General features: G+C 32.9%; 7 protein-coding genes across 13 annotated transcripts; 5 read left to right on the forward strand and 2 right to left on the reverse strand.

The window, feature by feature from the left end:
- The first annotated feature begins 6,110 nt into the window (after positions 1–6,110).
- LOC107924514 (uncharacterized) lies at positions 6,111–13,849 on the forward strand. 2 transcript variants are annotated; one of them, XM_016855001.2, is made up of 17 exons: positions 6,111–6,339; positions 6,430–6,540; positions 6,655–6,753; positions 6,825–6,984; positions 7,084–7,222; positions 7,884–7,977; positions 8,910–9,044; positions 9,317–9,417; positions 9,944–10,057; positions 10,465–10,688; positions 11,057–11,115; positions 11,201–11,386; positions 11,483–11,606; positions 11,842–11,900; positions 12,939–13,084; positions 13,171–13,335; positions 13,451–13,849. In XM_016855001.2, exons 1-17 carry the CDS (start codon positions 6,279–6,281, stop codon positions 13,754–13,756), a joined length of 2,283 nt encoding a protein of 760 aa, XP_016710490.1. In that variant the 5' UTR covers positions 6,111–6,278; the 3' UTR covers positions 13,757–13,849. The 2 variants fall into 2 exon arrangements, with proteins under 2 accessions (XP_016710490.1, XP_040937133.1); XM_041081199.1 differs by lacking the exon at positions 6,655–6,753 and having other exon boundaries at positions 6,139–6,339.
- Positions 13,850–15,442: 1,593 nt separating this feature from the next.
- LOC107923356 (probable serine/threonine-protein kinase PBL26) lies at positions 15,443–17,776 on the forward strand. Its single transcript, XM_041081200.1, has 5 exons — positions 15,443–16,037; positions 16,127–16,335; positions 16,417–16,606; positions 16,712–17,103; positions 17,205–17,776. The coding sequence occupies exons 1-5, from the start codon at positions 15,911–15,913 to the stop codon at positions 17,574–17,576; spliced, it is 1,290 nt and encodes a 429-aa protein (XP_040937134.1). The 5' UTR covers positions 15,443–15,910; the 3' UTR covers positions 17,577–17,776.
- Positions 17,777–19,036: 1,260 nt separating this feature from the next.
- LOC107924569 (uncharacterized vacuolar membrane protein YML018C) lies at positions 19,037–22,177 on the forward strand. Its single transcript, XM_016855082.2, has 4 exons — positions 19,037–19,311; positions 19,590–20,318; positions 20,418–20,844; positions 21,735–22,177. The coding sequence occupies exons 2-4, from the start codon at positions 19,746–19,748 to the stop codon at positions 22,049–22,051; spliced, it is 1,317 nt and encodes a 438-aa protein (XP_016710571.1). The 5' UTR covers positions 19,037–19,311; positions 19,590–19,745; the 3' UTR covers positions 22,052–22,177.
- Positions 22,178–24,412: 2,235 nt separating this feature from the next.
- On the reverse strand, positions 24,413–27,610 carry LOC107924547 (deSI-like protein At4g17486). 2 transcript variants are annotated; one of them, XM_016855047.2, is made up of 6 exons: positions 27,454–27,583; positions 27,162–27,281; positions 26,843–26,935; positions 26,568–26,665; positions 25,547–25,863; positions 24,413–24,969 (listed from the first exon to the last, which is right to left on the reverse strand). In XM_016855047.2, exons 3-6 carry the CDS (start codon positions 26,849–26,851, stop codon positions 24,533–24,535), a joined length of 861 nt encoding a protein of 286 aa, XP_016710536.1. In that variant the 5' UTR covers positions 26,852–26,935; positions 27,162–27,281; positions 27,454–27,583; the 3' UTR covers positions 24,413–24,532. The 2 variants fall into 2 exon arrangements, with proteins under 2 accessions (XP_016710536.1, XP_016710535.1); XM_016855046.2 differs by lacking the exon at positions 27,162–27,281 and having other exon boundaries at positions 27,454–27,610.
- Positions 27,611–31,987: 4,377 nt separating this feature from the next.
- On the forward strand, positions 31,988–38,935 carry LOC107924487 (transcriptional corepressor LEUNIG_HOMOLOG). Of its 4 annotated transcripts, none has more exons than XM_016854962.2 (18): positions 31,988–32,405; positions 32,710–32,750; positions 32,887–32,984; positions 33,225–33,334; positions 33,454–33,743; positions 33,826–33,913; positions 34,027–34,132; positions 34,707–34,756; positions 34,837–35,103; positions 35,471–35,554; positions 35,742–35,960; positions 36,285–36,417; positions 36,505–36,614; positions 37,046–37,195; positions 37,352–37,507; positions 37,606–37,722; positions 37,876–38,073; positions 38,430–38,935. In XM_016854962.2, the coding sequence occupies exons 2-18, from the start codon at positions 32,719–32,721 to the stop codon at positions 38,571–38,573; spliced, it is 2,352 nt and encodes a 783-aa protein (XP_016710451.1). In that variant the 5' UTR covers positions 31,988–32,405; positions 32,710–32,718; the 3' UTR covers positions 38,574–38,935. The 4 variants fall into 4 exon arrangements, with proteins under 4 accessions (XP_016710451.1, XP_040937135.1, XP_040937136.1 ...); XM_041081201.1 differs by having other exon boundaries at positions 34,945–35,103; XM_041081202.1 differs by having other exon boundaries at positions 32,254–32,259.
- Positions 38,936–49,248: 10,313 nt separating this feature from the next.
- LOC107924605 (E3 ubiquitin-protein ligase PRT1) lies at positions 49,249–52,921 on the forward strand. The gene is made up of 7 exons (XM_016855134.2): positions 49,249–49,706; positions 49,819–49,847; positions 49,968–50,147; positions 50,441–50,716; positions 50,806–51,009; positions 51,334–51,437; positions 52,172–52,921. Exons 1-7 carry the CDS (start codon positions 49,618–49,620, stop codon positions 52,556–52,558), a joined length of 1,269 nt encoding a protein of 422 aa, XP_016710623.1. The 5' UTR covers positions 49,249–49,617; the 3' UTR covers positions 52,559–52,921.
- A 727-nt stretch (positions 52,922–53,648) lies between these two features.
- LOC107922985 (uncharacterized) lies at positions 53,649–56,069 on the reverse strand. Of its 2 annotated transcripts, none has more exons than XM_016853187.2 (4): positions 55,753–56,069; positions 55,578–55,675; positions 55,402–55,499; positions 53,649–54,123 (listed from the first exon to the last, which is right to left on the reverse strand). In XM_016853187.2, the coding sequence occupies exons 1-4, from the start codon at positions 55,931–55,933 to the stop codon at positions 53,985–53,987; spliced, it is 516 nt and encodes a 171-aa protein (XP_016708676.1). In that variant the 5' UTR covers positions 55,934–56,069; the 3' UTR covers positions 53,649–53,984. The 2 variants fall into 2 exon arrangements, with proteins under 2 accessions (XP_016708676.1, XP_040937137.1); XM_041081203.1 differs by having other exon boundaries at positions 55,584–55,675; positions 55,753–56,030.
- Positions 56,070–70,321: the final 14,252 nt, after the last annotated feature.

Here is a 70,321-nt window from a genome sequence, read left to right on the forward strand (position 1 = left end):
GAACGAGATTGGTTGCATCAAAGATAAAGCATTTGTGGATTTAATTGCTATCAATTATCAGGGAAGATCATGAATATCACTTGGCATCAAGCATGCATCAAAGATTAAGCATTTGTCCCCTGCTTCTGGTACGAATGCTCTTTATCTTCTCAATAGTGTAAACCTTTATCAATCATTTCTTCCTAACATTACATTCCCAAACCAATGATTTACACTTTTAAAACATCTAATCAGATTTGAATTATCTTACTCGGTTATTTCTTTTATTTCCAACCTACAAACATATATTTGTGGTGTATTTTATACCCAATGAATAATTATGTTCATCTCAAGATTTAAATATAGAAACTTTTAGATTTAACTTCTTTAACAATAAATTTAGTATGTCGAATGAACCACTGGTGGAGTAAGTCTTCAGGAATATTTCAATTAGTTGATAATACTGCTTCCTAGCTGATAATTTTGCGTCATTGTTTGTCAATAATGCTCACTCACCTTGACCCCATTATTATGTATCTTTTTCTCTTTCCTTGATTATTAATTTGGTCAATAATTGCCACTAAAAATTTCTGTAGATGTCCATGATTTAACATTTGAATGACCATGATATGTTTCTGAAACCTTTTAGTTTCATGATAAATACCTGCTCACATTGATACTTAAAGATACGAAAGACAATAACAATAAAAAATAAAGGCAGAGTGAGATATGGAGGTTGAGAGCTGAGCTCAATTTGTTGACATTAATGATCAGAACAGTATGTTCTTGGATTTATTTCTAACTGCCATACTGCTTACCTTTAAGATGTTGAAATCATTCCTGATTTATAACCACTCAGCAAACAGGACAGCAACTAAAAATAAGGTTTTAAAAATTTCAAGGTCCAGACAACACTGACTTTTGGCATCATTCTTGCCTGCATGGCAATGGCATCCCATGCAGTCCCTTGATTTATGGTTGTTTCATTTCATCAATGTTTTGTTTGATTAATTATCCCTAACAAACATTATTTTTCATCTTAATTTCCTACATTTACTCACTTTCTCTTTGATTTAATCAATCTTGCAAATTTATGATCAACATGACATCTGAATATCCTTCCATGCTTATGTAAAATATTCCTTAGCTTTCTATCTATACTTTTAACCAATAGCAAATACAATCTATTTTTATTTTTTCATGTAGGGTTCATTAAAGTAGAAATAAGGGAATAACCTCAAAGGGTTTTAAATCTCACATTAATTGTAAATTGTAGTTGGTCCAAAACAAGTAAATATTGCCTTTTTCCGTTCTCTCCACTTAATTCCATTAAGAAAACATTAAAAACAAAAATTAAAGTATTAAACAAAGAATATTTGGATTCAAACATTCACCCTTTGTTTTGCTTTCCACCTGACTGGTGTAGCCCCTTTTCACTTTTCTTTTTCTAGGGTTTCCCAAATTACCAATCATGTTTTTGTTGTTTCAGATCAGCACTACTTTGAACGCCTTTGCCATCACTCTCTTTTAAGACTACAGGAGAATATACTTAAACAGCATACGAAAGATGAACAAACCCCGAAAAAGTATGGTATGGATACAAAACGGATGTGTGGGACTCTATACGTTTCATACTTGAGTTTTATTATTTTGGTTTAAGTCTTAATATATAAATTTTGATGTATTTTCTGTTTATTAAGTTTATTTTTTTATTTAGTTGATAAAAAAAATACAAAACATAACTATAACAATTAAAAATATTTCCATAAAAATAATTAAAAATATATTTGATATGTATAATTTCAATGAATCATAAAAGGTCACTTGATAAAATTACAATAATTTATTACTAATGTGTCTTGATGTGAACATCGAGAATGTGTGATCATGTCTGAAATTTAAAAGAAAAAGTAATAAATTATATTATTATTAACGAAAAAGAAAAAGTAAACCCCAGATTTTTGCAGAAGAAAGCAAGCAAGGAATGAAGATAATTATCATATATTTTACCCTGCTTAGGGTTCATTAAGTCAAAATAAGATTTCTTGGGAAACTGAAAAGTCTCCCCCTCCATTCCTTTGTTATTTGTGAGCCACTTTCCATATATCTTACATGATTCATTAATTTATTCGATTTGCAGGGCAGGACCAAATTAATCACCAACTGTTGCATTTCTAATAGTATATATGTTTTTAACCCAATTTCCTCTTTTTATTGTTTTGATGAAAGGATAATTAAATTCCTAACATCTGGCTATTTGATATGTTTACCAATATTTTATCTCATCAACATATTAAACTTTTTTTATCCAAGCTTTAATGAGGGAATTTTCAATTATTTTCCCACAAGTCCCTGACTTTCATTAAAGAGTTAGTATCTAAGTTGGACTGAGGACTCAAATCATTACTAAGAAAGTATGTTATATTAATGCTATTAATTTATTTTCATAATTATATTTTAATAAAATAATAAATTTTTGATATAAATTTAAAATTCCAAATAATCATTTTAAATAAAAAACTTTCAATCATTTAATAAATATTAATATATATAATGTTTTAGAACTATAAAATAGAGATATTACTTTGATTCATGTAAAATAAATATCATTATATTAATAAACTTAACAGTTAGATTACTTTTTCAGTAATGTAAGAATATTCCTCTCCATAATTTTTTAAATAGTTTTTATTATTTTATTAATTTGATCACTCTTTCCAATATTATTGTGAAATCTAAAATTTTCTCTGATATTCGTTATATTGTCATTACTAAATTTGATAAACTAAACAAAATTCATCACTCATATTCCAACATCTCTCATATAAATTCCTCCTTCCTTTAACTCGGGTTCTTCTAATAAATTTGTATAGAATTTCTAAACTTATTTTCCATTCACCATTGGCGAAGCTTCTTTTCTTTCTCTTTCTCTTATTCATTTGCTTTGCTTTCTCAGATTTTTCACTGATTTGGGTTCCTTTCTCTTTTCTCTCCCCCCATTCTCCTTCAGGTGCTAGCTTAGCTGGCTCATGGATATTGAACCCTTGTGTACTCTTATGGGGAGGGTTGTTCATTTCCTTTGCTTAATATTTTATATGGCAGCAGCAATTAAACCTCCACCATCAACACACTCAAAAACCAATGCAAAATCCCAGTTTTTCATCGTCTTCCTCACCCTTTTCTTCATTTCCCTTCTTATCTTTAACCCTAATTCAAACCCCATAAACTCATCACCCACATCTTCCACCATGGAAATCAACCAATCCCCAAACCCTCACACTTCCTCTTCATCATCATCACGTGGACAGTTTGGAGGCGAAGCTCACGAAGTTCCAAGCGGTCCAAACCCTATTTCCAATAGGTAATAAATTATTGGTTGGTTGAAGATATGATAGGCGTCGAGACCTACGTCAAGAGAGTTAATGTTAATTTGTTTTGAATATCTTTATGAGTTCCGCCATTGATATATTGCTTGTCTTTTGTGAGAGGAATTTGTTACCTTTGCCGTCATCCTTATAATGATCATGGACATTATTTTGGTTTATTTATTTTTCCTTTTTTAAAGAAATGTATATTAAGATTTAAGAGAGATACTATGCATTTTTTCTGCATGTATGACGTATGGTATTTATTTCATGATCTATATAGATGATGGTGATGATGATTGGTTTTACTTATTTACTTTGATTTTTTGTATGGTTTTATTAAATGAAAATGTTACTCATTTTTATTAAGGGTAAACTCTTAAAATAATCATTTTTATTTCTCTCACATTATATTTTAGCCACTCACATTATCGTATTGTATCATTTTAGTCATTGAGTGTTAATTGTCGTTAACGACCTAATAGTAATCTAATGTGGCATGTTAAATCATCATTTCAAGTGAAAAATTTAGGTTAAATTATACAATTGGCCCCTATATTTTTTTGTTTTGAGCAATATAATTAATTTTTTTATTTTACGTTAAAAGAGATGGAGAAGGGGAGAAAACAGAGGAAGAAATAGAAGAGATGAAAAATAAATAAAAAAAAAGGAAAGTTAAAAGAACATAAAAGAAATCGCTCAAAACAGAAAATATGAGGATCAGTTGTATAATTTAACCTAAAATTTTTGTTTGAAATAATAATTTAGCGTGGCACGTCAGTTTATCGTTACACCGTTAACGACAATTAACATTCAGTGACTAAAATGTTACAGCACGGTAATATAAGTGACTAAAATATAAATTTCAAACATAAGTGACTAAAATATAATCAAAGGGAAAGAAAAGTAACTATTTTGATAGTTTACCCTTTTATTAATTAAATTAAATTCATGTTTTTTCCAATGATTATTACTTGGTGGATATGGATCTCCTTTTATAGTATTTTTCTATTAATCTATAGGCTTAAGTGAAGTGAGACTCCTTGGTGAGTTTCTTTCTTTGGCTTAAAAAAACTATTCACAAACCCTAAAAGATTAAATTTTATTGATAATAAAATAGATATGAAAGAGACTTGATTTTATAAAACAAAATCTAAACTCTAACTTCATCTATTTAATTACTACAATTAATTTAAATATTTAAATTATATAAAGGTACTTTCAAAAAATAATTATATAAAGGTTAAAATATGTTGTTATTCTTCATACTTTGACAACATTTGAGATTTAGTTATTATATTTAAAAAAAAAGTTAAAACTTAAGTCCTACTTTTTTTTATTTAAAAATCTCAGTTAAGTCATTACAATAGTAAATATTTTCTATCAAAATTTGTTAACTTAGAATTTTGATTAGACTGTCTTCATATGACATGGCATATAATTGACAAAAAAATAACCTTGTTAAATTGACACATTTTGACAAAACTACCTATAACCATAATAATTGGATTAGAATTTTCAAATTGAAAAAATAGGAGGATTGAATTTTTAACTTTTAAAAAATACAATGACCAAATCTTAAATTTTATACAAGTACAAGTATTAACAGCAGATTTTAACCTTTTACAATGATGAGTCTGACAGTGCATAGGTTTCCCGTTGCTTCCATTCCTGTTTATTGGGGGAAATTGCTTGGGCAAAAAATGGCAACAGTGTCAAATCAGGCATATTACAAACAAATCAGTGTCATATCAATGGCAGTGCTTTGAAACATTGCTTTTGTCTTGTCCAACACATAGCTCGAGAAAGTTGGAATGCTTAAAAGTCTTTAATTATTTCCTCATCATTTTTCTCCCTTCTTTGAACCACCCAATCATATGCTTTTTTATTCACTTAACTTTTTATCAAATATTAACTTCATACAAAAATAATTACATATATGACAAGGACAAATATCCCGTAAAATCCAAAAAATCTTAAAAGATAAATAAATTTATAATCCTTTAAAAGAGAAAATAAGTTTTGAATTAACTCCGTCGATAAGTGAGAGCAAAAAGAGATCTAAACACATGTTTATGATACTTTCTAGCGAAATGCTTTATAAGTAATCAATAACGTAAAATGGTAAAATTTTATACAAATCTTAACTATCGTGACATTAAAAATGTCTTTGACTTGAATAAATAAATATAATGAAAACCCAAATAAAAATGAGTTTTGACAAAAACTAGATTAAACTAAGTTACCGAAAATTAGAGAAATCTAATCACTACAAAACTTAAGCCATGCCATGTTGTCACATGTGTTTTGTAGGTTAGAGGTACTCCCCCTTGTTAGCAATCAATTAAAATAAATGTTAGAAAATTAGATATTGATATAGAAATGGTTTAATTTGAATGTTTCAAAAGGTTAAATAAAAATTTAGAATGTGACACAACCATGGAAAATGGAATTAAAATATAAATTTATGGGGAAAATATTTGAAATTTTTTATTCTTCAAGAAAAAATGGAAACATTTCAGATGGACCTTCAAAGTGAAATTGGAATTAAACAATTACTGGAGTTTTTCCATCCATTATAGTTTTTAAACAAAATATTTTAAATGAAAAAAAAACACTAAAATAAAATGTAATTACTTCTGGGTTGGTAAGAGCTCAAAACAAAGAAAGGCTGAAAATATATAGTTTAATGGGTTTACGGTGCAAGGCCCAATGTAAATTGGCCCGACCTGTTTACATTTTCGACAGTTGCACTGAACCCCGGATGGCAGACGGATAGCTTAAACTCTACCCGGAGTCTGAAAACCCTATTTCTTAACTCCAAATTTCCAGTTTAGAATTGCAGGAAAAAAAGACAAAAAAAGGGGGGGGGGAGTTTTCAACTCGTTAAATTCCAAAATCCCATTTTACTATCCTGCAAAATTTTCTTAGAAAATGTCTTTGAGACACCGTCATCTCAGGAAATTCTCAAGCTTTTTGCCCCATTTATCCTCAGGTCTTATATATGTAGTTTAGTACCCTTTCCTGGGTTTTTTTTATTAAATTAATTATATTTTGGTTAAATTTATGTTTGTTGTCGAATTAGGCTATCATTATCAGCCGTCTAGACGATTACTCAATTCAGTAGCTTCCTCATCGAGTCATTTGCTTCAGCAATGCAATGGAATTGACACTAGATTTTCCGAGAGGTTTTCAGGTAATCCTTTTTTTAAAAAATATTTTAAAATGACCAGATTATGACTTATGATCTTAATGTAACATTAGTTTCAAGATTTGGGTCACTCTGACTCTCCTAATTTACCAAAGACAGTCTCTTTCAGGCATTCAACAACTTCACAACTATCTCAAGTTTCTCTTTCTAAAACCCAATTATTGTCTTTCCTTAAATCTGCTCTTGATCAGCTTCAAGGTATTCAAATCTACTACTTTGTTTTTGTTTCTTTGAATTGATGTTAACTTACTGATACGTCTTCGATTTAGGTCCAAACCATTGCTGGTTGAATAAAGTTGATGAAAACAAAGAATTTTTGAAGAAGGACGGGAATTTTTTAGTTGTTGCTGGAAGGTTCTTTCAGAATTCAGAGAAAGTAGGATGCAATCCAGCTGTTATATTCGAAAAAGTGAAGTTGCTTCAGCAGAGGTAGGGAGAGAGAGAGTGGATAACTTTTTGCTCTAAGCTTCTCGAATATTAATTTTTTTTCTTCATGAGTGAAAAAAAGTTCATGCTTTGTTGTTGTAGGTTCCCTTCGATACAGGTTATTGGTTTCCAGGATTGCAGTTCAGTTTGCTCTGCTGATGATCGAAGTCAACTTATTCAATTGATAATGGAAGAATACATTAGTTTTCCTGTTTTGTTTTCAAACAAAAACTTTTCTAAGGTACAGTTTTAAAATGGAACTATTTAAGACTATATAGCAGCAAAGCCATACATTCCCATGAATAAAATCCTTTCCCATAATCTTGTAAGAGTTGAATTTTACTTGAAAACATATTCTCACAATTAAGTCATCGCCATAAAATACGGTTCCCTCAGTTGCTCAGAAGGAATCAGTGAGATCTTCTTCTTCTTCTTCTCTTTTCTGCTGACATTCAACATACGTCAATCTTTGCTTATAAGATGCTATTTTCTGCCAACTCCTCCTTATATGTATTTATACATTATAACAAGTGATAAATTTATTAGAAAGCATTTGAAATAGGGAAAAAAAGTAAAGGTGTCAAAGTAGAGTAGAGCACTTTTCCGATCTTCCATTGACAACTCAGTGTAACTTCAGACTACAACATAATCAATCATGGATCTTTTGCTATGAATTACTCTCAAACTATTTAATGAATTTTTAAAGCTGTAGTACCATTTATCAGCATACTTTTTTGTGTTGCCTTTATGATTTTAAACATGGTTTAGAAATTACAATCAGTCTACCATTGTTGACTAATTTCTTTTCTTCACAACTTTCTGTTCTGTTCTGTTCTATTTCTCGACATTATATGTTCATCAAGGAGATTGATTAAAATTTCTTTTTCTCTCTATGTATTTAGTTGACAGAGGAGGCATGCTTCATTTTGTCTAAAGATTTTAAGAACTCTCTAGTTTTCCATGAGAAGGACCTGGATATAGCAATGCTTAACAAAGGTATGTTTATTATTCAGGTATAACAGCAAATCTATTCACTTTGATGTAGACGTTTTTACACTAAGGATCTTTCATCAGGATTGAAGTTATTGCTTCTGTTTCCATTACATTTTAGAACAACCAAAACATTTCTTCTTATACAAATTTTACACCTTTTAAACTACAAACTTCTTAGTATAATTAGCGAGCTTCGAGCTTCTTAATTTGCACATTGAAGCAATCATTTGAGCTTATTTTGCACATTTGAAAAGCAAGCATTTGAGGGATAACTTTCGAATTTGGGCTTGTTAATGTGAGTTTTGAGCTTCTTGATTTGCACATTGAAGCAATCTTTTGAGGGATAACTGATAAAAGTTGGCTATCTATTGGAGTTAGGATGGTTGCCTTCCCTTTCAACGCTTTATCCTGAGTACTGCTCGACTGATATTATCAGTTGTATTTTGTTGTTTATCAATTATTGCATTTACTTGTTAATGTTTTTCACTTGAAAAGAATGTTGAAGCTTTTTCTTCTAAGTATTTGATCTAGATTAGTTGCTTCAATAATTATGACCAACAGAATATGTATATGATTACATTGTAGATAACTTATAAAGCATGAAAATGAGATGGTGGACCTATAAATGCATTGTCCTAAGTTGTTCTCTATCCCCCATTATTTTCTTCTTCTCTCCTCCTATATGACTGTTTGTATGTCCTAAGCTCCTGCATCTTGACATGCTCTTCCTTTCAACGTGGTTGTTACCATGTCGGAACATTTCTTCTTTTATGGCTTTTACAACCGTCCCCCTCTCTTTGATTTTTATGTCTTCTCAAAGTAATTATCAACTAGATATTTATGCACTTGCATGTGCACATGTTGGTACTCAAGTTCCATGCATGTATGTACACTTACAGCTACCTTTCTTATCTTTGATTCTGCTTCCTTTGCAGCCATTGAAGAGTTAAGTGTACAATACCATGTCAATAATATTGCACTTCATAAAAGTTCGTGGTCAAAAGAAGCTGAGATCATTAAGGAACCCCATTTTTGCACTGTCCTGCGGAATTTACTTCTTTACTTCCCTGGTATAGGTCTTTTATGGCACTGTTTCTTGCGGTTTTCCATATGGTATTTCAGCTCTTCAGCAAATTTTGTAAGAGGGCCAAATGAATTTGAATAAATAATGACATAAAGCTCTGCTCAATTCAAGAACTTTGGTTTATCTAAAACTGAATGATTAATTGAGTACTGATCTAGTTAATATCATTTTCAAGAATAGTAATGGCTTGTCCCTTTAGTTTAGAGTGATGGGATGAAATGAAAACTGCAGTATTCTCAAAGCTTTTTTTTTTTACAGCATGCATCTCAACAGATGAAAGTGGCAAGCGCTTGTTCCTTTCTGACAGCAATCATCATCGGATAATTATATTTGATGGTGATGGGACGATTTTAGACTGTGTAAGCACTTAAACTTATAAGTTGCAGTCACTGTTTTAAGTTCCTATCTTTGGCTGGTGATTATTCTCAACTATGTAATATTTGACAGATAAATTTAGTCTATCTGCAACAAGTAGAAATAGAATGCAGGACAATTGGGTACTTTCCCAAACTACTGAATTTAGCAAAATGAAAAAATCATAAGGTTTCCTTTTTTTTTTTTTTTGGTTTGGGGGGGGGGGAATTCAAATAGATTCTTTTATCCGTTTTGGCTACTTAACATCAATGAACTGAAATAGGTCAGGACAGCATCTTTTTGGCAGTTGATTATTATTGGACCTAGTATATCTGTTGAATAGTCTCCAAAAGACAAAACATAAGTTTTTTGCTTAATGAACTAGTAATAATTTCTGGCTGGCAATGTGAAATTTAGGTTCAAAGATTTCTCATATACTTGTTATCCTTTATTCAATAATTTTCTCCTTTTATATAAGCTGAAATAAAAGACAAACAGTTTAGATTCAAACTTAAATTTTTTATATGTCAGATTGGTTCTTGCCCAGGTTTTGAGGATGGTGAATTCGAGTCTGCAAAGCTGCTTCGCCCATCTGCTTCCTTTTATCATGAAACTGAAGATTGCCTTTATATTGTAGATTCGGAGGTATGGTCTTAGGATCTTAACATGATTTTGCATTGCATCTTATATTTGAGGCACTAAGGTCTTGGGGTTTAAAAATCTCCATGCTATAGGGGTTATGATTATGGAAAGAAACGAAGTTTCAATTTAATGCTTGTCACTCTCTTGATATATAGTGTGCATTTTAGGCTCTAACCATTAGGTATCCTTTGTTACGTGCTTATTTCTAGATAAACATAGATTGAAAATAAGATATGAATTCTTGGCAATTCTATCCTATAGTCACTCGGAACTTTGTTACTTACCTTCTTTGTGCTGGTTGGATTTCTTGTTATATAATCTTTTGGCAATTTGTCTATTAGCATGTCATATGCCGGTGGTATTTTAAGTAGGGTTTAATTAATATTTTTGGTTTCGACCTTTCTGTTAAGAATCATGCCATCAGAAGAGCTGATTTGGACAGGAGGGTTTTGGAAACAGTTTATCCGACATCTAGCATCCACAAGAAAAGTACTGGTTTGTGGACCTGGATCAGGAATAAGCTGGGTTTTACCAGTGATGATGATGTGAAATTTGAAGAGCATGATTCCCCTTCACTAACGTGTCCTTGGCATCTGATAAAGACTGAGGATAATTTTTTAATTATCAGTCGAAGGTAAATCTTCTTATTCTATTTTTTTTGTAAAGTATATTCTTATTCTATTTCTCTTATCAACACTCTGGGTATTCTTTCCCTAGAATTCTTACCATACTCCTTAAAGCTCCATGGTTGTCAAGCAAATTCTTCTTGGCTTTTACTTTTGATTTGTTTATTGATTTTTATAGTTTCATTAGTTGCTTATGTGCTGTTTTAACTTCAAGGTAACAAACATAATCTTTCTTCTGGTGCCAAGCTAGCAATATGACTTGCTAACAGTGCTCCAGCACCAATCCTTGTTATTATTTATATTGTAAATGTCTTCAACCAGTAGGCTGCATAACTGATGCCTATAATTCTACTTAAACGGTGATATCCTTTTGCAGCTTTGAAACGTTATGGGTTATGGATTTTGAATTGGGAGAGATTAAAGAAGTTGTCAAAGGTTTAAAGTTACTTTTCTATATGTTTATTATTTGTTCTTTAATCAGTTGAGTCCATCTAATATTTCTTCTCTCATTTCTATGAAGGATTTCCAAATACTTTGGAGTTCTGCAGACACTTCATCTTGGAGAAAGTATCCCTTTTGAAAAAGATGCCACACTATCTGTTGCAACACCAAAGAGATGCCAACTTAGCACGAGAGGGCCTTCCATATGCTGGCCTTATATCATGCATTACAACATTCGAAAATCACATAATCATGTGTGACACTGGTACTCCATTTTTGCGTCTGTTTTATGTTTTGCCTCCTTAATCAGATGTATTCTGAGGTTTTCAAGTATTACTCATTTCTTAATGTGTATTTCAAGTGGGTCAGGGAGTTCTTAAACTAAATAGAGAATCTGGAATCAGTTCAAGTTTCCAGTTTTCTAATCTCGGGATGCTTGGACTACCTTATTGGCTGTCCTTCCCTCTGGAAAGCTTTTATGCTGTGTGAGTATTTTTTTCCTCCGTGTTCTCCCTGAATTCCTTTGATCTTCTTTCATCCGCTTCCCGCTTTCAATTTTTTCACTTTTTTTTATTCTCACATTGCTGGATTGGTGCCAAGTTATTATTGTCTTGCATGCCCTGCATAATGACAGTATTCTTCTATTTTCTGTAGTTTAAGTGAGAACTTTATTTCATTCTAACACCTCTGAACTTTTCACTTTTCTTGGCTTATTGATAGTGCCACTGGACTTTCTGTCAGACAAACCGATCATATTCAGCAATTCAGTTTGTTACCAGGTAGTTTACTGGCTACAGTTAATATCTTGCTCTCTGCATTCCCTTGCACAAATAATGTTTAGTTGCTATTTCTCTTTCGATGACCAGAGTATTTGACTCAGTGGTTGGTGCATGATCCTCAAGCTTTTTGAAAAATGTTTGAATCCACCCCTTTCCTCATATCCATAAAATAAAATACTAAATGTAATAATAATCAATCTGCCGTCCATAATTTGGTGTTCAGTTATGATGCTGATTATATGGTTTTGTTTTTGGCTGCTGTATATTATTTTCTTTTTGGTTCTTCCTTCCAAGTAATTGCACAAGATGTATTATATACTATTGTGGCTCACGTTGTCAGCACTGAATTATGAAGGTAAGACTTATTTTTCAGTTCCATGCTTCTCTTGGTTGTTTCTAAGGTGCTTAGATGTATAGCTGCATTTCTTTCTTGTGTCAAATCAAGAATTAAATCCATTTTACGTCTGGCTCTAACTGACATAACTTATTATCTCCTCCCATTAACATTAAGGGCTTTGGAGCAACTGATCTCTAGAATATGGACACAAGACTTGTTTATTCATTTTTCTTTGTTAGAATGTTCATTTGGAAGAAATTATGGTCAAACTTGTAGTCTGTATTTCAAGTAAAAAAAATGGGAATCTTTCATTATTTAGCAACCTTATGGTAATGGGTGGACCATGCATGGCATCATCTTAATAACATGTCAAAAGTGAATACTTACAAATGTCAGCATGTATGGTTGATATTAACAGGGCTTATATATCAAGAATTTGAGTCCCCTTGAAATTTAAGACCATGTAACAATTCAACAAACAAGCCAAAAGTATTTTGTTTTATCTGATGCTGATGCTCGAGCTACCTTTTTAGCATGCAGTAGGGCACCTTAACCAGCTATTCCCCTTTCTTGTCACCAAATGTTTCATGATACAACCGAAAAAGAAAGTGATGTTAGCTTAAACTATCATGCACTGGAGTAGATGCTTGCGTGCCATTGTTTGGTTCTTTTTTCTATGCCTAAAATGGGTTCTCTAACAGGTAGGGTTGACATCCGGTTAAACATAGACATCCCCACAGACACTGAACTTGTGGAACCTTTGCATGAAAGTTGCATATGGTGCCAAGCAAGGGGCGCTGCTACTGAGTTATCGGCGGTAGAGAATGTCGCAGGATCCTCAGAGAAGGTTTTCACCTTGCATTCGTGTAATTTTCCATGTCTAGTTGTGTAATAACTGATAATGAGCTCAATTCAGTTATTGGGTTTATGCAGGTTGGTGTTGCTCAACAATGGTATGATGAACTCGACAACCTTGCCTTTTGGGCACCTGAATCAGAACTGGTAGTCGAGGATGAGAATGCTACTATGGACACAAATCCTGAAGATAAGAGGATGCATATTGATTATGTTGTTAATACAAGCCCCGGAACAAGCGAGGTATATTTACTCGCTCTGCCTCTTCTAGTGATTGATGCAAAGCTTATGCCGTCTATTATGTTGTTCAGCCAAGATACGACAAGACTGATTTTGTTCTTTTCCTATCGCCACACAGGTTATAATTTATGCAGCACTATATCTAAAACTTAGAAGAAATCATGTTTTACAAGATGACAACGATCAAGAGAAATTTGCAGCAAGGATAGCAAATATTTTGAACCCTAAGGAAAATGAAAGTTTTGATGGCAAATCTTGCACCAAGTTCTTGCTAAAATCTAACAGAGATTTGAGAGACCTCTTTTTCATAAAACCTTTGCATGTAAGAATAAAGTTGAATTCTCAAGATCACCCAAAAGCTGATAACTCAAAGGACATTGTCTTAACAGACTCTTCCCTTAATATTGATGTATCCTTGAACTGAAGGCCATGATTGTTGATGCTGCCATATTGTTGTAATTTACCATAGAATTTTGGTTTGGAAATTTAAGCAATAATCTCTTCATATTTTTTGACACCTGTAATTCTTTATCATCTCTCTGGAAATTTCACTGTTTGGTATGAAGGAAAATGGAAGGAAAATTATCTTTCATTGTGTTTTTTTATGAAGACTGGAAAATACCAATGAATTTCTGGAATAATTAGGGTGATCGGTTCTGCAACATTGTCCTTGTAAGATAGAAGATGGATCAATCAAATTTTTATCCAAGTTTTTAAAAAGAAAATTGGGTTTTTTTTTTCATCAAAAGACTTGTTGAATCAATAAACTACTAATTACTCCGAAAAAAAGCCACGTTGAGCTTTCAACATTCAAAATCATGAATCCCTTGTAAGAACTCTAAAATTAATATAATATTAAAATAGTATTAAATTGAATAATGTATAATTGATTTTTTCGGTAAAGTGAGAAAATAATGTAAAGATGATAAAAGAAAGGTTGAATGATACCAAGAAAAAAAAATTAAGAAGCATGCTGTGATTCATTAATTTAAAGAAAGGACTAAATTGTAAATATATAAAAAAGTTTATGGCTTAAGTGTAATATTCAAGATTTAAGGTGTCAAATTTTAAAAATGAGTAAGTTAAATGACCAATAATGAAAATAATCCAATTTTTTTTGACATTGAATGGTCTGCAAGGATTAAATTGAATAAGTATAGAAATAAGAGGACTAAAATTGAAATTTTACCAAAAGTGAATAGTGACTCTAAGGATGGAATTTTAAAGAAACATGGAGGGTAAAATGGTCAATACTCAAATTAGTTATAAAGTATAATAATTAAGGATGAAATGTGTTGAAATTTGATTGGTTAAATGTTTTATTATTTTATAAGATATTTTAATAATTAATTAAGATATTTTTAAAGAAAAATGTAAAAATTTCTCTATCCATCTATTGCTTCTCACGTTGGTTATGGTTTTCATTTCTAACAATTTCGTCATTTATCATAAAACTTATTTTTCTCTCAAATTCTTTTAAAGTTTTCAGTCATTTCAAAGGAGAAATGAAATAAAGATATTAGAGAGTTAGAATACTACCTTGGAAGAAAGAAATTGGAGTTGGAATCGAAAAAAGTTGAGGAAAAATTGAAGAGGCAAGAGTTAAAATATGATCGAAAAAGAGTTTAGATAATTGAATTTAATCGGAATTACTTCGGTGCTTAAATGTAATATTCCTATACTTGACTGAATACTCGAGCTGGGTATAAAGGTCAGGGGAGAAGCCAGGGGGCTGGCATGGCTCCGGCCTCCCTAAAATGTAAAATTACTATTTATGCTCTTAAATTTTTTTAAAAATTTTAAATTAATAAAGATAAAATTGCACTTTGGTCTCCTTAAAATTATAAAAATTTGATTTATTCATTTACAAATTATAAAGATATAAACTATAAAAAATTAAAATTCCATCCGGCCCCTCTAAAAAATTATTCTGGTTTCGACCCTGATAAAGGTGCTATATCCCTTCTATGTCCTAACACGAGATGCATGCCATTGCTGGGCAGTCTCTATCTTTGCTTCAAGGCTGAAAGAATTTATTACATAATATGTCCGATATAATGTCCACACAGACACAGAAAAGAAATGATCCCACATTTGTCTCCATTTTCCACGGACCTACATAAAATTACAAGCTTCTTTTAACCGTTTCATTTCTAACCAACAATACATAACAGTACTAAGAACATTTTTGCTTGTTTTTGTTTCAATTCTAAGGTCACTATTTCTTTCATTCACCCCACTGTTTAATGAAGGTTTTTTTTTTTTTCCCTTTGATCTGAGATTTTTTCCCTGGAACCTTGTATAGTTAATTTGTTACTAGTCTAGGTAAGATTTTTTTTTCTTATTTTTATTTAGGAAGCTTTAGTTTTTTCTTCTTTTTTATTTGTTAGGAGTTATCATAGGATAAGATGTTATAACATTAATCCAAGTTGTTAAAGAAAATGTTTTAGAGGCATTTTGTGATTAAATAGCAGCACCTCCATGGGGTTACCTCACCAAGTTTGAGATTCAATAGCTTTGTAAACATTTAAAAAAAGGGTTAAGCAAAGGAGTTGTTTGATTCAGAATCCAAAGAAAAATGAATTGTTTTTCATGTTTTAATTCAGAAAAAAAGGCAGCTAAAAGGCAAAATAGTTCCACCAAAAATAATCAGGCTTGTGATAATGCTACAACTGAAGCTTTTCTTCCCCAGCAACATCCCCCAGGTAATGTCACGTTCCACGAATAAGCCTTTCATGCATAATGATGATAATCATACATAATTTTAATGTATGATCTTTCTTTTTTTGGGCAGAGAATATTCCTAAACCAAAGACCACAGCAACGGAGCCTGCAAAGACTACTGCCGATGGCACTAAAGACAATGGTAACAATAACATCGAGGTGGAAACTTTCACCTTCCGTGAATTGGCAGCCGCGACCCGAAACTTTAGAAAAGAATGCTTGATAGGGGAAGGTGGATTCGGTCGAGTTTACAAGGGAAAACTTGAAAAAACTGGCCAGGTAATGCATAGTTCTTCCATGCCTTTCATTGAAATATCATTGGTTTTTTCTTTTCGTCACATTGGGTTTACTTCATTTTAGGTAGTAGCCGTAAAGCAGCTTGACAGGAATGGATTGCAAGGGAATAGAGAATTCCTTGTTGAGGTATTGATGCTAAGCTTGTTGCACCATCCTAACCTAGTCAATCTTATCGGATATTGTTCCGATGGTGATCAGAGGCTTCTGGTTTACGAGTACATGCCATTTGGATCTTTAGATGATCATCTACTTGGTATACTTCCTTTCTTTCTTCTTTTTTCCTTTGTTTTTCTGTTGGATCATATGGCTTTCATAAGAAGGGGATGCATTTATGAATGTTTTACCTTTGGAACTTCAGATATTAGCCCGAGTCAGAAGCCATTAGACTGGTATGCCAGAATGAAAATAGCACGAGGTGCTGCTCAAGGCTTGGAATATTTACATGATAAGGCCAATCCCCCGGTCATCTACCGCGATCTGAAATCCGCCAACATCTTGCTGGATCATGAGTACAATGCCAAACTCTCTGATTTTGGATTAGCCAAACTCGGACCTCAAGGGGACAAAACACATGTATCTTCCAGGGTCATGGGAACATACGGGTATTGTGCTCCGGAGTATCAAAGAACAGGTCAGTTAACCGTGAAATCAGACGTTTACGGTTTCGGAGTCGTCTTGTTGGAGTTAATCACTGGAAGGAGAGCCATTGACACCACGAGGCCTAACAATGAACAGAATCTAGTTTCATGGGTAAAGCTCACTTTTTTTTTTCACAACATCTACCCTCATGTTTCTTTCAACAATCAATGTCTTTTTGGTTCTTTCTCAGTCTAATCTTTAACCATTACCAGGCTCAACCAATGTTCAAGGAACCAAGCAAGTTCTCGGAACTCGCTGATCCACTCTTGGAAGGCAATTTCCCCGTAAGAGGCTTGCAACAAGCCTTGGCAGTGGCGGCCATGTGCCTGCAAGAGGAAGGTGAGGTGCGTCCCTTGATTAGCGACGTGGTGACTGCTCTGAGTTGCCTCGGAAATGATCCAGATGCCAACATGAACGCCGCTGCTTACAAGAAATCCGACGATAAAGCAGGATATTCATTTTCAGAGAGTGGAAGTTATGGTGAAGATAGCAGGGCAGAACGACAACGAGCTGCTGCGGAAGCCATCGAGTGGGGTTCAAATTCAGAACACAATTCGGCGCAAACTCATAGCGCATCGCTGTAAAATTTTCGCAGACATTTATACAAACACGAGAAGTGCATAATACTACTGTAAAATACTATTGTTTAGTTTTGCTGTTTTATTTTATAATGTATTTTTGTGATCATGCACAGTGTAACAAAATTTATAAATTTGAGATATATAAATATATAATAAACCTTTACTCTGCAGTAAATCTGTTTATTAGCCATATTATCCATCCAAACTCCAACTTTTGCATGAAATTTGAGATGCTTAAAATAAAAATATTAGATATAAAAAATGAGTTTCGACAAAAAAATATTAAACCTAATCAAAATATGGTTAAAATTGGGCTTAAATATTCAGTCTAATAGCTTTTTATGGATTGGTACTATTGTAAAATTTAGTCTAATCTATCCAATAGCCTGATCCAGTCCTTTAAGTTTTTATAAATTTTTTTATAATTTTATATTAATTTTAATACATTTTTTATAATATTTTATGGTTTTTATATTTTTATAAAATTTTTAAATATGTTTTGTTAATTTTATAATTTTTTTATAATTGATTAGAATTTTTGAATTTTAATATTTTTAATAATATTTATAAATTTTTATTTTTATAATTTTTATAAGTTTATATAACTTGAAATTTTTCATTGAATATTTTAAATATTAATAATTTTTTAATTTTTAATTTTTTTATAATTTCTAATGATTTTTATGAGAAAATATTATATACACCTAACGTCACTATCTGATTTGATAATTTATTTTAACGTCAACATAATCAATCATAGGTTCTATTACCGAAGAAATTTAATTGGTTATTTTAGTTAGTAGTGGTTTTTTAAGTTGTTTTTAACCTAAAAATCATAAAAAAAAATGTAAAATAAGAGAAGGTTAAATTCTGTTATCAGTCCCTGTACTTTTGTGAAAGTTACAGATTTAATTTCTATACTTTAATTTGTTTATTTTTAGTCCATGTACTTTTCAGAATTTAAAATTTCAGTACTTACCAAATGATATTATTAAATTTATTAAGTTAATTTCTGCTATTTTCAAAATCTGACGCGCTAAACTTATTATCATATATGTAATGCTATGTTGGCTTATTATTTCCATATATTAATCACTAAAAATCTAACTAATGGGTTAATTACTATCACTTGCATCAAAATCAAGATTTCAATTTTTAAAAAGTATAAGTACTTAGAATGATCCAATTTGAGAATATAGACCAAACCTACAAATGTACGCATAGTACAAGAGTAGCAATTAAATTTAATCAAATAGATTTAACTGATATTATTTGGATTAAAACTAAAATTTTAAATTTTAAAAAGTACAAAACTAAAATTCACCGATTTGAAAAGTACACTGACTAAATCTATAACTTTCACAAAACATAAGAACTAAGAAACTAATTTAACCAAAAGAAAATAATAAAGCAAGATCGTGGCGGGGTTGAAAAAGATTTTCAACCAGCTCACTGTTTGACATTTTTGTTATGGAGATTTGAGATCAACAACGAATGTAAAAAGACAGATCAAAGGATCAAGAGAAGACAAAAATCTTAGTTTGGGCCATAAAGAGCTAATAAATTGGGCCAGAAGCTCCCTGTTTGGTTCTCGACAATCATTCTTCTTCTATACAACTGAATCTGAAAAACAATTCAGAATCAGAAAACCTGGGATAGAAGCAAATCTGTTAGACACTGAAAATATAGAACATATATATATATATATATATAAAGCATTCGATTCTTGGGGGGGCAGGTAAATTATTGTTCCGCATCTTATTTATTAGGATTATCATTTCCTTTTTCAAAAAAAATTTTGATTGCATTTTGATGTTTGTTCTAATCTGTATTTCTAATTTTTCCGGCATGATTGGATAACTACTCACCCTGATTTGATGAACTTGCGAATGGGTTCTCCTTTTAATCTCTATCAGTTTGTTTTTTCTTAATCTGATTTTAACCTTAGAATTACATTCTGTTGCAATCTTCCCCACTGTTTGCTTATTTTCTTTTCTTTTTTGTTTTTTACTCCAGGCAAGCTTCAAACTTTTATATGAATTATTGATATTTGGATATTACATTTTCAATAGCTCCCTCCTCTATGGGGATTCTAGAATTTGAAGTTCGGTGATTGGTTTTTGATATTTTTTCTGGAATGATTGTGACTTTGGGAGGTAGTTTGATCCATAAATGACTTCGAGAGAAATGAAAAGTGAAGCTTGGAGGTGGGGCTTAGGTTTGTTTTACATATTGGCCGTCGCGTCTATATGGATATCTGCTAGTTTTGTGGTACAGTCTGTTGTTGATGCAGGTGTTTCACCATTTCTTATAACATACATTTGCAATGCCTTATTCCTTCTTTACATTCCCTTGGTTGAAATTGGACGGTATCTGGAAGATAATTGTGGAAGTTTAATGTTCCGGAGAAATAGACGAAGTCATTTACAAGAGTTGGGAGGATCAGAGCAAGCTATCCTTCTTGCAGATGGTGTTTTAGGTACAAGAGAGGATGGATCAAGTCGATTCTCACTTGCGGAAGAGGGAGAAGTTGGTCACGAGATCCCAGATGGTTCACAATCGGAAAATGATTCCATCGAGCATATTAAGACTTTGCCTGAACAAGATGAAGTTGCTGACATGGGCTTAGATGCAAAAGGGCGATGGACACTAACTAGAGTGGCTAAAGTTAGCCTGTCAATAAGCCCATTTTGGTTTCTTGCTCAACTGACTTTTAATCTCTCACTGAAGTACACTACTGTAACAGTAAGCATAATGCATGTCTTCAATGTTTTTATTTGTTCAGGTTTCACACATGTTCTTTTCATGTTTGTCGTATAATTTACTTTCATTTGTTGTCTGCAGTCTAACACCATCTTAAGCAGTGCGTCCAGCCTTTTCACGTTTTTGGTATCTTTGGCATTCTTGGGTGAGAAGTTCACTTGGATAAAGCTTGTGAGTGTCCTCCTTTGCATGGCAGGAACCATTATTGTCAGCTTGGGTGACTCTAGCAACTCCAAGAATCTAAGAATAATTGCTTCAAACCCTATTCTTGGAGACATTCTGGCTCTTCTCTCAGCTGCTTTCTATGCTATATACGTTACACTTATTCGTAAACAGTTGCCTGATAATGATGAAAAGAGTGGTCATGCCAGCATGGCACAATTCCTGGGATTTCTAGGGCTTTTCAATGTATTAATATTCCTTCCCGTGGCTCTTATACTCAATGTCACCAAGCTAGAGTCTCTCAACACATTATCCTGGAAGCAGTTTGGCCTGATTATAGGAAAAGGTTTGTATTTTACTTTGGCTTTCAGTTACTTTCTTTCTCTTAACTGATGAAATTATTAAATTTATCTACCTAATTTGTCTGCATATATAGGAAAAGATGCCTGACTTTATGTATCTGCATATGTAGGTGACATTTTTGCTTGGTGTTTTTTGGCTAGGTTGTATTTCACTGTTTTTTAAGGTGATGCCTTATCAGATTTATTTGTATACTAGGAAATATTTGTGCCTTTATGGGGTTTGCCTACCTTTTTGTCATCATCTTTCCTTTTGAGAACCTTTTTATGGATTTCTCCTTTCCAAACTGCTCGTTTATAATTATATGGGAGCTGATGGGTCACAGAGCATTTATTGTGTGGAAAACTGTGCTTAACTTGCACTAATGTTGTAAGAATTGGTTGGATATGAAACTGTTTGTGCACGAACAGCTCGAGTCCTCATTGTCAATCACATTGCGACACTGATGGCTCAAAATTATGTAAAGAGCGTATTGACACTGTTTGTGCATAAATAATATGCAAGTTACATAGGGTATTGACTTTCTTATACATCCCTGAATTATATTGTTGTTTCAAGTCTTTAATCATTTAAAAGTAGGCATAATCGGAAAAAGAAGAATAAATGTGGCTGTATGCCATATCAAAACTTTGCCATAATCTCATGTTCCTCGCTGCCTTTCATGACTGCACAACATCATGGGAACCTGCACATGTTGCAGAAAACAATCATGTATGCATTTAGATATAAAAGGCAGTTTGATGGATCATTTCATTTCACTTCCTTGATAAAGCGATACAAATTTCATTTTACCACTATTATCGATTCTCTCCTAGCAGATTAACTGTCTTTTGCACTATGATGCCCATACCTGATTCATGTCTTCATCATGCATAGGTTTGTTGGACAATGTGCTGAGTGATTATTTATGGGCGAAAGCTGTTCTTCTTACCACAACAACAGTAGCAACAGCTGGTCTTACTATTCAAGTGCCATTGGCAGCCATCGTCGATACGATAATCGGCAACACTCCTCATCTCATGGATTACCTGGGAGCTGTGGCCGTGATGATTGGTTTCGCAGGAATCAACATCCCTTCTGATTTTTTTTGTAGATCTAAAGAAACTACAATTGAATTAGAGAATGAAAATATTACTTTAGCTAATCAAGAGCATACACCATTGCCTCTCCAAGAAACAATTCCTATTGACTAACGCGTCATTGTTGTTGTTATTCCAGTTGCTGCTGTAAAGTTACCACAAGGTAATTATTTTGAGCCTATATTGTTTTCTTAGGTTAAAATTTGAATCTTTACTATTATAATACTACTGATTTAGTCCTCTCTATTCCCATTTAAATGAATTTAGTCCTTTTATTTTTTATTAAAAAATAAATTTTAGGGAGAATTGATCATTGTTTTATGATGTTACGTTTAAATTGGATGATGTGGATTTTAGTGGGTCCCTGATATGTCGAGGGTGAACTTAATTTTTTGACTCACACAGATCAATCCAAAAAGTATCATGTTTATCGTAATTAAAAAGTAGTTAATATTTTGGTGTGTTTAGTATGATAATTAAAAAATACAGATCAACAAGGAAATAGGGTTATTGAAGATTGAAAGCCAAGCAAAGAAAAGCTATGCCCCTCTCCTGTTGAACCATCCTACGGTCTATTGTTTACATTTTCTATATTCTGCTGATTGGTAATTAATAGGCAGTGACTACCATAAAGAATTTTAATTGATCATACTGGTTGATAAGAAGACTGTAATTTGTATTTTTTATAGCATAAATTGTAATTACGTAATTATATAATATAAATTAAAAAAATTAATTATTATAAAAAATGTATTCATAATACTTGGAAAAATTCTTTTCTAACAAGTAATTTGTCTAATAAAGTATTTAACATTACGATTATTAATAAAGTTAATACTATGACATTATTGGTTGGTCATTTGTCAATTATCAATAATAAATAATAAATCCTATGCAATTTAGTTAAAATTAATATAAGTAATTTATAATAAATCCTACGTAATTTGGCTAAATATTTAGTATATCAAAATGTATTGAAAATTGTTTTTTCAATACTTTTTAAATTATTTAAACTAAACTAGTACAATAAAAAATAATTATATTTAAAAAAAATGAAGTTTATGTTCTAAATTAAAATATTATTGTTGTTGTATAAAAATAATTTCTTAAATTTAAAGGATACTAAAATTATACATTAACTTTGATACAATTTGCAATATTAAACATCAACTTCAAATTTAATTTGGTGCATTTGGATACATCAAACTTTAATTTTAGTTTAATTTTCACATTTCACTAACCTGTTATATTTGAGATATAATTTTCCATTAAATCATGTGTAAATTGCTTACATGAGATTTTATTAGGTTAAAAAATAAACAAAAAAATTAAATTATTTTTATCTAGATTAAAAAAATATTTCTTGGGGAAAAATCTTAATAAATTTATTAGGTGAAAATTGCGCCATATAGATAATGGGATTCGCAAAATATGAAAATTAAACCAAAATTAAAATTACTATATAAGATTGCAAATTGTATTAAAGTTCATGTATAAGTATAATATTTATCCCTAAATTTAATCATGTATTTGTTTAGAAAACTATAAGATGATTGGATTTGAATTTAATTTATTAAAATTACTGACATTATAATAATTACCCAAACATATCATTATATGTTATTATAACTAAATCTAATCACTAAATGACTTACCAATTCTTACTATAAAATTAAAATTATCTATTCTTATCCATACTATTAATGAAAAAGTTGAATAAGTTAATTCCACGAGTTAACTTCAAACAAATATGGAAAAACTAATATAGATACGTGATATTATATAAATTTAGGAAATTTTAATTTATTTATTTCAAGAACTTATAACTATTTCAATTAAGAAAAGAGTCCACTACAAATGACTTCGTTAAAAATAACTTTATCTGGAAACTTTAAAATCTTTTATTTTATTAATTACATTTTTATGTTATAAATATTTTTAAATATTATATTGTTTCAATTTTCAGCTAGTGTACAGTATCGTTGTTTTCCTAATTAATCTCTATTATTTAGTAACTTCTCATCAATTAAAAATCTAACCTTTTTTTAAGATTTCTTTAAAAATATATAGTTCTAAATATAAATATATATTTTAAAATTTTAAAAATTATTTGTCTAACAAAATTTTTTTTCCTAATTTAACGTTACATTTAATGTAAAAGTTCCAATAAATTAAAATATTCTAGTATTTATTTTTTGTAATTCTTTTGTACTTACCTTGGTAATTAGTTTATGTATTGTTTACATTTTAACAACACAATTCTTATTTATAAAATGTTTGGATTTATTCCATTAGACACACAAGTCCAATGGATATCGTTTATATAGCTGGAAACTGGTGCACTACTCAAGAGTAACAGGGCGCCCAAGAAAGTCCCAACAAATGTGTTTGTTGTATGCAATACAGTGCAAGCAAAACTTACTGTCTTTGACATCTTCACAATTCCAATGATTTAATTTAGGAAAATTCAAGTCATTTTTCAAAAATAAGTTGAATAGTTATCATAAAATGATTTCATTTTTGTCCAGATCCAGATTCCCAAAGGTAAACGCAGGACTTACAAAAAAAAAAATCGTTTTTTTCTTTTTCCTGCTTCTAACTTTGTTGCATAGCAACATTCAAGTGTCCATATTTCTGCATCACTTTCCTAGTTGCTAGTGCTGCTGCCTCACTAGCTCGCAATGTTCCACTCGCCATGATTGCGGCAAATTCACGGGTTATCTCCTCTTGGACCTTGGCTCGAGCATCTCCAAGAGGGTCTGCTGCAGCTCCATTGTTTTTTGATTTTTCCTGTGTGCCGGTTGGTTTAGAAGGTGGTATTGTCTTTTCTGATGTCTTGACTTCTTCAGATTTTGGTTGCTCCCCATCTTTCACCTTATTGTCTACCTCTTTTGGCTGACTACTAATGGAGGACCCGTTCACACTGATGGTTGTGAACTGGGATGACTGAGCAGATACAGAAGGCCTGAATTGGGGAACTTGAGGAACAGCACCAGCCCTCAAAGTTGTCTCCAGGTTCTGTATCATGGGCACTGTATAAACAAACTTGCCATATTAGCACCACATATTAAATAAAGTTTCATAACTCAAGGAGGATGAAAAGACAAATTTCATACAATCCTACGCATACTCCATAACCTGAAAAGTAGCTCCTAAAACTTTGAACTAACCAGCAATGTTCATTGACGAGGCACAACAGTTAACAAGTCTGGTTCCAGAAACCATTCAATTAGACCATGAAAGAAAAGGAAGCATCTGTTTTTGCAGAAAACAAAAACCGTGGTTGGGAGGTCCAGGTATATTTACTATACCTCTTGTGAGGAGGAAAAGACCAAAAAGAAAATGGATCACATTCATCATGGAATACAATTTTATCCATCAACTATCAAGCATGTTAGTTTAGCAATTTTCGGGCAAGATGAGAAGTTTCATTCAAGGAAATAAAAATTCACAATACTGGATGGAAGGTACTAGTAAGCCAATTCCAATTAGGAAAAATACTAACCACTATAATCTACTATGATTAACATGAAAAAGGTTAAGATGTCCCTACAGGATATCTGCCTCGGGGCTTCATCAAACAGATACAATGAATGAAGTAAAACTTACTTAAAAGTGCGCCCATCGGACTGCTCATAACTTCATTAGGTAGCTGCAAAATATAGTCTGGAATGTTGGAACCAACTAAAAATTGGGCAACCTCATTACTGAAGTTGTTGCAATTGTGGGTGAGCAAACTATAGGTCTCAGCAGTGTAGCGGGGACTAATCTCCTGCAAATACATCTCAAACACATCCTTAGGCACATGGGTGACTCCTAAATCAATCACTCTAATTGGTGTCCCATATGGTGTCGTCCCAGCAGGAGAATGTTGGATTCCTCCGCCAAAATAGTATTCATTGCCATAAACCACAACTCCAGTGTGCCTATCAAGCAAACAAAATTTAATAAACCCAAGTAAGAAAATGTGCATCAAGCAATGCAACTGTAAACCCCATTCAATTTCCAAGTCTGCAATGGGAAATAGAAGACTTCATGTCACAAAGATAAGTAAAATAACTTCAACTGAAAAAGAGCAAAAGAATATATACAAACCATCGAAACATAAGTTTCAAGCCTGGCTTAAGTTAAGAAAATAAGGTGAGAAAAACAAAAGAAAAAATGCTAACATTCACTAACAAGGCCCAACATATCTGATATTGAAATGAAGATGCAACAGGTCACAAGCCAAAATCAGATAAAGTTGACAAACTGCCGGACTCAACAATTTAAAACTGGTAAAATAAAAAAAAAAACTACCTACAAACTCTCACGAATAATGAAAGGAATTTTTAGTCAAAGTTCGATAAATAGTATGAAAAATAGGCTCTTCCTATACAAGGAATTAGTTTATTAATTTAAGTTGTTTGCTAGTTTATAATATATGCTTCTAAACTTTACCAGCAGATGGAGGCTCTATTTGTTTATTCACTGACTCCATCAAATTTGGAGTTCTTTTTATTTATTTAACAATATTAAAGTGAGCTTATGCGTGGTTGTGTATTTACAGTACACAGTTCATTGAAACAATCTGTAGCTTTTGTGAAAAAAGACATGACAAATTTCTTTCCCCTTCAAATTAAATGCTTACCATATTCCCTCAATAGGCTTCCCTAATAAGGTCATTGAAAGCTGCCGAGCAAGTCCTTGGCTCAAGTCATACACATTCAAGATAACTTTTTGACCCTCCTGTCACCGGTTCGAAGTCACTATTAGTCCACAGATATTGATAAAACATTTACCAAGCCAAATAAAATCCTCAAAAAGCGTACTGTAAAACTAGGTGCTAAAAGGCAAAGAAAATATAACAGAGCAAAGGAAAGAATCAAACATAAGTCGAAATAAATGGGGAGGAGAATTTGATACCTCAGCCATCCCTGCAGTTCAATGTGATAGCTCTTGGTAGAAAAGAGAAGAAAAAGAATTATTGCACCCTCGAACAGAACTGAGGAAGATGACCTGTCCAAACAGACCAGTGAGACAAATTTACAAGCAAAGAACTGTTTATATCATCCAATGAAAAACAAATATATGACTTTGCTTCTCAAGGCTTTCCGTAGATCAAATAATTTTCAAGTGCCATTTTAACAAAGATCTCAATACATTCATTCATGTCATGCAAAGGCAAATATCCCGTATTTTTCTACGAAAAATTCAAAATTTTAGACCTAAAATAGCTACTTACCCAGATAATCACACATCTTAAATTAAAAGCCCTAGAATTTCACTCGAGATAATTCAAATGGATTTATATTTCACAATCACTCCAGAATTCCCTCATTGCAGATCAGGAAATCGACATTTACTGCACATTGCAAACACAGGATCTAAAATACCACAATATCGAATCGAACGAACCCAAACAAATAAATATATAGTCAAATTCCTCAATTTCAAACCGAAAACACATCTAACTGGTAAATAAGTGTTTGAAATTTCAAAATAGTTTGGGAAGGAAACAGTACGGAGAAGCGTACCTGAGAGGAAAGAGCGGAATCACGGTAAGTTATGTTCTTTTCCCTTTCGGCCCGTTGCGCGAGACTAGGAACCGAACGTGAGAGCTTTTTTTTATAGTTGGGCGGTCGGGTCTGGATTCTCAATAACGATCTCGGATTTCGGGTTCGCGGTCTTCTATCACCTTCTAGAAATTACTAACCACTCATTTTTCTACACGTATTTAATTACTGTTTAGAGACGGTAACGGTTGGTCATACGTGGCAAAGAAAACCCGCTGTGGCCAGCGAACTTGTATTTGGCTTTACTTTCCAAAAATTCCAAGTTGCGTTTTTTGAAAATATAATATGGCAATAGTAATAAAATTAAATGGTTTTTGTTCTGATCTGACGCAAAGTCACCGTCACGATTCCAAATTTAGGATTTTTAGTTACAACAAATTTAACGGAATTTTAAAGAATGAAAAACCAGAAAAGCCATTTTTTAAAATAAAAAGTAGAACCAAGATGGGAGATAACAATCCTTTTGTAGTTAATATTATATGAATAAACTTATTAATTTTATGGAGAGATAACCATTTTTAAAAAAAATATATAAATATATAAACAACTAAAATTTTATAATTTTTTAAAATATATATAAAATTATTAAAAAACACGTCTAAAATGAATCTGGATAAATAATTATTCAAATCTATTTGAATTTGAAAAATTCCTACCCAAATTCATTATTGGTGTAAACTTTTTACTAAATTTATATATTTTAAATTTTTAAATTTTTTATATTTTTAATTTCAAAATAATAATATATAAACAAACTAATATTTTTATCCAAATTAAAAATATTTAAACTTCATAAAAAATATATCTCATATAAATCTGGATAAATAGTTGTTTAGATTCAAATGTAGCTGGACAATTATTTGTTCAGGTTCTTTCTTGATGTAAAAAAAAATATTTTTATTAATTTATATATGTTAGAGTTGTGTGAACCAAATTTTAAGAGATTGCTTGCAAGTCAAAGTTAAACAAAAATATATTTTCTTTTTAGAAAATTTAATATTTATTAGTATAATATATTTAGCATTTATTAGCATAGTTTATTTTACTTACAAATTTAGCCTATAAATAGGCTCTTTTACAACTTTAGAATATACACACATTAGACATTAGAACTCATAACACATTTAGAAAATTTTGTATTTACGTTTTGAGGGTTCTTTGTTTTCGGGTTTTCGAGGTTTAGTTTTTTTATCTCCATCTTTTATACTCTTCGCTCTTTTGCCATTATAGTAAAATTATCTTTGCCCGTGGTTTTTTATCCTCTTTGGAGGAGTTTTTTCACGTTAAATTTATGTGTTCAATTTCTCAATTTATTCCGCTATTTTTCTTGTTCGTTACTTAATTGGGTCAATCCTAACAAGTGGTATCAGAGCTAGTTCAATTTTTTTATAGATCAGCCCATTCAGAGATGGCAGCAACAATGTTTGAAATTGAGAAGTTCGATGGTGAGACAAATTTCAATCTATGGCAAGTTCGGATGATGGCAATTCTAGTTCCAACAAGCTTGAAAAAGGTTGTTATTGGGAAAAAGCCTGAGAATCTAAATCAAACAGAATGGGAAGAGCTTGATGAAAAGGCCTTGTCTGCAATCCAGTTGTGCCTCGCGAATACGGTATTGCAGGAGGTATTAATGGAGAAGACCTCATTTGCATTGTGGAAAAGGTTAGAAACTCTTTATGCGACTAAGTCTCTGGCTAACCGTTTAGTGTTGAAACAACGTCTATTTACGTTTCGCATGAACGAATGTGAGCTTCTTAGAGATCATATCAGTCAATTCATTACTCTTTTAAATGATTTAAAGAACGTTGAGGTTCATATTGACGATGAAGGTCAGGCTATGCTATTATTGTGCTCTTTACCCCCTTCATACAAGTCTTTCAGGGAAACTCTGATTTATGGTAGAGGCAAACTCTCGTTCGAATATGTGAAGGGTCATTTGTTAAGTAGAGACAAACTCGACAATGAGTTTGATTTGGATAGCAAGGCAGATAGGCAAGCTTCCGTTTTGGTAGCATCAAAGAAACGAGACAAAATGTGTCGCTATTGTAAAAAGTTAGGTCACGTCAAAGCAAATTATTATAAATTACGAAATAAAAGAGCTGTTGAGAGTAACGAGGAAGATGTAGCTGGTGCTAATTTGGCCGATGAAGGTGGTGATGATTTCTTGTTAGTGTCAACGAGTGATAACTCCAAGCTCACGTCCAAGTGGATCCTAGATTCGAGATGTTCTTTCCACATGTGTCCCAATAGAGAATGGTTCTCCACATACAGTTCGGTTGAAGGTGAAGTTGTGCGCATGAGAAACGATTCATCCTGTAAGGTAATTGGTATTGGTACTATTAAAATTAGGATACACGATAGGACGATTAGGACACTCTCAGATGTCAGGTATGTACCTGATTTATGAAAGAATCTCATCTCCTTGAGTATTTTAGACTTGAAAGGATGCAGAATCAATATCAAGTCGAGCGATATTAAAGTATCTCGTGGAGCTCTCGTTTTGTTAAAAGGTAAAAGAACCGGTAGCCTTTATATTCTAGAAGGTTCTACAGTGACCGGTGAAATCGGACGTCCCTCGTCCGTTACGGTGTACTCATGTTACACATAAATCATCACACCAAATAAATCATCACACCAAACTAAAATTTCAATGATGGTGACACTATCTAAACTATTAAAATTTCAATTAACGGTGTACTCATGTTACACATTCATAATGTTTTTTTAAGTACATTTAAATGTTAAATATAATTATTATATTCTTATATTAGTTTGAATACTTGATGTAGGGATTAGTTCCATATTAGTTATTTTTTAAAATTTAAAAAATAATTGTAACATTTCATAAAGAATACGATTAAAGAATTAAAATATTACATATATAATTTTAAAATATTGATAATTAATATTAAAATGATAATTTAAATTACGTGTTGATTGAGAAAAAAAATGGAATTATGATTTTTGTGAACTCCTTCCTTAAATTTCATTGTCTAAGCAATTATGATTCTCTGATCTAACTTTTCTTTACGACATTTAACATGAAAATATTGATTGATATTGTACTATAAAAACTTAAACAAATAGTGGGGTCGCATTAATTTAATATAAAAGACAAAAGAGTATTTACTTATTACAAAAATAGCCACATCATATAATTTTTTAAAATTTTTTATACCTTGTAATATAATATTATTATTAATGTATGTTTTTTTTAATATTTGATATATTTATAGAATTAATATTTGATGGTATAATTTTATACACTATAACTAGATGATGATATATCATTAAAAATAAATTTAATAAATTTAGTTTTAAATTTTTTTTTACTTGACATGCATATAGTACTAAAAAAATTATTAAATAATAAAAATAATTTTGACCTTTGATTATCTAAGAAAACAAAAACTTTTCTCTCATCTCACAACCCACACCACATGTCATAAACCACTTCAAATGCCCAATATCGGCATTGAACCGCTTTGATTTAAAGCAATCTAACATTGCTAGCTATGATTGAATCTTCTAACCTCTCCCGTTGTTGTATTGATGGAGCACAATTGACTTAAAGAGTGGACTATATCTCTTCCTCCACTAGTCCCTGAATCACCACTGGGCTGTCCTCCACCCACCAAATATCACGTTTTCGAAAGAACTCCTCTTTGGCCAACAGGTGAGCGACTTGATGCCCCCTCTCTTGATATGCTGAAATTTACATCTCTAAAAAAAAAGTATAATATGTTTTTCTTCCCATATGTGGTTATTAATTTTCAAGTGATCAATGCATATCGCTCGAAGCTTCGTTATAACCACCAAAAAATCCCCCTCAACCTCCATTGCCCAAAATCCTAACTCTTGAGCGAATGTAAGAGCCTAGGTACCAACCAATGCCTTCGCCGCCAACGCATTCGGTACATATCTATTCTAAGGAAGTTGCTCTCGTTATCAAACCAATGTTATTTCTAACGATAATCCTCATACTCGCTACCTCCAACTCCTTATAGAAATTTGCATAAAAATTTACTCGGACAAAAGATTCCGAAAGAGACCGCCACACTACCATCTCTTTTACGCTCATTCAACTCTTTCCCCTTAAAATTTTTAATAATGCATTGTAATCTCATTTACTAATATTGTATGAAATATAAATTCATTTTTTGTCATTTTTAGCATTTTATTTTAATTATTTTCCGTACGTGGCAAAAAATCCCACAAACCCTCAAAATTTACATTTTAATGCCATTCGTTAAACCTCCAACAACTTGCTCCTTACTTAAGTCCACATCATTCTCCTAACAAGCATTTCACCATAAACCCCCTGTCCTGACAACCAAACTTGCTCGACATATAACCACGCATCAACCCGGGACCGAGTGGCCCACCGAACCAACTAAAGATCTACTTTCAAATTCCGAACCAAATACCGAACCAGAAACTCTATATAAACGAAACAGAATCTGACACGAACCGCAGGTAAAGCTTCTTCAGAATAAGCTCTTTTCCTTTTTAATCCATGTGTTGCCTCCCTGATTCTGAAAAAAAAAAAATAAGAAAACCTTTTTTCTCCCTCTTCTACTGTTAAAGTTCGAGCTGTTATACTTCAGTTACAGTCAAAACAATCGTTCAAAAACTAAATTCTTTTTAAAGAAATAAATTTGTTTTTGTCGTCTGTTGAAATAATTCAAAATAAAAAATAAAAAATACAAGCTCTGCAAGCTTGTATACTGTTTTCAGTTCCAATCACTTTAAGCTCTGCATTATTCAGTCAGTGTCACAAAAAAAAAGGCCTTAATTTTTATTGATTTTTATTGCTAAATTTGATTTTTTATTCTTTAAATTTTAGATTGAATTACAGTAAGTGCAGTGGAGATCTTATTGAAATTTTGTTTAAACATTGATCCATTTTACCGGTAATGATTTATTCGGTTATTTAAGGATTGCGTTTTCTGAATTTCTAGTTTTGATTTGTTTGGTTGCTAAGAAAGCTGAGAAAAAACTTAATAAAAACAGTTTGAAGTTTTCTTTTTTTAAAGAGAAGAGATAGTAAAATTCTGTTGAAGTAAACGCAAGCTGACTATAGTTGAATTCTTTCCTCTTCATTTGTTTGATGAGTTTTTTAATATTCTACTTCTTAAAGTTACGTTTTCCTTTAGATTATAATTTGTTAAGGAAAGATCTAAAGCAATGGAATTTAGTAGCTTTTTTGTTTTGCAGGAAAAGAAAATGGCACAGAGTAATTGGGAAGCTGACAAGATGTAGGACTGGTTATAAATTTGTAGTTAAAAACTTTGTTGATTATTAGGTTAACTAATTTTGAACTTGGTTACTGCCTTTCGGTAGCTTTAAGCAGTAATTATCGTGATTTTTGCGTTTTTTTGGTTCGTGCTACAGGCTTGATGTGTATATTCATGATTATATGTTGAAAAGAAAGTTGCATGCTTCTGCAAAAGCTTTTATGACCGAAGGAAAGGTTGCCACAGATCCAGTAGGTAATTTTCGCAAGCAAATTCGTTTATTTATGGCATACAGTAATCGAAATTGCAAATATTGTTAGAGTCTGATTCTTTGACGATACTTTTATGATGCATGCCAAAGTCATTCGGGCGATTTTGTTGTTTCATAGTACTTTTGCTCTTTTACTATCTTGTTGAATTATCTAATCTAGTGGGACTATTGCCTATTTTCCTTGTATCATAAGCTTTATCTCGAGATATAATTTTTTTCTGCAGCTATTGACGCACCTGGTGGATTTCTGTTCGAATGGTGGTCTGTCTTCTGGGACATATTTATTGCTAGAACAAATGAGAAACATTCTGTTGCTGCTGCAGCTTATATAGAGGTACCTCTATTTTGTTGTATAAAGTATTCCATACATTTACCTGGTTGCTTTTTCTCATCGTGTACTCTTTTTATCTGTATGCATGTTTATATGTGAGTGTATTTTTAAATAAAAAACAGGCACAACAAATAAAAGCAAGGGAACAGCAGCAACTACAAATGCAGCAGCTGCAACTAATGCAGCACCGCAATGTTCAGTTACAACGAAGGGATCCCAATCATCCTGCTCTTGGTGGTTCTGTAAGTACTAACTCTGAAGGAATGATGGGACATCCATCAGCAAGTATCTTGGCCATGAAACTGTATGAAGAACGTGTGAAAAACCCTCAGTCTGTAGATTCAGAGACATCATCAGCACTTATAGATGCCAATAGAATGGCCCTTCTGAAAACACAGGCCAATCCTCATAGGTATGAAAAACTGATCCTAGTGAGCATTTGGTTTCCTAGTTTACAGTTTAGATCTCTATGATGTCACATTTTGTATATACAGCCTGTTGGTGCAAAGTAGCCGTGGAAATATGTCAGTAGCTTTGCAACAAATCCAATCACAAACACCACTAGCCACTGTAACTGCCCAGGTCATCTGCTTTTGATCGTCTGAGATAATGTTATTTGTATCCTTTTTTTAGTACTCTTGTTAACTTTTATCATTTCTTCTCTAATTTGAAATGTACTATGTTTGGATTTCTAGGATATCAAAAGTGAAGTTAATTTGGGTGGAAATCAGAAAAGCTTACCTATGGATCCCTCATCCATCTATGGGCAGGCAATTTTACAGCCTAAATCAGGACTAGGAGGTGCTCATAAAGATACCTGACTTTCTCAATGGAAAAACAATTTTGATAATATAGTTTCATCTTTCTACGTTAATGATGTATAGTTTTTATTTTCCTTGATTTTATTGTATGGTACACATAGATTAGATGTTAAATTTAAAAGGTGATCATGGGAGGTAGCATATTGTCAGACATCTTAGCTTTTATATTTGTTGCTGGATTTTCTAGGCAGTAAATTTAGAGCTTTAATTGCAATCAAGCTTGTTAGACCAACAATGCTGGCATTGAATTTTGGGAAGCTGTATACATGAAGATTGGCTTTGCTGAGTCTGAGTGGTGACAAGAAAGATTAAGACTCATGATTAAGCTAGGGGTGAAAATTACTGCAAATGTGAGACAAAAATGCATCTAGCAGTTACATTAAGCTGAGATACTCTGCATGCTCATAGTAGCAGTAACCTTTGCTAACTGTTCTAGGATATTATTTTTCTTGGGAGTTTCTTTGTAGTAGTAGTAAAAGATTTTGGATTTTCTGGAGCATTTTTGACAACTTGTTCCTGCTTTTAACCCATATACCTCTACTGACTGCCCTCAGGATTGAATCAAGGTGTCTCTAGTCTTCCGTTAAGGGGTTGGCCTCTAACTGTAAGTTCCACTGACCTTTTCCTGTCCTTGTTCTGTACCTAGATACATCAGACTTAGTTGGATTTTGCTAAACTTTATAGGGCATTGATCAGTTAAGACAAAGTTTGGGCATGCAAATGCAAAAGCCTAATCTGCAGACCCAAAATCAATTTCTTTTGGCTTCTCAACAACATAATGTCTTGGCACAGGCTCAGATACAAGGCAACCTTGGAAATTCAGCAAACTTTGGGAATACAGACCCTTGTAGGTTTGGTCAATTGTCTAGGGGCAACTTGAATGCAAAAGATGGTCAATCTGCTAGAAACGATGGATCCACATGCTCCCCTGTGCATTCAAGTTCTCCAAAGGTTTGAACATATTCCTGATACCAGAAGGCTACTCATGAAAATTGAGTTTTACTATTTCCAGAAACAGAGAAGCTACATCATATTATTGAAAGGATTTTTTTCCTAAATTTCCAAATATGGAATGAGGATCACATGCATGTTCCAGATCTATAAGTGTTGTGTGAGAGCAGCACCAATAACTTGGGGTATACTGACATGCTTTTATTAAATCCTGCTTTGACCTGTTGGGTTATATTGATGTTTGTAACTCTTTAATCATTATGCTGGAGTTGCTTTCGTTCTGATGATTTACGGTAGTCAGTCTCTGTTAATATGGACTATTGTATATGCCTTGTGTCTCATGTAACTTTTGCTGGGTGATTAACAGAAGAAGATGAGTCAAATGTCACATTGTTCCTCTCAACAACAGGAGCAGTTGCAACAGCAGCAGCCATCGCAGCAACTGCATCAGGTTGTACTTCAATGAGAATTAATTAAAGAATCCTTCATTCATGAGCTGAACTGATACTTTACAGGAAAAAATCTTTTAGAAACTACAATATGACTCCCAACTAAAGCATGCATTTTTTAGATGGATTTTTCTTAAAATCTTTAAATTCTGGTTAAACTAACTCATATGACGATTCATTACATTGTAGAATAACAGAAAAAGGAAACAACCTTCTTCTTCTGGAGCAGCTAACAGCACTGGAACAGGAAACACAGTTGGCCCTTCACCAAATTCACCTCCATCAACTCACCTGCCTGGTGATGCAATAACTACAGCATCTAGTCTGCAGCATGTCAATAATGCTTCTAAATGCATGATTTATGGGGAAGATTCAACAGCGCGCCTTTCATCATCTTCAAATCTATTGGTAGGCAATCCACAGGCTTTGAAATGACTTTCAAAGTGTGCAACAGAAACATACTCTAGTTTTATGTAGATGCAAAGCATAAGCATGCTTTGCCTTGGATATTTTCTGTATTTTTTCTAGCAATGGATGAGATGATCGTTTAATAACTCTAAGTGATAATTTTACCTTTCAGCTCAGACATCAAAATATCATTGTCATGTGATGGCATGCAACTTGTTTGTTAGGTTGAGCTAATAGTTGGGTCAATATGTATTTCTTCGATACTTGCTTTAGTGTAAAAGTTAAAAATACTGAAACTACTACTAACATAATTTCTTTCTGCAGGAAGACATAGAAAGGTTTGATCCTTTGGATGAAAATACGGAGACGCTACTTTCGCATGATGGAAGTGATGTGAGGGGCATCTGTGGTACAGTTAAACAAAGTCCTAATGAGCACCAAAAGGAGTCTGTTAAAGGTAAGCCTTATCTATCTTCTGTCTTTAGTCTTTACCTATTGTTGGATTTTTCTTTTTGGTATTCTGACCCCAAATTCTCCATTTCAGGTTTCACTTTTGCTGAGGTTGGTTGTATACGGACCAGAAATAGCAAAGTTACTTGCTGTCATTTTTCTTCGGATGGGAAGTTCTTGGCTAGTGCTGGGCATGACAAGAAGGTATTTGACGACTTCCAATTTTCCAACCCTTTCCTTCAGTATTACGTTTATAAATGTAACACCTAGTGAATAAAAAACGAGGTCTCAAGTTTAATATCTCGGTATATTGTTTGGAAATTCACTCTGTGAAAACAATGGGAGAAAACTTGATTAAGTCCAATGGGCTCGAAATAACACAAAATTGAGGTCACTTGGGAAAAATATATTGATAAACCTGATTAGACATTGTGGAAAAAGTTTTCTAAACTATTTGACTACATAAAGTTACTCGAGAAAAGTGAATTGGATGACATAACCTTCATTGTTCTAGTAGGTAATTTGTAAGCTGGGTTGGCAATCACCTCTGTTTGTTATTCTACTAGTGGAGTATGTATAGGAAAAAAAAGTTGAAGAATACTTATCACATGGTGATGGGCTTTTTTTTCCATTAGGTGGTGCTTTGGAATATGGATACCCTTCGAACAGTGAGTAGTCCGGAAGAACACAAATTGGTTATTACAGATGTTCGCTTCAGACCAAATTCCACTCAGTTGGCAACAGCTTCAGTTGATAAATCAGTGCGAATATGGGATGCAGCCAAAGTAATCTTCTGCTTTTCTTGCTACTTTTGCTACTCTATGCTCTCTGACTTGGTTGTCAATTTTCTGGCATATACCTGTTCTTTTTTTTTTTTTTGAAGCATGCATGAAAATTCTTTTTATTCTACTGTGATTAACATACTTAGTTCATTGTTGCAGCCAAGCTATTGTGTGCAAGCATACAATGGCCACTCTTCACCCGTGATGTCCCTTGATTTCCACCCCAGGAAGACTGAATTATTTTGTTTTTGTGACAACGACAATGAAATACACTACTGGAATCTTAATTTATTCTCATGCATGAGGATGTCCAAGGTTAGTTACTCACTATTCTATTCCTTTATACTCTCTTATGGTGCATTACATTTTATTTGTTTAGTTCTTTTTGTTCAATATTCATCATCCTGATGCAGGGAGGTATGGCCCAAGTGAGATTTCAACCAAGACTTGGACATTTTCTGGCAGCAGCTTCAGATAAAGTAGTGTCTATCTTTGACGTGGAAACCGATAGGCAAATATTAACATTTCAGGTATTGCTTGTATACTTTTACTGCTCCAGTAACGGCCTTGGCATGATGTCAGATCATCTTCCATTTTCATTAACAGCCAAGATTCATGCCTATTAATAGCTTCAGTACTACATTAGTAATACACATCTCTTCCTTGTTTCCCTTTAATAACAGGGGCATTCGGAAATTGTAAACTATATATGCTGGGATGTAAATGGAGATTATTTGGCATCCGTGAGTCATGACCTGGTAAAACTATGGTCGGTGGCTACAGGGGAGTGCATTCAAGAACTCAGTTCTGGTGGGAACCAGTTTCACTCTTGTGTATTTCATCCAAGTTATTCCACTCTTTTGGTGATTGGAGGAATCTCGGTAATTCTTTGAGTTATATTTATGGTTTCCATTTCCATTTATGGAGGTATATTTAAGGTCATAATAAAAAATAGTTATGTTTTCTCAATGAGTGGTAAGGTTCAAATCAGCATGGCTACCTCCCCATATTTTAGCCTGTAAAACTAGTATTTATTATCTAGTTTATGTATAAATTCACTGATTGATCATAAAAGTTCTCTCTTTTTGATACATGCTAATAACCGAGTTTATGGACTTAATACCAATTATATGCCACTTCAGTATAGCTCTCATCGACAAATGAAAAAAATAGAAGTTACTTTCATGTTCATCTGCAGCTAATTTTCTGCATCTTGTTTTTCTCAATGGGGCCACAGTCTTTGGAGTTGTGGAACATGGCTGAGAACAAGAGCATGACAATTCCAGCTCATGAGAATATAATTTCGGCACTCGCACAATCACCTGTCGGAGGAATTGTTGCGACAGCAAGTCATGACGGCTCTGTTAAACTATGGAAATAGAACAATAGAAATAGAAGAAGAAAAAACAGCATTGCTTCCAGTCCCATGGAAATGGTATGTATAAATATGGTATGGTGTGTAATTTATTCTGGAATCCTCTTCATAGTTCCGCTATGGGTAGCTTCTCTGCTTTGAGTTAGAGCAGAAAATTTTCTGTTTTCTTGTTCATTTTTGGCGCTTTTTTAGGCAATATTATTCTTATTCAGAAAATCCTCCTCCTATATTTGCAATTACATTAATAATGTGCCCTTAAGCTACTTTCATGGGTTTTCTATACTGATAAAATGAGTCGTGTAATTGTCCTTAAAATACATTTTAAGTACTCTGTAAAATAATGAGAAAAAAAAAATTAAGTTTATGAATTATTGAGTTATTGAAATTAACTTTTTTTTCCTCGAAGGTTTTGATTGTATGAGTATGTGATTTATTTTGTTTTAAATGTCATGTAAATACTTGAACATTTTTAAGTTGGAAATTCTAGAAATTCATAAAAAAATTCCAAATAACAATAATAACAAAACTCAAAAAAGAGAGAAAAAGAAAAGAACATTTAAAAATTTTAAAAAAATAGTCCAAGTAAATGATTAATCTAGTTCAGTGGCACATTTGTAAATGATGGCAAAATTTTATTTAGAAGTTTTTGATGTGTTCCAAATTGATCCTAAGATATATCTATATTTGTGTTTTGAAATTATGTTTTATTATAGAATTTTAATTATATTTAGTGTAAAAAATATTTTATTTTATTTTTTATGCTATAGTTGTGTTGTATAAAATTTCAATAAACAAATGCAAGTTAAAATGAGTTGATTGATTTTTTTATTAAATTTATGGATTAATTGGAGAACTTTAAAAGTTCTCATCTTTTTAAATTTTTAGAGTTACTATTATTCGTATTATTTAAAAATTAAATTTTAATATATTTGTAGTAAGTCAAATAAGATTTTTAGATTTTTTTTAAGTATTTACTGATATATGAAATAGGACATTTGGACATAAAGTTAATTTCAAGTTGTATTGATTGTTATTTTACAAGGCCTTTTTAGTACTTAACCTTAAAAAAAGATGGGTAGAAAATTAAGCTGGAATGATTTTTTAAAAAATATTATTAAAAATATGGAAAAAAATATAAATATAAAAAAAGAGAATGTAAAAATAATTGAAAATTATATTAAAAATATAAAAGATAAAAAATAATGGTAAAAAAATGAGTAATAAATATCAAAACTATACATGAACTTTGATTTAATATGCAATGTCATATATGAGTTTTGATTTGGTACGATTTTGTATATGAAATTTTAATTTAATTCAATTTTCACAAATCACCAACAATATTATCTAATTAACTTCATTTTACATTGATATATTTTATACAGAAATAGTTATATTAACTTGATATAAAAATAAATATATGTATTCTTTTCTTTAAATGTGTGTAGTTAAATTAAAATTAAAATTTCATGTATATATATGAAGCATAATTCAAATTTAATGTATATATTACACCAAGTTATCTCTTCCCGAAGAAAAAAGAAGTTAGAATGGAAGAATGAGTTGGATAAGTGGAAAAATGATTGAGTTGGTTTTGAATTCAAACCTTTATTTTAAATTTTTATTATAAATAGAGCATATTCATAAATACAACTATATTTTTGAGCAATTAAAACATACAAAGAATTAAATAAAATCAGAATAAATTTAAACAAAACTGATATATAACATTTGTAACACCTCTAACTTGAATTCATCGCTGGAACAGGATTATAGAGTATTATCAAATTTTACAGATCAATTAATCAGATATTTTATATAATATAGCATTCATATCAGAAATCAATCAAAATCAAATATATTGTCCCTTATACGAGCCATCGGGGCCCAAAATACGTGTTAAAAAAAGTCAGGACTAAATTGGGTACTCAAAGAATTTTTCTAAAAACATGAAAAATTTTTAAAGATGCAGGGGATACACACCCGTGTGGTCAGGCCGTGTGACTCACACGGCCAGGTGACATGTCCTTGTCTCAGGCCATGTGGGCATTCGAAATAAGGACACTGGTCGTGTCCCAGCCCGTATCCGTACCTGTGAAACTATCTGACTTGGGTCACATGGCCAAGTCACACACCCGTGTGCTAGGCCGTGTTGAGCATATTGACTTACGCAATTTTAAAGATACAGGGGACACACGGCCGTGTCACATGTAACACCCCTTACCCGAGACCGTTTCTGGAGTCGAGCACGAGGCATTACTTGGCTTATCTTACCAGTTCGGAGCATAAAAACTAGGTTTGAAAATTTATTTCATTATTCGCAGCAAATCTGTCTAGTCACGCAGCAGTTACTAAATTAATTATAACTTGAGCTAAAGAACTCGAAATTTAATCCCGTAAATTTTCCCTGAAACTAGACTCATATATCTACTCACCATAAAATTTTTAGAATTTTTTGTTCAGCAAATTAGTACAGTTTATTAGTTAAAGTCTCCCCTGTGTCACCACCAGACTGCCCTGACCTCTAGTCACTAAAAATAAGTTTTCTCGCTATAGGATTTTCATATGAAGTTCTTACTTGTTTCTATAGAAAATAGACTCATTAAGGAATCTAAGCATGTAAATTTCAACTCATAACCATTTTTGTACAATTTGTAATTATTTTCTAAACTCAGATTAGGGGACTCCAAAAACAGTTCTGACCCTATCTTACTAAAATTCACATATCTTAAAATATAAATTTCTTTTTCCTACACCGTTATTTTTCCATGAAAATAGACTCAACAAGCTTTAATTCCATATATCATTCACCCTCTAATTCATTTTATACTATCTTGGGTGATTTTTCAAATTCACGTCACTGTGCTGCCTGAATTCTGTTTCTTTGCAAAATTTTATCCTTTTATGATTTCCATGCATAATTTATCACTTAATCTTTCATAACAACAAACACCTTCATCCTTAATCATTTTAATAACCATACATCATCAACTACTTACACATCACTCATTATTCATATTATACCAAAAGTAGCTAAGTTTCTATACATGCCATACACAAAACAAAACGTCTAATTATACCGAGTTATTTCTTTGATAGTGTGATCGGCCTCCGACGTTTCCTTCGATCCCCGAGTGGCTAGATAAGTACTATAAGAAGAAGAAAATAAAGAGATTAAGCACTAGGCTTAGTAAGCTTACAAGCAAATAAATCACAACATTCAACATAATGGATAATTATGCATAATATCATCTAACATCATAAATTTCTTTACTTCTCAATTTCTATCTTCTTCTTTATTCCATTACCTTCTTTCTTACCTGACCTTTCCGTTTTCATAAATATAATCTACTTTTCCTTTGCTGTTAATTCACTGTAATTTAACTCGTACCCTGACCCGTTGAACCACTCGGAATACTAAGGATACTAGGGTCGTTCCTGTCTATCAATATCCTGTCAATGCCATGTCTTTAACATGGACTTACATGAATTATTCCTGTCTCCAATGCCATATATAATATGGACTTACATGGCTCAATCCTGTCTCCAAAGCCATATTTCTAATATGGACTTACATGGCTCATTTCTGTTCTGTCCTGTCAACCCTAATATCCTAACATTCCTAGGGTTCAATCGGAGCTTTCTAACACTTTTCCTCTGTCACTTCACCTTAAATTCGACTTTAAATATTTTCATAACATAAATATATAAATGCTGGAAATTGACAATAATAATGTAAAATAAAAGAATATTGCATTTATTTACTGTAAACTTACCTCGGTACCAATTATAGCCAAATTTACCAACTTAGGCTTCAACTTTATTCTTCCCTTTGTCTAACCTCGAGTTTCGTACTTCTTGATCAATTGAGCTTGGAACCTTAAAACCTTAAATTTCTCTTTTTCTTTTCTTTTCTTTCTTTCTTTCCTTCCTTCCTTCTCTGTTTCGTTTTGCTCTCTGTTTCTTTCTTTCTCCCTTCTCTGTTTTGTTTTGCTCTCTGTTTCTTTTCTTTCTTTCTTTGTCATATATATAATAATATAATAATATAATAATATAATATAAAACATAATTATTACTTACGCATGTATAATATAATATATATTTTAAATTAAAAATATCTTAGATTTTTCTTTTGTTATGCCGCCTCAACTTTAGAAAAAGGCATAATTGCCTATTTGGTCCTTTAACTTTTCTTTAATCTATAATTAAACTTTTATCCCTATTGCAATTTAATCCTTTTTCATAATTAACTATCGAAACATTAAAATTTCTTAACGAAACTTTAATATTATCCTATTGACACTCCGTAAATATTTATAAAAATATTTACGGCTCAGTTTATAATATCGAGGTCTCGATACCTCGTTTTCGACCCAATTTACCTAATAATTTCTTTTAAATCACAAAATTCACTGATTTAAAAAATATTTCTAAAATCACACTTAACTTATAATTATTAATTAATAAATTTTTTTCTAACTTTTTCATCAATTTTAGTAATCTCAAATCACTATTCTGACACTACTAAAAATTGGGCTGTTACATCACATGACCGTGTGTCACACATGGCTGAGACACTCGCCCGTGTTCCTGCCCATGTGGACAAAAATAGGCCATTTCCAAGCCACATTTCTCACCCAATTTGGTACCAACCTAAACACAACAATTTGCATATCAACAAGCCATAACAAGACATTCAAAACAAGCCAAAATCATGTCTTAAACATAAAATATTACCACATACAACCAATATGCCCTTAGGCACCTCAAATGACAATTTAAGAACATGTCAACCAAGTATCTCAAGTTACCTAGATGACCAAATTCATATATGCATATTTAAACCACATTTTACTTTCTTTCATTCTACCATATCACTCACACATCGAACATGACAAGTCACTTATATAAATATACATTAAAATATACCAATACAAGCCATTCAAATGATTTGTCTCAACAAAACATTTATATACCAACATTGACCCAAAATAATCTATACATGCCATTATATTCGATATTGATTTACTAAAAGTACCAAAAGAGCCGAAGGATACTGTGAAATAGTTCCGACCAGCTTCCAACCCGAATAAGCTTCTGAATTACTATAAAACATGAAAAATAACACAGAGTAAGCATTTAAGCTTAGTAAGTTCGTATTATACAGAATTTAACTTACCATTTAATCACATTTAAGGTAAGCATACAAACATATCCAAACCAATTTGGCCGAAAGTTTAAACACATATTCTCAACATGTTAGCCATATAGATCACATATAAGATTCAACACACATGGATGAATTCATCAAGTGTAACGCCCCTAACCCGAATCCGTCACCGGAATAGAGTTACAGAGCATTACCTGAGTTACCGATTCATTTATCAGATATTTCATTAATCCGATATATTTTCTTTTCCACGTTCAAGTCTCGTATTCAAGTCATCCGGATCTTTATAAAGAAATTTGATCGTCGTTTTCATTTATTTCATGTTATAATACATTCAACTAATGCTCTAAACAAAATTATCATTTTACCCCTAAACTTTTAATTAATGACGATTTCATCCTTAAGTTAAAATAAAATAAAATTATTGCAACTTAATTCTTATTTCTAGCCGTTATTCTCACACAAATTGATAACAACCTATGAATTCTATAAAATGTTAGAATTTTCCATAATTTCAACACTTTTCAATTTAATCCTTAAAACATGTTTTTCCCTGATCTTAGCTAAATTAATAATTTCATTAAATTTTGTAATTTAAATAATAAAATAATCTATTTCATGCAAATTGGTCATTTCTAACATTTTTTTACAAAATTGCCCATAAAATTTTACTTTTATTCAATTTAGTCCATGAGCCTAAAACATACAAATTAGCCATGCTAGCTGAATATTCATACAAATTTTTTTCTCCTCCTCTCCATTCCACATCCTTAATTTATATAACATGCAACAAGTAACATTATCAATAATTTCACTCTTTACTTATGTATATTCAAAACTGTCCATTTGCATCATAGTCACTAAATTATTTATCTCTTAAGCTACAGAACTCGAAATTAAGATCCGCTAATTTTACCTGAAACTAGACTTACTTATATTATTACCATAAAATTTTCAGAATTTTGGTTTAGCCAATAAGTACAGTTTATTCTTTAAAGTTGCCCCTGTTCTGCTGTCTGACAGTTCCGACCCTTTTTCACTAAGAATTAATTATCTCATCATGCGAGATTCGGATGATGTTCCTGCTTATTTCTATTGAAAATAGATTATTTAAGGATTTTAAACATAAATTTAATCCCTTAATTATTTTTATCTAATTTTTGATGATTTTCCAAAGTCATAACAGGGGAACCCGAAATCATTCTGACCTTGTCTCACAAAAGTTATTGTATCTCATGATTTACAATTCCATTGCTTACATAATTTATTTTATAAGAAACTAGACTCAATAAGCTTTAATTTCATATTTTATTCATCCTCTAATTCGATTTATACAATTTTTAGTGATTTTTCAAAGTTAAACTACTGCTGCTGCCCAAAACAGTTTTAGTGCAAAATGTTGATTTCCATTTTACCCCAAATTTCACAATTCATACAATTCAGTCCTTGCTCAATTAACCCCTCAATCAAGATAGTTTTCTCAATTAATACTTTTTCTAGACATTATAAGTTATTTCATAACTATTGAAATTCAGAATTTCCACATAAAACTCTAACTTTAAACTCTTTTACAATTTAGGTCCCAAACATTCACTTTCTATTCAATTCTTTCAATAAAATCAGCATATAAACAATTTAAAGCTCTAATTCTATGTAAAATCATCATATACTTCCAGCATGTATTCATAGAAACTTTCAATTTCTTTCATAGAATCAAGAACTAATGAATTCAACAAATGAACCTAGTTGTAAAAGTCACAAAAACACAAAAATTTCAAGAATTAGTCAAGAATTGAACTTACTTGCAGTAAAAATATGAAAAACCAGCTTAAGGGAACTCTTCCATGGTGTTTTTGCTGATGAGAATGCAGAAAAATAAAGAGAAATCTAGATAATTCCACTTTAGTCCTAGCTTTATTAAGTAAATTTTACAATTTTTCAATTTTGCCCTTATTTTCTTGGTGATTTCATGCTCTTGCCGTCCAGACCAAATAGACCTAAGACCTTGGGTCTATTTTCCTTTTAAACCCTCTTTCTTTTACCATTTAAGCTATTTAATCATTTCCCATAATTTTGCATTTGATACAATTTAGTCCTTTTTGTTCAATTAGCTATCAGTACTTTAAAATTTCTTGACGAAACTTTAATACTAACTTATTAACACTCCATAAATATTTATAAAAATATTTATGGCTCGATTTAAAATTCCCGAGGTCTCGATACCTAGTTTTCAATTCTAATTATTTTAATATATATATTTTTTGTACATTTCACTATTTCAAAATTTTTCCTAACTTCACATTTAACTTATACTCACTAAATTAATAATATTTCCTACTCATTTGTCGGATTTAGTGATCTCGAATCACTGTTCCGACACCACTGAAAATTAGGCTGTTACATCAAGTATTCACATTTCATGAATTTCATGTATATACCAGTAATAGATCATCTCGATCTCATATAATTTCATAACAGAACTATGCCCGTTGAACCATTTAAAATATCGTTAGATACACTGGTAGTACACTCGAGGTGTACTGAATTGTAATCCGTCAATTCATATTCATGTATGTTCATATGAGCTATAAACGGGAAGTTCCTCTGAGCTGAATAATGGGAAGCTCATGCGAGCTAAATATCGGGAAGCTCATGAGAGCGGTGGTGTGTCCACAACACATGCAGGACCCCAACCAAATCAGTAACCCTAATGACATTGTCATTTGTATCCTACAAATTCTTACGGTTCAAACGAGACTCGGTAATTGTCAGATATACAATCGATATTTATTCATGGCAATTGTATAATTCACAAACAACAAATCAATTAAGCATATATTAATGTGCAATTTAATTACACGAACTTACCTCGATAAATGTATATAGATACGGAGGAAACTAATCTAATATTTTCTCTTTACCTTGATCTAGCTCTGTACGAGGTCTATCCAGATCCAAATGAACAAAATAAACTTATTAAAAACTTAAGCTTCCACAGCTAGAGTTTTCATCTCTTTTTTCTTTTTTTTTTTGGTAAAGATGATGAGAATGAATGATAATATAATAAAATAATTATTATCATCACCTAAATCTTTGATTTTTCTAAAATTAACATTAATAATTTATTAAAATTCCAATGGTGAATAATCATAATTATCCATAACTACTCTAAATGGTCTATTTGCTATATATGGACCTCCAATTTAAAATTCTATAGCTATTTAATCCCTTTAGCTATTAGAATTCAACTTTTTCACTTTATGCAATTTAGTCCTCTTTATCAAATTAGACATGTAAACGGTAAAATTTCTTAACGACATTTTTATTCGATATTTCTATCATACTGAAGACCATAAAATAATAATAAAAATAAATTTTTCTCCGACTTCAAATTTGTGGTCTCGATACCACTGTTTCGATTTAACTGAAAATGGGCTGTTACAACATTTGCATTTGTTTATAATAAGACTCAAATTTAAATGCTTAAAGATCGAGGCCCCAAAGGCGAATCTAGGGGGTTGGTAGGGGCCCGGTCTTCCCTAAAATGGAAAATTATTATTTAGGCTCTTAAATTTTAAATTAATAAAAATAAAATTATACTTTAGCCTCCCCTAAAATTATAAAAATTTGATTTGATCTTTTAAAAATTATAAAAATATAGGCTATAAAAAAATTAGAATTTCATTCGACCTCTTAAAAAATTGTTTTGACTTCGCCCCTGCGACATTGTCCCTCAACTAATAATATCAAAATTGAAAATAATTATAAATTTAAAAATATTATGTTGGCAGAGAAATAAAAAGTAAGAATATTCGGGAATAAGAAGCAAATAGGCATTCTCCACCCCCCCCCCCCCCAAAAAAAAATTGCCATTACTGAAAAATATCAAATTCTAAGCAGCAAAGTCAGTCCAGAGATAACACATACAAAAACAAGGAATTTATTCATGCACTTTTCATTACGTTCCAACCAAAAAAAAAAAAGAAGAAAAGAATTTTAACATCCTTTTGAATGAAAGGAATGTGGTTAAAACTTACAAGGATTATTTTATTTTATTTTATTTTATTTTTATAATTTGTTTTTGATTCTTTTCATAATTATCTTTTGATTTTTTTAGTTTTTTTAACTTTCGAAATTATATTTGAAAAATTTTAAATTCTTTTGATTTTTTGATAATTTTGATTAATTTTTAAATCTCTCTTTTGGAAATTATTTAATAATTTTCACAATTTATAATTATTTTTTAAATTTTTTCTAATTTTTCTAATTTTAAATTCTTTTATAATTTTTATACAATTATTTTGATTTTTTTATAATTTTATAATTTATAGATAATTTTAAATAACTTTTTTATTTTTATCACTGATATTACTTACAAAATAGTTTTAAGTCACAAAATGTCACTTAAACCACACTCATTTTCTTTAATTGATATTTAATTTTTTTATCACAAGTGGTACTTAAATTATATTTCGTTATCTAAATTACTTATTCGTTAAAATATTCTCTAAACAATTAATCTTGTATCACTTGAAACTTTTAACTTAAAAATTCAAAAAGATATATTTCCTTAAACATTTTTTGAAACAAACTTATAAAAATATTCATACAAAAATTCAAGAATCCATTAAAAAAAAAAAACTCATCTAAAACACAAAACTCAAATTCCAATGAATTTTTTCATTTTCATTTTTTTTTTAAATTTACATTACAAATGTAACACTTGTACTTTTTCTTTTTTACACTCTCACTCCCCACTATTCTTTCTTTCTCTTTTGATACACTTCTTTTAACTAATCGATTTTTTTAATCCTCTTACCATTTTTTTTCTATTCAACTTCTTTTTTGTATTTGGATTTCATCTTTTATCTAGTTTTTTATTATAAAAATTCACCTAACAAAAATAATTTTATACAAAAAATATAGAAAAGAATGGAAAAAAGTTATTTTTAAGAAAAATAATATATAGATTTTGAATTGAGGATGAGAAGGAAATTAAAATCAAAATTGAAGTTTAAAGAATAGAAGCTCACCAGAATTTGAGTTTTGTCGCCATAAACTGAGTTTGGATAATGTTTTTAGAATTATACCGGTGATCGAATCAATCAAGACATTAGTTCGATTAAAACTAAAATAAATAAAAAAATACCGAGTTCAACTAGTTCGTGGTTCAACGCCCTTCTTCGGATTAATATCTCAACTGATTATCAGTTAGATCAGTCGGTCCAATTCAAGCAACATTAAGACCAGTTTGATGAGTTTTTCATTACCAATGATCTTGAATGAATAACAAAATAGATTAACATATTTATAAATTTTTATATATTTTTTTAAAATGATTGATTAAATTTATTTTTTAATGGTTGAGATAATTTAAATAACATAATATTGTTTAACTATCATTTTAAATAAGGGTGTATATTTTAAGTACTACTTGTTATAAAAAATTTAAATACCAACTTAAAAGAATGAGTATAATTTAAATATGATTTGTGTTTGATTAAGCTTGTCAAATAAAATAAGACCATATCCACATCCAGCATTATCAGTATGTCGGTCAAAGGTTTTTTCAAATTGTTTTTTCCTTGATATATATTATTTTTAGAAAAAAATTGAAACCTTTCTAAGCCTTAAGCGTTAGGCTAATTAATCAGAATTTTGCATAAAAAAATTAATCAGAATTTGGAATTTACTTAAATCATCAAAACAATATCAATCTTTAACTGATATATATATATATCGATCCGTTTTTCGAATACAATTAAATAGTTTGAAAAGTAAAAAAGAAAAAGAAGAAAGAAAGGTGAGAGTTTATAAAGGAGTTCAATTTGGTGTTTTGCCACCCACCCACCCACCAAATCTCGGACTGGAAGAGAATTCATGGATTCCTTCCAAGCTTCTCCCATGGAACATCATCAATCTCCTGATGCTGAACAAGTTTCTGACGATTTTGTTTGTTGCGTTTGTCTGTAAGTAATTATGATTACCATAAAATAAATTCAATGTTTCTTGTGATCTTATCCTTTCATTTGATTTTTGGAAAATACCTAATCTGCTCTCTTTTCATTTATGTTGTTTTAGGGATCTTCTCTACAAACCCATCGTTCTGCGTAAGATTTTTTCTTTTTTTTTCCTAGTTTTCTAGAAAGAATTGTGAATTTCATTTTTTTAATGTTCAATTATTATTGTTGATTAGTTTAATAATTTCTTTGTTCCCTCGAAATATGCAGATTGTGGTCATATATCGTGTTTCTGGTGTGTTCATAGATCAATGAGTTCTCGGTACGAGTCTCATTGTCCAGTTTGTAGAAATCCATATTCTCACTTTCCAAGCATCTGCGAAATGCTTCACTTCTTGCTGTTAAAATTATATCCCATTACATATAAGAAAAGAGAAGTGCAGGTTCTCGGTAAGTTTGGTGTTTTTATTTTTCATGTTTTCATGGCTATGCTTAGTGGCGACTAAAATATTTGCTTTGCTACTTAGCATAATCTTTTAAGAGGGGAACATTTTATTTGATGAAGTTATCCTATGGCTAATCTGTGACTCAATTTTGCATTGGAACAATCTGCTCATGTTTGCCACACTTTTTAGTGGTGGGGATGAATCATTGTAGATAGTTTCGAGATTATTCTCACTGTAGCTAGTGCAATACTATACCTATACTGTTCAACATTATGAAACTTATTATCTTTGCTACAGATGAGGAAAAGAAACTGGACTGCTTCTCACCGGAATTTGATGGTCATGCTCGTGAATCAGAGGCTGATGGAGAAATTAATCACCTCAGAAGCTCGTTGCAGTCTTCTGCACTTTCAGACTCTTCTTCTGCCTGCAAAGAGAAACATAGTGTACTGATTGGACAAAAGCAGTCTTGTGTTTCCAGGGAGGAAAATGATCAGATTTCAGTTGCAGATCTGCTTTGTACTGCTTGCAAGCAATTGCTTTTTCGTCCTATTGTTCTTAACTGTGGCCATGGTATTCCTCTACTATTTCTTCTTTCTTTACATTTGCATCATTAAGCCTCAGTTTTCTGATATTTATAACTTATATTTATTCTTTGGTAGTTTATTGTCAAACTTGCATAGCCATCCCTGCTGATGAGATGCTTAGGTGTCAAGTTTGTCAATGTTTGCATCCAAAGGGATCTATAAAAGTCTGCTTGACACTTGATCAGTTTTTGGCGGCTAAATTTCCCAAAGAATATGCACTGAGAAAAGATGCAGTTCAGCTCAAACAAGTTTCTTCCAAGCATGAGAAACCAACTACTGGTATGTCTCAATGCTCCATTGATCCCATCTTGTTCTAGGCTTATCAAGTTAACATTTTCGTTGATTTAGTGGTTAGCTGTATAATACTATTGGTTCCACACTTTTTCGTGCTGCTTGGTTTATTGCCACATTTTTTAAGCTTAAAACTGAAGCATATCATTACTAGTTCAATATCCATATTATATATGTATATAGAATTTCTTATTCAGTCATGTTGGTAAATTGATCATGAAAAGAATCTGACCAACTGGTCGTGCTACAATACTGCTGCATCAACTTTGAGTCCACAATTTTTAGAGCAGTTATTATGTTCGAAATTTTTAGGTTCCACGGAAGCTGGTATACAAGATTCCTCAACTGTCCAGTTGCCCTCCGGAGGGGAGCCTCGCCCGTATACACATATGGGAGTTGGTTGTGATGCTTGTGGGGTAAATGCTTTGCTCATTGTCTCTTATATGAGTGCATATGTATGTGTGTGTTCCGGAGCCACACCAATTTAGTCTCTTTAAAAGTTCAATTGAGTTTGTTTCAGGCTTGCTCATATTTATTTTTTTTCTGTTTCTCATTTTATCTTTATAAGTAACATAGCACATTCTACAGTTTTAAAAACTTTCGTCCTTTATTTCCTCCCAGAACATTTTTAGATTTTATTTTACCTAACTAAAATTATTTGTAAATATATATACATGCTTGTTTTTGCTAGTATCCTTTCTTCTTCTTTTTTTCTACCATGAATTAGTTAATTTCTATTGATAGTTACCGGGCATTGGAAATTTGTAATAATAGGATTTTATTCTTGAGGAGGGGACCCTTTCGTAGGATAAGTTGCTCTCCATATGCTTTAGAACTCAGTGTTTGTTGGATTTTGTTCACTGCATTTCAAGCAACATTTTACTTAACCTAATGCATGAAGATGAAGGATTCTATTGGTTTGAAGAGTTAAACTAATTGATGCTTCTATCTGCTGTATATTAATATTGCTTGAATTTTATTGTAGGCAAGTTATGAAGGCATAGTTGAGTTTGCAGTAGATTTGAATTTGTATTTAAAGAGTTTCTTAGCAGAATCTGAAGCTTTGCTAATCTTATATATTTATTTATTTCCTTTTGGTTTTAATTAAAATCTGCAATGAGTTTGTTAATATTTGAGTTTGTACTGGCAGATGTCTCCAATAATCGGGGATAGATACCAATGCAAGGATTGCACAGAGAAAATAGGATTTGACCTTTGTGGAGATTGCTTTAAAACTCGACTGAAGCTTCCAGGCAGGTTCAACCAGAGACACACCCCAGAGCATAAGCTTGAGCTTATAGAGCCTGCTGACATTGTCCGAAGGTATGGGCGGCTGAATCGTGGTTATTCTTCTTTTTTTGCCTTTGATGAAGCTTCGGAAAATCTGGAAAATGGACTGGTACCTTATGCTCTATCGGGCGCTTTTCAAGAGTACATTCGCAATAATGATCTAGCTGCATCGCTTTTAGAGATTGATAGCATGGAGGATGAGGATGAGGAGTCGGATGAAGATGTTGGTGCTGTATCCGTCGAATGATATCCGTATAGTAATTTTCTAGTGGGTAGGGACAGGTGAATTACGTATAAGTTCATGTTTCCTTAATTAGTTCTGTAAAGTACCATTCGGATCCCATATTTAAGCTGCAATCTGGTTTCTTGCATTTCATTAAATAAAAAAAAAAAACCATTTTGGTGGCTCCAGCATATGCATTAGTTTGTGGTTTTGTGAAGCAACAGTATGTGAGCGGCCATAGTCGGTGGCAATTGCACATCATTTGAGGCATTGCTTAATAAGTAGAGAGTTGTTTGTCTATTCCGGGTGGACATTGTTAATATTCACTATGCATGTATAAACGATGTGATTGCCATCTTTCATCAATTTCAGCCTCAAAATTTAATACATCTTCCACAAACATTCTTAGCACCAAAGATTTGTCATTAAACCATTCTTCTTTTGCCTCCAATCTTTAAATTGATACCTTGATCTTAAGGATGGCAAACGGGGATTTTGTGAATTTGGATTTTGTAATTTAAGAAAATATTTGATTTTAGATATTTTAATTATTATTTTAAAGCAAATTTAGAATGGACTTGGATATTAATCCTTGAATATCTATTATCTACATTTAACAAATTTTTATTTTTATTTTGTAATTAATAGATTTATATACAAGCAAAGATTGTTTAAATCTATATTACTTTTGTGAATAATATATTTGATTTTAGTTTTGATTTATATTAGTTTTTAAAATTAATTTAGATATTCCATGTATAATTTAATTCAAAATTAAATTTGGATAATATTATCACAAATTTGAATCTAATTTTAAAACAGATGTAAGTAGAATGTTAAGAGAGAAACAATAAATTTTCAGTTACAGCGTTCAATCTATCTATCCCCTACACTCTCTAGTATTTATATAGAGACAAATTTATTATAAGGCATTAACTCTAATGTACCACAATCTAAACCATCTAAACAACCGTGTTATTTCTGCTTCCAGTCATTTTAAAATGATATTTATTTTAAACTACAGATAGTTGTGTATTTTAACTTGCCCTAAAACCATCTATTCTGCTTCTTTACTTAATCTTGCAATTCCCAAATCAGAGGTAAAAGATCAACATGGCAACACCAAAGGGTGCTTGGCTAGCATACTTCCATCTCTTGTAAATTAAGTAAAAGGACAGTTGTTGTCTGGGAAAGGCAAAACCAACAAATGCTGCATATAATAGTGTGCCAACACAAATGCTGCAACTGTTTTGATTTAAAATTCAAATGCATCTAAAGAAAAAGGGGTCTTGCACCCATCTTTATGTAGAGAGCGAATCATCGGATTTCTTCAACATGCAAATTTAGTTGTTGTACACTTCCTGACCTACATTAATGTACTTACATGGTCAATTTTACCACTGGAAATGAACAACATACTTAGCAATGCAGTTTTTGTTGTTAATTGGGGTCATGGAGTTGATGGTGCAACACTATCTGCTTGATTTCTTTCGGCCATTTCAACTTCATACGCGCAGGTATCTGATGTTTTCTCATCCTTCATAGCAATGCTTTGCAGTTTAGCACGCTGTATAGCATGCAGCTCATATCTGATAAACACAAAGACAAGCATTTGAGCTTGGATTTATCTGGTTTTACATGTATTAGGGATTAACTTTGGTTAAGATGGAATACTAATAATCTTACATAATGAACACGTAAGCAAAAAAAGAGCAACCTTGTTTGGAAAAAGAACTGTGCAAACATGGAGCTATTTGGGAAACTAAAAGAACAATGGTGCTATGTCGGAAAGGGCCAAACGCCAGGGATGTAGACCAATGTTATCCTATAAAGAAAAAGAGTACCATTCTATGTTTGAAACGGTGCTGCAACTCCTCCATTCTCCACAGACGAAGACAAAAAGAACTATCCACCTTTTTTTTTTTTTCAATTTCCAACAGAATATACTGACTTGTTCGGGTTTATAGATGATAACATTTCCAATTAAACTGACAATGTTGGCATTCTTTTTTCCCAAGAAATTCTTTATCCAAATAAATTCCGTGGTTTGAAAAATATGGTTCTCATAGCATAAATAAGGGCATAAGAAGTTAATCTATACTGATATATAATTGAACTGAGAACAGAATGTCTCACTAATGCAATCTTTTTTTTAAAATTTCAAATAAATCGGACTCAAACAAGAACTTCATTTTTCATATTTATTTTCTCAATTGCAAGAAACAAAACTTTCCATCTTGTAATTTTTTCCCATGATTACTTGTGCAAGACAAAGCATACAATTCGGTGCAATAGGAGGATAATCATGATATATCAGTTCTATTCATAATAAACATGATTAAAGACAGCAAAGAAATCAGTAATCAACTAAAAAGCACCGTAAAAACTAATTCAAACTTCCGGGTGCAACCCTAGAAAACAAAATCACACATCCGCTTAGGACATCTTGAAGACGTAAGAAAAGCCACATCATGGCGTTACATTCTACGGATCTCCACTAGCATCCTTAAACAGGCTTTAGATCTCCGAACAGCTAGCGCTCACTTTGACAGTAATTTCTATATTTTCAAGAATAGCGACACAATGGCTACGTTTGTGCATTGTCACGAAATGCTAGCATGTATGTAATAAGCATGTACTGTGAAACAGAATTCAAGAATTTCTTTCAAGAAATAAATTTTCACAAAACGAAAGGTCAATACAAAGAATGTGTTGGCAAATGTTTGAAGGATATATCTGATGAGAGAATGGCAATATCATATAGGCATCTAAAATCATGCTCAGATTCAAATCCACAAAGCAACAATATATGCACAGATTCCTTGTTCTAAATTACTAATTATCATGAAAAAAAATGTAAAACTTACTCAGCCACGTAGCTATTGACAAGCATGAAATATATCCTCCAAAATTTTTCCTCCTTCAAATGACGAGGGCATAGCTTGAATCTAAGCTGTGAAAGTTCCTGGAAAAAAAGAAGAATAGAACAATAATTATAAATTATTAAGAGGGAAAAAAGGTTAAAAAAAAAAACACCCCAAACCTTCACTTTAGAAAGCACTAAGACAGCATGACGCTCTTGCCAATCAGAAAGATCTTTACGCACATTATAAGAAGTTTGGGCTTCAATGTCACCATCATCTGAACATCATAAGCTTCAATCAAACCAATTTTCTCTTTAGAAATTTCCAAAGCGAAAGAAAAAAGACGGGAAGTACCTTGGATAGGGAAATTCTTGAAGGTTTCTAAAGTAAAAGACTTGACATGATCGATTAATTGTTGGGTAATTCCAAGAAATTCTTCTTGTTCTTGGTGGTGGGGTTGAGGTTGATCTGGTGGGTTTTTGTGGTTTTTACTGTTCCTTGAAACACTGCGGCGAAACCACGACGAAAGATTCATTGTTTTGTCTGGTCGGGATGCTTTGATTTGAGATGCTTTTTTTTTCAGAGATTTTTAGTCAAAGATTATTTTTGTAGTTTCACAAAGATTTACTTCGCTTTATTAATTATTTTGTTTGTTTACAGAGTGTACATTAGTCACTAACTCTTCGCATACTTTACTATTATAAGCCCATTATAAGATAAATGTTAGCTATGGATTTTAACTGTTCTATCCAAACGTAGATTAAATTATTTCCCATTTTGGTTTCATGTTGTTTTAGGTGTGCCGTGTGCTCATTATTTTTATATTTAATTATTAAAAATTTCTTTCTCTCGTGGATTTTTTAACTTTTTTAATAAATAAAGGAGGTCTAACACCTAAAGAAACAGCACACAGCAGGCTCAAGCCAGTCGGTGCCCAACACCACCAGCTACATCATCCTCCATGCCTGCCTGAACAGTAATAGGGGGTTTAGTAAAACGCTGCAACCCAACAACGCCATCAGCAAACATCTGCAACTTTATTCGCTTCCCCAAACACATGCCCAAACGAAACTTGCCAATCACGAGCACATAAGCCTTTAATGTCTTGCACCAAAGAAAGGGAACTAGCTCTAGCATGACACTTTGTTAACAGTTGAACCAACAATAAATTATCACTCTCAATCGACACATTTTTATACCCCTCCTCTTAGGCAATTCAGAGACCATTATAAACTGCCCATAGTTTTGCCTGCAACACTGTACCAATGCCAATAAATTGACTAAACCCATGAGCCAATAGCCGGTCCAATCACGGAGGACACCCCCCGTCGAAGCAACAGCACTTGAAATATCCATAGCCCCCCAACCCAATCTCCCAAACCCGCAATCATAATATTCTTTGCCCATGACAAGCTCTCCTTGACAACATCACCAAAACAACCCAGATCATTAGCGAAAACATGTTGGTTCCGCCGCTTCCATAAACGCCATAGGATAACACTGAATAACACATACCAACTAACCCTAACCATGACAGTGTCCTGGAAGTGACACAAATTTTGAATAATCCAATTTTGCAAAGGTAGCGAAAGAAATCTCGAGTCGCCTGACGAGGCAAAATACTCTACCATGTCCCAACCGCAATAGGACAATCACTTAAAACATGAATGATAGTCTCTTCACTACCCTCACACAGACAATAACTTGGGTCATTAGCCATACCACTCCTAACCCATTCAACATTTGTTAGCAACGTCTCCTTTACCACCAACCATTGAAAATGTTGCAACTTTTGCAATCCTAGCTGTTAGAAATAACACTACTGAAAAATAAACTCATTAGCATTAATTGAATAAAATAAATAAAACGTAAATAAAAATGAAGTAACCACTGTGCCGTGAAAAAATTACTGCCTTAGAAGCAAATTTGTCTTAATTGATGTAATTAAGTAACTTACATCGCATCCAATCCTCAACTTTCTCTCTTCTTCTCCTAAAAACAAATCCTTTGATTTCTTCCTTCCTTGTGCTGCTTATTTAGATATTTTAGTACCCAATTTTGATATTAAATACAGTTATAGGCACAATCGCTCACGTGGGTCTACCTTATTCTCTTGAATATTATGGCAGTTTGAGATGGGTCTGAGTGTGTGTTCGGTGTTTGTGAGGATTGCTTTTGAGTTTTTTAATTCTGTTGTTTCGTTTGGTGGCCGTACGGTGCATTTGCGTTGATGGATTGGGTCTGACAGGGGTTTTGACAGACTTGACGTTCTTGCTGTGCTCTTGGCCTCGTGTCTTACGTTGACTTTGTTCCGATTACTGTTCATTGTTTTTTTATGCTTTCTTTATTTGGTTTTTTGTCCTTTGTTTATCGCTTTATTGGGTTTCGATGTTTTAGTGTGTTGGGGGTCCCACGGTGGCCGAATTTTATATATTTCTTTTGTTTTTTTATGTTCTTTTTATGTTTCTGCATGAGAGTAGGTTTTCTTTTTGTCCATTGATTACAGTGTATTTTTCATAAATGCAGGGTTTTACGTGCTTTTGTTTCCTGTTTTAGTTATCTCCTTTAAATCGATTGCTTTCTTGGTTCCTGTCGAGTTTTTTGCTGTTTCTTGCTGGTTCTTACGGCCTTCTTCGTGGATGCCTCTTTTGTTCTTTTTTGAACCTTGGGGGAGTGCCTTTTGTTTGAGTTTCTTCTTTTGTGTTCCTGTTGGTTTTGCTTGTGATCGATCAACCTGTGTTATCATGACGGAGAATGATATGTCTACCATGACGGAGGAAATAAATGAGCTCCTGGAGAAATTGAAATTTTCAGAGGAAGAAGCTGGACAAATCATAACCACGAACGGTGATAAAAATGTCCAAGGTTTTGAATCTTGGGCTGTAGGCAAGATAATGGCGGCAGAAGTGCCAAACCGAGAGGCGATGTACCGAGTCTTTTGATCACTTTGGTATACAAAAGAAGAGATCGATTTCGTTGCTCTAAAGGAAGGGGTCGTGATCGTCAAGTTTGGGTGTTTGGAGGATCAAAGCAGAATATTAAATCTGTCGCCTTGGCTGTTTGATAGATGCCTTTTCTCAATGCTGCCTTTCGAGAAGGGGAAGGATGTTGAATCTTATGAGTTTTGGTTAGTACCATTTTGGCTAAGGATCTATAACATTCCCATTGAACTCATGGACCGTCAACTAGCTTTGGATGTTGGGAATGCTATAGGGGAGTTGGTGGCAATTGGTTGGAAGGAACGCAATGGTGGATGGACAGAATTTATAAGAATAAAAGTTAAGATAGGTGTGCTAAAACCTTTGAGGAGGGTTGTACGAATGGTTGACAAGGTTGGAGAGGAAAAGATTGGGCTGATCAAGTAGGAAAGGCTTCCAGATTTTTGCTATGCTTGCGGGGTGATAGGTCATACCATGAAGACATGCATGAATGATAAGGAGGGTGCTGGGTCGAATGCCTCCAACCTCCAGTTTGGAAGCTGGATGAGGGTATCTGTTGTGACCTCAAACCAAGAGAGGGGCCTGAGAAGAAATGGTGTGGAAATGGTTGCTTCAGGAGCCCGTGTTAGTGAAGATAAAGACGAGAGTCAGACTACGCCGAGGGTCGAGAGGAAGCAGTATGGCAGCGCAGGAAAGGAGAAGGCAGATGAAGAAGAAGAGTTAATGGCCACCTCTCCTATGGAAAGAATAAGCTATAAGACTGTGAGGGATGGCATGGGAAGGCTTAAATATAAACGGAAAAGACACAGGGGACCAAACAGCAATAATATGGAAGAGAGTCCGGCGAGATCGGTTAAGAGGAAACTTTCAGAAAATATTTCACCTTCTAAGGCAGTGGCTGGCGACCAACCCTGCCAAGAGCCATGAAAATCCTTAGCTGGAACTGTTGTGGGGTTGGGAACCCAGTGACAGTTCGCGAGCTAAAGCAACTCCTTGTTGCAAACATTTCTGATATTGTTTTTCTATGTGAGACCAAAATTCATTCTAACGGTTTCCAGCAGATTCGAACTATGTGCAGGATGGAGGGTTGCCTTACGGTTGACTCAGACTGGAAAAGTGGTGGACTGGCGCTGATGTGGAGGGAAGGCATGAATGTCACGGTTCAAAATTATTCTAAATATCATATCGATTCGCTCGTCAAGATGGATGATGATGAGTTATTTCGGTTCACTGGGTTTACGGCCAGACCGATCCTAGTTTAAGAAAGCAGGCTTGGGATATGTTACGTAGCGTGAAGAGTAAGGTTAATGAGGATTGGTTTGTTGGAGGTGATTTTAATGCCATTTTAAATAATTCTGAGAAGGAGGGTGGCCGGCGCAAACTTAAAGTTCTGATGGATGAGTTTTGTGATACTTTGGAGGAGTTGAACCTGTCCGATGTCAAGCCCTACGATGGGTGGTTTACGTGGACGAATAACAGGGAAGGGGATAGGCTTGTTAAAGAAAGGCTGGATCCTTTTGTTGTCTCTGATGTCTTTATGGAACAATTTCCCTTTCTTACTTCTTATATTGTCCGCCAGTCCAAGTCGGATCACGAGGCTATTATGTTAGATACGTATGGTAGCAAGCCCAAAGAGAAAAGGGCTAGCAACAGGTTTTGGTTTAGATATAACCCGTGTTGGGCGGAGGAGCAAGATTTGAAAGATATTATTACGAGCATTTGATTGAAGGAAGATTGCAACATGCTGCAGAAAATGGATTTGACTCGCGCTAACTTGGGCCCGTGGCAGTACCATCGGTTCAGAAGATTGAAGTATAAAATTAGAGGTCTAGAGAAGGAGATTGGCAAGCTCATGGATGGCCGTTCAAACGAGTGGACCATGAGTTGTCTCAAGCTTGCTCGCGAGAAGCTGGGCCATCTTTATGATGTGGAAGAAAAGTACTGGGCTTTTAGGGCGCGCTCCCAGTGGCTGAGGGAAGGGGACCGCAACACTCGTTATTTCCACGTTCGGGCTTCGAGTCGCAGAAGAAGAAATAACATTACGAGACTAAAAGATGCGCATGGTAATCGGTGTAGCGACGTAAAAAAAAAAATTAGTTTCAGTCGGTCGCTAATTGTGGCGATTTATTAAACATTTGAAAACCAATTTTCGATTTTATTAACAAAGGGAGTCGCCACCGATCCTTTTTTATAGGTGTGATCGGACACCTAATAAAATTATTTTAAAACAAAAAGAAGGCCAAATTTAGGTCTACGTGAAAGTCCAGAGAAAAATTGGGGTTCGGGAGTCAGTTACGCGTGAAGAAGGTATTAGCACCCTCGCGACGCCCAAAATTGGTATCTCATAAACATGTGTTGACTTAATTTTCAAAAATACGAGTTCAATATAATATTTAATCGTGATCCGATTGAAAAATGAGAATTTTTAGTTTTCGATTTTTTTAGAAAAGGTGTCCCATTTTTTAACACAAGCTGACGAATTTCACCCAACATAGCGATGAAATCGATGACTTAATGTTAAAATCGGTACATTGCCTTATTCTTAAAATTAAAAATGTAAAAAGTTTCTAAAATGATAGTAAAAAATCTAAGAATATTATTGTAAAAAATACGAATAGTGATGTGAATAATATAAAATATTAAAATATCAAAATATTAGAATAATAATAATTAATATTGACAAATAAAAAAAACAAAATAGAAATAAAAAGTGTACATAATATATATATTAGAAATAACAATGATGTTTAAAAATAATACTATTAATAATACTTCATAAATATGTACATATTATAACCCCTTTTTTAGAATAATAATTAAATATACGAAAATAATATTATATACACAGAAAGGTATATATACACTTATGGTGAAATATATGTACTAAAATTAATAATAAGTATAATCGGAATAAAATAAATACAATAATATATACTCAATATGGTATTAAAAATACGTATATGTATAATAGTATTTCGGAGTATGTACATGAGACAATATAAAATATATACATAGAAATATACAAGAAGTATACAACTAATAACATTAAGAATATATATATAATATAAATATAATATATACAATATACACATATGATAAAAAACTATTAATATGTGCATGTATATCTACATACACATTAAGTAAAAGTACTAATGCTAACAATATTAATAATAAATATAATAATAGACATATATGCATATAATAGTAAGAAACGGAACATAATGAAAATATATATAGCTAAATATAATATAATAATAACAATATATAAAAATAATAGTGATAACAATATTACATATATAACATGATTAATATTTAAAGCTAAATTAAATAGCAAAATAATATGAAATCCAAGGTAAATACGAAAAATAAATGAAAAAGAAGAGAGAGGGAAGAGAGAAGGGAGGGGGGAAGGGAAATCCGGCCAGGGGCCGATCACCGGCCGACCGTCGGCCTCCATCCGTCGCCGGCGCCGGCCACCGCACGTGGTGGCCGGAAAAGGTAATTTTTTTTATATTTGTTTTGTATATATATTTTTATTATATTTTTTATTATGATGTATATATATAGATTAATAGATTCGAAAAAAGGAACAAAATAAAAAATAAAAATAAAAAAAGAGTAAAATAAAGAAGATAAAATCACCTTTAGGTATTTTTTGAAGATAAATTCTTTGTATTGATCAAAATTCCCCCCTCCCTTACATGATTTTTGAATGGCTTTTTATAGCCATCTTTTACATGATTTTCTATTATTTCTTTTTCTATTTTGTAGGTGGTGGTGGTAGACAATGGATATAAAAATGGGAGGAAAAATGAGGCAAGTGGGAAAGTGGCTAGGTTTTTTTTTGGGGGGGTTAGGTTGTTTTTTTTGGGTTAGGTTTTTTTTGGGGAGGGCTTAATGGGCTTTTGAATTGGGTTTAATATTTGGGTTTTGTAATGGGTTTGGGTAGATGTAAATGGGTCATGGGTTAAGGGTTTTAGTGGGTTTAGAGGTTTGGTTGGGTTTTGATATAATCGGGCCCGGGCAATTTGGGCTTCTACAATCGGCACGAGGATGAGAAGGAGATTGGCCACATTGCTTGGAATTATTTTAAGGATCTATTCGAGACCTCAATTAATTTTGATATGATTAGGGACTTACAGCATATCCCTAGTTACATTGATGAGGAGACCAACCGACTATTGACGGATGTCTTTACGAATGAGGAGATCGTGAGGGCTTTTAAACAAATGGATCAGCATAAGGCACCTGGGATCGATGGGCTCTCAGAGAGTTTTTTAAGGATCATTGGTCCACGGTGGGAGATGACGTCCTGAAATTATGCCATGATATTCTTAAGGGCGAGAAAAGTGTCGGTTGTGTTAATGAAACTTTAATTGTTTTGATCCCAAAGATTAAAAATCCTTGTGAAATGGCTAACTTCCGTCCCATCAGTCTTTGCAGGGTGATCTACAAAATGGTTGCAAAGACTCTTGCTAATCGGCTTAAGGAGGTCCTCTATCTGTGCATAAGCCAAAACTAAAGCGCTTTTGTCCCTAATCGGATGATCCACGACAATGTTTTAATGGCCCATGAGCTCGTGCACTATCTCCGTAGCTGCTCAAAAAATAGCCCGAATAAATGATGTGTGGTCAAGCTCGATATGAGCAAAGCTTATGACCCTCTGTTTGGATTAATAAAATCATGGATTGTGTGTGTACTGTCCATTATAGGGTTAAATGCAATAAGTATCTTTCTGATGTTGTTATCTTGGAGAGGGGGCTCCGGCAAAGGGACCCTCTTTCTCCTTATTTGTTCCTCTTCTGTATGGATACCCTTTCTCATATGCTTATTCATGCGCAAGAGTCTCATACTATTAAGGGCATCCGAGCTAATATTAATGGCCCCAAGATTAATCATCTCTTCTTTGCTGATGATGCCCTTTTGTTTGTTAGGAATAAACAAAGTGAAGTGCTGGCGTTCACAAAGATCCTGGAAACCATTGAACGAATGTCGAGTCAACGCATCAACTTCGAAAAATCCATGGTGTATTTTAGCCCCAACACCCTTGCTTCCCAGCGCAAAAGTCTTAGCAGATTACTTAAGATGAAAGTGGTGACTAGTCTTGATGCTTATCTGGGCCTTCCTATCCCGGTTGGTAAGAAGAAGTCTGAAGCGTTCAAAAGTATATTGGATTACATGGCTAATAGGATTAATAGCTGGTCCAAGAGGCTTTTATCCTACGGTGGGAAAGAAATATTCATCAAGTCGATTCTTCAAGCCATCCCTTCTTATGCTTTCTTGGTTTTCTATACCCCAAATAGCGTTTTGGAGGACCTTCAGTCTATGGTTGCTTGGGTCTGGTGGGGTGGAAAAGATCGTAATAGAAGCTGGCATATGCTCTCGTGGGACTGTATGTGTTTCCTTACAGATATGGGGGTCTTGGGTTCAGGGACCTTCGGCGCTTTAATGTGGCTTTGCTTGGAAGGCAGGTGTGGCGCCTTATGAGCTGTAGAGACACGCTCTGCTATAGAGTGCTGAGGGAAAAATATTTCCTGGACGGAGATGTCCTTCATTCGAAGCAGGTTGATAAACCCTCTTTCCCGTGGCAGAGCATTTCTAAAGCCGCGAGTATTTTGTATGAGGGTTTTGGTTGGACCGTGGGTTGGGGGATAAGATTGACATTTGGCGTGACAATTGGGGATTCGAAGGGCTTTCGGGTGCCTCAATCAGGCTTGATAGACAAGCGGTCCAAGTGAACAAGGTGAGTGACCTATTGAATAATGAAAAAGTCAGTTGGAACAAGAGTAGGATTTTTGAGATCTACGGTGATTTTTTGGGGGACCAAATATGTAAAATCCCCCTTTTCCATAATAGTCCTGATGATTATTATATCTGGTACCATAACCCCTTTGGTTACTATTCTACCAAGTCTGTTTACTCTTGGTTGACGCTGAAGCATGTGGGGTATGGCCCTCATAGGAACTTTTGGAGATTGGCCTGGAAAATTCAAACCCTCCCGAAAATTAAGATTTTTTGCTGGCATTTAGGGCATGATATTTTCCCTTCGTATGAGAAAATTTCTAGCATTCGGAAGGAGGTTAATAGCAATTGCCCGAGATGTGAGAGCGACAAGGAGACCCTCATCCATGCTATGAGAGATTGCCCGAGGGCTAGGGCGGTCTTGGTTTATGGTGGTTTAAATAATAAAGTTCTCGAAGGCACTTACAGTAGATGTGTGGATTGGCTCGAGGATGTGGCTCGCATGCTGGATAAGAAGGCGCTCTCTGACTTGATTACGGTGCTGTGGAACATTTGGAATAGTCGGAATAATAAAGTTTTCCATGACAAGGAGGACGATGCCATGGTGACCTGGGACAGTACTGCTACTTTAAGTCGTGATTTCCGTATATTCAACTTTTTAGAGTGCCTGATGATTCTGAAACTAGAGAGAGAGCAGAGCTGGCGGAAGCCTGACTAAGGGACGGTTAAAATTAATTTCGACGCTAATATGAATAGGAGGAAGATCTGCTTCGGTATTGTGGCGAGGGACCATGAAGGCTTTGTTCTCGGCGGTCAAGCGGGTGTGCTGGAGAAGAAAGTTCAAGCCGAATGCGCCGAGCTGCATGCGCCAGAGGAGAGCATTATTTTTGCCCAGACTAAAAGTTGGACCAAGCTGATTTTTGAGTCGGATTGTGTGGGATTCATCAACCGACTCAATAAAATAAAAATTGACTATTCTACTATGGGTCATTGCATCAAGTACATCATTAATAAGCTAAAACAGTGCTGTAATTTTAGCTTTAGTTTTGTTTGGACCCCGCGTGGTTGTAACAAAGTTGCGGATAGTCTTTGTAATTGGGCTAATGTCCAGAATTGTATTACAGATTTTGATATGGATTATCCTTCGGAAATTCATGATTTTATTTTACGGGATGCTATAAAATGATATTGACCTTTGGGTCTTTTTATCCAAAAAAAAGTAACTTACATCACCCCCGCAAGGTTAACATAGTACTTTTATATTCGATCACCCATATAGATAAGGTGAAACAACGATTGGAATTGCTTTTCTCAAAAGAATCGGGAAATAAACTGAAAAAAATTCGGATAAACCATAATAGGTTCAGTTCCCAAGAAATATTGGAGGAATCATAGACAATCCCGCTTAAAACCCAATCTCTTAGATGAAATATCACAATAATGTAATTTAATAAAACATCGAAATTTTAGAGAGTAAGAATGAGAGAAATGAGAGAATTGTATTTTCTTTGTTTTTTGTGTTATGAAAAATGAGAGAACTGACCCTTTATTCATACAGTTTTTTGAAGGGTAAAGTAGTAAAATCGTAGAGGCAAAAATATAAAATATAGGCACGAATTGGGCTGGGCAGCAATGCGCGTGTGTTAGACCTTTAGCTCCAATTACTAAGTGAGAAAAAGAGTCAAGTCTATTCATAAACCCTTTTAAAAGCTTATGCCTAACCAATGTGGGATTGTCCTTTTCTTTTGCATTACCAACTTTCCCTCACAAATGGAAAAGAATCATAAAATTTTGTAAACATAAGAAAAAGGTAAGACACAAGAAGAGCAATAGCAAAATTAGCCGCTTAAGCACTAGTATCTTGTGGATTTGAACTAATACATAGAGAAATGAGTGATTCTTCTCTTTAACAAGTGAACGAATCTTGAACTTGTTAAGATAAGGATTAACTCATGACGCACGACTAATCTCAGAACCAATTGATGTTCCGCGATAGATCAACATGTCTTAGGCAATACATCTTGGGATGTTGGTAAGTGCTTAGAAAGATTGCCCAATATCTTTCTTAGAAGGTGGCTAGTTCTTCACACTTACGTAAGTAATTTCATCAAGTCTATCTCAATATAGACCAACCGAAATAAGGGCTATGAAATCATTAAGAGCATTTTATTAAGCTCATCCTCTCAAATTTAAGTTTGGTGAATTCATCAAGTCCATCTCAATAGGACCACCCAAACTCTAGTATATGAACTCATTAAGAGTAAGAAACTCAACCTTACACGTCAGTAAATTCATCAAGTCTGTCTTAATAATACCGCCCAAACTCTAGGCTATGAATTCATTAAAAGTAATAACTAAACCTTATGCATGTACATCGTTCGCCATAGAGATAGGTAAAATGTACACTATGAGTCTTTCCATGGTTTCTTTTAACCACATTGAACTTAGGAAACTAAATGGGTATCCACCATGAATTACTTAACCACTAGGTTTAAGAAACATCCCCCTCAACGAATCAAGAACCATTTTCCTACTAAACCCTTTGGTTAGTGGATCAATTAGGTTCCTTTCAGACATCATGTACTCTAAAACGAGTACTCTATTTTTTATTAAGTGTATTACAGATTCATATATTATTCAAATATGCCTTTTCTTTCCATTGTAAGTTTGGCTATTAACCACGCAAAATGAGACTTGTGAGTCATATAATAGAGATACGGGAGGTGCCAACTTTTCCCATAAAAGAATCTCTGCAAGTAGATTCCTAAGTTCCCTGGTCTCTTTCCTGGCTAAGTTAAGAGCTATAAACTCTAACTCCATCATGGATTGAGTAATACAAGTCTATTTAGTAAACTTCCAGGAAATAGCTGCTCCACCCAAAGTAAAACCATACCCACTTGTAGAGTAAACTTCATCATTGTTAGTTACCCAATTTGCATCACAATATCCCTCTAGGATTGTAGGGTATCCTACAAATTCCAACTCCCAAGTTATTGTACTTTTAAGGTATTTAAGAAAATTCTTTAAAGCATTCTAATATTCATTACTAGGATTATGGGTATATCTACTTAGTCTACTTGACTGTATAAGCAATATCAGGCTAAGTATAGTTCATCAAGAACATAAGACTTCCAATAATTATACCATACTCTGTTTGGGGAAACATTATTTCGTTTATTCTTTACCAATTGTATGCTAGAATCAAAAGCAATTTTCACATATGGAATGATTATGCAAAGACATGAATCTATATGTAGCACTACTTAGAGCATACCTAACAAATATAGCATCAACTATTTTAGATCCAATAGTGCTCTTTCTAATAGCAAGCAAGCCTATTTTTGCTAAGCACCCTATACTTTCAAATATTTTAGATTAAGGGTATAACCTTTCCACGGCTCATATGGGGTACAAGCTATTTTTTTATGAAGCACTCCATTAAGAATATGGTTTGTAGAAAGTACAACCTCGGCCCACATACTGTCAGGTAAACCTTAAACCTGAACTTACGAGTCAAGCATTCATTATTTCTTTTAGACATCTGTTTTTCCTTCTAAATCATGCAATGCTAATAAAAACAACCATAATGCTCATAAACATCACAATTGCACATTCAAAATCATACCAATATCACTTCCAAAAGTTACCTTAATGGTCAAATGCATATATACACTTTTGTGCCTAACACACATTCAATATGTCATTTCTCAATCTCACCCACATGATGCTCAAATTTCCAAATCACAATCACGGCATTACCATGGAAACCCAAATACATACAAGATGAAACTAATCACACACACACACATATATATATATATACATATACATTTCAAAATCTATGACTACTTACAAGCCAATTCAAATGGCCAAAATTCATCAAGACATAAAGGCTACATTAGCCAAAAGACCTATACATGCCATATAACCAAAATACAAAAAGTTCAAAAGTACCAAAACAAGGCTGGATAGTGTGATGAGATCTCCGATAACTTCCAATCCGAGCAAGCTTCAAAATCACTATAAAACACGGAAAAGTAAACAGAGTAAACTATTAAGCTTAGTAAGCTCATATGGCTAAAAAGTACATCTTAGCATTCATTCACAATTTAAGTAAATAAAGATAGCATAATGCAACTTAATTTGAATCCAAAAGCCTAACACATATTAAATAAAAAGGTTAGACATGAATTCACAAATCTCATAGATTCAATGTTTATACAATTCATGAACATACATGTACTGGTACATATCAATCTCTTACTCTTTCATATCATCAAAATACCCATTGAACCATTTGGAATAATATCAAATACTCAGGAATCTCGTACACTAAGTGCCAATACATGGTCGAAACCATCTCAATCTCATATCTCATATAAATGCTCACTTTCGAGCTATCACTAGGTCTGCTCACACAAGCTGACGGTCAAGACGTAACTACACAGTGCTGCTCATACAAGTTGACGAGTAACCGCAACACATGCTGGAAAACACATCCACCAATAGAACGTATAGGACCAGTACCAAAAACACAGTAACCATTTGTATCCTATCTATTCCTAAGGTTCAATCGGGATCTCATATAATGCCAAATCTTCATCGAGTATTTCCGTGAAGTCATATTCATCAAGAATGCAACAATAAAGCATTTAAAACACAATTAATTTAATGCTTATTAACATACAAACTTACATCAATCAAAAAATGACAAAATAGGACCGACTAGTCCAATACTTTATCTTTCCCTCGTTCTAGATCCAGATGAGACTTAACTTGATCTAAATAATCAAATTTTAATCCATTTAGTATTCATTCTATTCAATTCAGCCCAAAATACTTATTTTTGCAAATAAGTCCAGGTTGGATAAAGAAAATTTGATGGATTATTGTAAAGGTGATTCTGCATATGTTACAGACAGGATTTAGCTCGGACGAGTAACCCTGATAAGTCTCTCGAACATTATGAGGTACAAGCATAGTAATGGGTAGTCGCATATGTTGTGAACTACCGTAGCTCTTTGTGAGCATCGAGGTATAAATATAGTGATTGGTAGCAATTCCACATAAGTTATGGGCTACCGTAGCTCTGTGTGAGCATTAATGTATTGGCAATAATTCCGCATAAGTTGTGGACTACAGTAGCTCTATGTGAGCATCAAAGTATATGATTTACCCAAATGACTTGAAAAGGTGGCTCGAGAGTTTCGTACACTTTAAGTGTACTATACGAGATTATCCATCGATATTTCGATAATTTCAATGGAAAAACTTAGAAAATGGTTAATGGGTTTGAATAAATTTCTCTTGAAAATGTACATGTGGTATGAAATTATAAGCAAGTATAAATTATAATATGATGAGCTCATCTATGTGATGATATTATGTGTAATTGCTTGACTAACTTTGATGATGAAGTTGTATGTGATAGGATAATGATTTATTTGCTTGAATGCATGCATGTTTGATTAAATTTAATGGAAACACTTCGTAAGTTAGTTTCTGGTTACATGAACTTTCTAAGCATTAAATGCTTACTAGGTGTTATTTTCTATGTTTTATAGTGCTCGGAAGCTTGGAAAGGTTTGAGATAAGTCGGAACATCATCACACTATTAACTTACTCATTTTGGTATACAAAAATGTTTTTTATTTTGGTATAATGGCAAGTTTAGGCTACTAGTACCAATGTTAATGATGAATTGGATGAATGTAATCTAGCCATTGGAATGGCTAGTAATGACTTGATATTGGTATGTTTATAAAGTAAATTATGGTTATACATGTATGCTTGGTACATTTTGGGGTAATTAGATTTAAACATATATGCTATGGAAATGTAATATATGAATTAAGATTTAAAGCATACATATCATGTTAAATGTTTGAAATTGACTTGTAAATAATGCTTGAATTGGTTGGTTGGTATTGGGAAAGTTTTTTGCAGGTTTTGGATGAAATGGGTGAGAAATAGGGCTTGGAAAATAACCTTATTTTGTCCACACGGGTGTGTGACTCCTATAAGTAAGAAAATTTTTTTGGAAGTCTGCGAAAAATTTCCTCGAGATACCGATTAGTCTCGAATATTCTAATGCATGTTTTGGGCTTCGAGGGTCCATTTAAGGGACGTTATGACTAATCTCGAGAAATGAATAGTGTTTGACTCGATTTATCTGAAAATGTTCTATAAACTCTGGTAATGCCTCGTGACCCTGTTCCGGCGACGGATACGGGTTAGGGGTG

The sequence above is a fragment of the Gossypium hirsutum genome, chromosome A11, assembly GCF_007990345.1.
Source record: "Gossypium hirsutum isolate 1008001.06 chromosome A11, Gossypium_hirsutum_v2.1, whole genome shotgun sequence".
In the NCBI taxonomy this organism is placed as follows: domain Eukaryota; kingdom Viridiplantae; phylum Streptophyta; class Magnoliopsida; order Malvales; family Malvaceae; genus Gossypium; species Gossypium hirsutum.

Excerpts from the sequence above, each read along its gene's own strand:
- LOC107922985 (XM_016853187.2), bottom strand. The coding sequence starts at position 55,933 with ATGAATCTTTCGTCGTGGTTTCGCCGCAGTGTTTCAAGGAACAGTAAA. Across the intron at positions 55,676-55,752 it reads CAAGAATTTCCCTATCCAAG|ATGATGGTGACATTGAAGCC; the intron begins GTACTTCCCGTC and ends TATGATGTTCAG. Across the intron at positions 55,500-55,577 it reads TAGTGCTTTCTAAAGTGAAG|GAACTTTCACAGCTTAGATT; the intron begins GTTTGGGGTGTT and ends CTTTTTTTCCAG.
- LOC107924514 (XM_016855001.2), top strand. The coding sequence starts at position 6,279 with ATGTCTTTGAGACACCGTCATCTCAGGAAATTCTCAAGCTTTTTGCCC. Across the intron at positions 10,058-10,464 it reads TTTATATTGTAGATTCGGAG|AATCATGCCATCAGAAGAGC; the intron begins GTATGGTCTTAG and ends CTTTCTGTTAAG. Across the intron at positions 13,336-13,450 it reads CAAGCCCCGGAACAAGCGAG|GTTATAATTTATGCAGCACT; the intron begins GTATATTTACTC and ends ATCGCCACACAG.
- LOC107924547 (XM_016855046.2), bottom strand. Across the intron at positions 25,864-26,567 it reads AAGCCTATTGAGGGAATATG|GCACACTGGAGTTGTGGTTT; the intron begins GTAAGCATTTAA and ends TTTGCTTGATAG. Across the intron at positions 24,970-25,546 it reads TCCGATGGGCGCACTTTTAA|TGCCCATGATACAGAACCTG; the intron begins GTAAGTTTTACT and ends TTGTTTATACAG.
- LOC107924569 (XM_016855082.2), top strand. The coding sequence starts at position 19,746 with ATGACTTCGAGAGAAATGAAAAGTGAAGCTTGGAGGTGGGGCTTAGGT. Across the intron at positions 20,319-20,417 it reads TGAAGTACACTACTGTAACA|TCTAACACCATCTTAAGCAG; the intron begins GTAAGCATAATG and ends TGTTGTCTGCAG. Across the intron at positions 20,845-21,734 it reads TGGCCTGATTATAGGAAAAG|GTTTGTTGGACAATGTGCTG; the intron begins GTTTGTATTTTA and ends CATCATGCATAG.
- LOC107924487 (XM_016854962.2), top strand. The coding sequence starts at position 32,719 with ATGGCACAGAGTAATTGGGAAGCTGACAAGAT. Across the intron at positions 32,985-33,224 it reads GGTTGCCACAGATCCAGTAG|CTATTGACGCACCTGGTGGA; the intron begins GTAATTTTCGCA and ends TTTTTTCTGCAG. Across the intron at positions 36,418-36,504 it reads CCAAAAGGAGTCTGTTAAAG|GTTTCACTTTTGCTGAGGTT; the intron begins GTAAGCCTTATC and ends TCTCCATTTCAG.
- LOC107924605 (XM_016855134.2), top strand. The coding sequence starts at position 49,618 with ATGGATTCCTTCCAAGCTTCTCCCATGGAACATCATCAATCTCCTGAT. Across the intron at positions 49,707-49,818 it reads TTTGTTTGTTGCGTTTGTCT|GGATCTTCTCTACAAACCCA; the intron begins GTAAGTAATTAT and ends ATGTTGTTTTAG. Across the intron at positions 50,717-50,805 it reads TGTTCTTAACTGTGGCCATG|TTTATTGTCAAACTTGCATA; the intron begins GTATTCCTCTAC and ends ATTCTTTGGTAG.
- LOC107923356 (XM_041081200.1), top strand. The coding sequence starts at position 15,911 with ATGAATTGTTTTTCATGTTTTAATTCAGAAAAAAAGGCAGCTAAAAGG. Across the intron at positions 16,607-16,711 it reads TTTAGATGATCATCTACTTG|ATATTAGCCCGAGTCAGAAG; the intron begins GTATACTTCCTT and ends TTGGAACTTCAG. Across the intron at positions 17,104-17,204 it reads AACAGAATCTAGTTTCATGG|GCTCAACCAATGTTCAAGGA; the intron begins GTAAAGCTCACT and ends AACCATTACCAG.